The following is a 71,898-nucleotide window of genomic DNA, read 5'->3' as shown; positions in this document are numbered from 1 at the left end:
ACCCAGTCACTTCATGAAAAAGAAATTTCATTTTATATTACATCGCATGCCATGTCACACACATATACAGGCATACACGTCGAAACACAGGTGGGAAAGTTTTCCCAGGTACGTTGTGCTATGTACACCAATATTGTCAACACAACACAATACAACACAACACAACACAACACAACACACAACCTCAGCTAGCAATAACGGTTTTTACTCTGTCACCCTCTTACCAACTGCCATATCCATGTCATGGCTATTCACTAAACACATCTTACAAAAAGGTAACAAACGCAAGTGGCATAATTGACGTCACCCCACAGATTATTATTTCTCACATAGTATTAGAGTTTTTATGGTAAATCCATCAGATTTTTTTCTGTTGAATGATGAACGCTCAGCTAATGTGTAACACTCAGTGATACTTGCCGCTGTATGAGCTGTCTGAGACTCAGAGAGGACATGTCTTCTTGATGAATGTGCAGATCGGGAAATGTTGAAGTGATTTCTTACACTTGGGTCTCCCTCCACTGTCAATATTTTATTACAGTGTTTGCCTAACGTTTCCATTTATGCTACCTATACAAAATGTTACCATGTGCGCGTGCGTCCATTCGTTCGTTCGTTGGTACCTGCGTGCATGCGTACGTGCGTGTTTTCGTTTGTTTGTTTGTTTGTTTGTTTGTTTGTTTGCAATTGTATGTTGATGATTTTGCCGCACTCACTCAGCAGTATTATAGGTATATGACGGCGGTTCTGAAATATTGAAGCCTGGACCAGATATGAACACTGGTCTGTCACTGAAGGCCCTCTGAGCTACTCACAATTAAGCGATTTTAGGTGTTCAAAGGTGGTAGTATACACATAGATTCTCTCCTCTCCACTCCGCTCCCCTCCACTCCCCTCCCCTCCACTCCACTCCACTCCACTCCACCCCACCCCACCTCTCTACTCTGCTCCGCTCCCCTCCCTGCCGAATCCACCGCACCTCTAAGGCATGTCGCACTGTGAACATTACTGTGACTGTGAATATGACGGTGACAATAACAGTGACTGTAACAGTCTATCTCAGTGTGACTGCCCATGGACTGGACTGGACTGGACTGGACTGGACTGGACTGGACTGGACTGGACTGGACTGGGCTGGGCTGGATGAGGATGAGTGAGTGAGTGAGTGAGTGAGTGAGTGAGTGAGTGAGTGAGTGAGTTTAGTTTTATGCTGCTTTTTAGCAATATTCCAGCAATATCACGGCGGGGGACACCAGAAAATGGGCTTCACACATTGTACCGATGTGGGGAATCGAACCCGGTCTTCGGCGTGACGAGCGAACACTTTAACCACTTGGCTACCCCACCGCCCACTGGACTGGACTGGACTGGACTGGACTGGACTGGACTGGACTGCACAGGACAGGGGTTTGACTGGACTATGCCCTACATTTAAACATATCTAACCTTAACTAAAACTAAAAACGCACAACCCTAACCCATAGTCCTATTTGTTAACCCATTACCAATAACCACTAGTAAGGTCTAGGTTTAGGTGTGAGTTTAGGTCGTAGTCTCGGTCTCGGGTTAGTGTTAGGTTTAGACTTAGACTGAGGTTTAGGTTTAGCCTTAGGCTGAGGGTTACGGTCAGGCTTAGCTTTACGCTTCAGTTGAAGCTTATGATTGGTTAGGGTTAGGGTTAGGGTTAAACTTGTGCTTGCGCTTAGGGTGAGGTTGGGGTCAAGTTTAGGGTAAGGGTTAGGGTCAGCCTGGGGCCAGGCTTAGGTTTAGTTTTAAGCTTAGGCTTAAGCTTATGCTTATGCTTGGGGTTAAGGGTAGGGTTAGGTTAGGTTAGGTTAGGTTAGGTTAGGTTAGGTTAGGGTAGGGTAGGGTAGGGTAGGGTAGGGTAGGGTAGGGTAGGGTAGGGTAGGGTAGGGTAGGGTAGGGTAGGGTAGGGTAGGGTAGGGTTAGGGTTAGGGTCAGGCTTAGGGTCAGGTTTAGGTTTACGTTAGGGTTAGGCTTAGGCTTAGGCTTAGGCTTAGGGTCAGGTTTTGGTTTAGGTTTACGTTTAGGTTAGGGTTAGGGTCAGGTTTAGGTTTAGGTTAGGGTCAGGGTCAGGTTTACGTTTACGTTTACGTTTACGTTTACGTTTACGTTAGGGTTAGGGTTAGGGTTAGGGTTAGGCTTATGGTTAGGGTTAGAGTGAGGGTGAGGTGAGGTGAGGGTTAGTTTTAGTTTTAGGGTCAGGCTTAGGGTCAGGTTTAACCTGAGACCTGGGGTTATGGTTAGGGTTAGACTTAGGCTAGGGTCAGGCTTAATGTTAGGTTTAGGCTTAGGGTTACAGTGAGGGTTAGGGTTAGGGTTAGTTTTTGTTTTAAGGTCAGGGTCAGGGTCAGGTTTAGTTGGTTAGGGTTAGTTTTAGGGTGAGGGTTAGGTTAGGGTCAGGCTTAGTTTTAGGGTTAGGGTTAGAGTGAGTGTTAGGGCTAGGATAGGGTTAGGGTTAGGATCAGGGTTAGGGTTAGTCAGGGTTAGGGTGAGGGTTAGGATGAGGGTTAGGGTTAGCTTTAGGGTGAAGGATATGTGAAGGATATATGGAGGATATTTCATATTCGTCGGTCTGTAACCGTCTAATTTACTGGAAATACCAGTAATCTAACCTCTCTTGTCTATCTGGCTTCCACGCTACCTTTTCTGCATTGTAATGACAACCAATCTCAGGGTATTTGATATATTCTCCTCAATTCAATTCTTTGTATGACTTGCTTAATTTAAAGGTCACGTGAGTAGTAGTCTTGCTTGTGTGCACAAACAAGTAAACAATCTACTCGTTACGTACAAAATAAATTAAAACAACAACAACAACAACAACAACAACAACAAAAAACTTGATTGTGGTATGCAGTCTCTGTGACAGAGAAAGCTGAATGCCTGGTTTATTGACACCTATATGTCTGCCTGCCTGTCCGCTAAAGACAATATGCAATAGACAGCTTCAATCATTGACCACATGCAATTCGAACTTGACACCTATCGGGCTATACGCCATAAACAAAATAAATTGATTTGTGACACATACACCCGAGTCCCGTCTCTGTCGCATTATGTAATTAGGTAGGTGTCATATTTGTACACATGACGTTTTTTTATGTCTGTGGGTTGCAAACAAATTACATCCATTTTTCTGGATGCAAACTCCAGTCAGTTTCAAGTCCTGCTTTGTACTTAGACGAATGACAGTTTCCAGCTACGCAGTAGTTTACCATCTCTACTGAAATGATTTTTGATTGGATCGAACGTAAATTCGGAAAACATAAATTTACAAAACATAACATCCCTATATACATTCTTCACGGATAACCACTTCTGTTGGTATATATGATTTCGTTTCACAACAGGATATGAATCCATACTGAAACGACGCATCAAGTACAAAAAGTTGAATACAGGAAGTTGATATCCATAAAAATCTTCATTCTTATGTATTTCACTGCTAAATGCCCTTCAAAGACTTGAAGTTGTAATCCCTAAGGAATCTTACTTTCTTTACACACAATGAGCCCTCAGCGTATCAGCAAATGAACCAGCCAATCGGTAGCCGTCGTTACACTTGACTCACCCGCTGTGGCTGGGGTCGGTCTCCAGAGGCTTTCTTTCGAGGGAAGTAAGCCCAAGTACAAAATATTGCACTTTTGAATCGTGATTGTACGCTTATAAGTATCTTTTATTTGTTTTTTCCAAAAGCAGCAATGTATATTTCATGTCATGAATAAGTGATAGTTGTGTTTTAATTAGGTTTGATTTTTTGGTTGCATGTGACCTTTAACGGCGTGTGTACCTGCATCGGAACGTCAAACTCATTGCAAAGTTGACTCTTCATGGAACCTGCAGGTTTCCTTCATCGTTACAACTTCCAAAATGCCTCTCAAAAGAGAGGTTGGGTCTGCAAATGCGGGTGCGACATGTGTCCATGTGGGAGAGTTCATGTTTTGTCTGTCTCTAGCGCGTCCGACCAGAGTTCTGCTGTTCTCAACCCGTGAGAATTAGTTCAGTCTCCCTGTCCACCTATCTTAATAATTAATTTCCACAACACATAGACAACATATAGTAGTCAACGCCAATCAGAGATACCGAATATTATTTCACATGTGATATGTCTTTTGATAAACGTGGTGGACCGTTCAAGCATACTAATTCAACTCAACCGTGTCTTTGATATGCGCGTCACACGCACGCACGCACGCACGCACGCACGCACGCACATGTAAGATAGTTTTCAAACGGTTGTCGTAAGGGATCACTGACGGGATCGGGTGGCCAGGCTGGGATATGTCGTCGTATCACACCAGCGTAGATCAATGCTCATGCTGTTGATCACTGGATTGACTCGATTACTGACAGCCCGCTGGTACAGCCCTACTGAAGTATCGCGGTAATATTGCTGAGTGTGGCGTTAGGAGTAATCGTTGTAGAATGGGAGTGTTGCCGTCATTCCATTAATGGCATCTAGGTAAACTCCTTTCTTTCTCAAACCTATTGACCATAGCGTATCTCCAACTGTGCCCAGCATTATACATTGGCACACCATCTCATAGCAAGTTGTGTCTAAAATATCGTATATGGTAAAAACTGTCATGTATTTAATTTTCATATTGGTCACGAAAAAGTCATCTCTCCAGTGTCTTCAATGCGGCATTTGTTCAAGGTCTTATGTTGTGCTCTGTGTGATATATCTAAGCTGACTGCACGTATTTTCTGAAGTAAATATATCAACTTTATAGAAATATATATAATGAAAAGAAGACAAAGTGATCCATATATATCCAAAATACTAGTACTCTTCATGTCTGAGAGTAAGGGGAGTATTGTAAAGTTTGACAGTTCTGCTCCGGAAAACGCACTACCACCAAATTCTGTCGAGGTCAAATTTGTTGTCATGGAAGCCGGAAAAAATCCCTCCCCCCCTTACACATTCTCTCTTTTTTCACTCGCCACTGAGTCCAGACTTGCTCTGGCTATAGACGGTATTTGTGTCTCACTCGAGTTCACAGATTCAGCTGTAGCTTTTGTGACGTCACGGTATTATTTATAGCACACCTTCGTTACAATAAAGGTCGTTCACTTTAGAAAGACGTTGAAGAGCAGGCAGCTTGTCACAAGCTAAATTTTAGCAGTGCATAATAAAATCAAACCAACATTTCCTATAAAATAGTTAGCGTAATTTGACTAATTCACACAGTGAACAATTTAAATTACAGATTACTAACCTCTTACCGAAATTTTAAGTATTGTGAATTGTAATAAACGTGTCATTATTTATGGTTTATTCTCTCTTCCTCCTCGAGTTAATTCTGTCATTGCTTGGGTCGTTCTGGCTCTACTTCTTGCATAGTGGCAGTTACGACACAGAAGTAGGTGTCGCCGTGTACGCACAATCCTGTGGATTGATATCGAATTCCTATGTGCTTTTTGCTTGTTATTAAGGTATTAGCTTTAAAGGATATGCATTCAGAACCAAACTCAGCTTCATTTTTACATAACACAGCTCACCTAATTTGACTAATTAATACGATTCAACATGTTTAACTTCAGTTCAACCCGATTCCTTCACCTATTTCCATGCTATGAATCTCAGTACATGTGCCTATGTTGTGGTCTATTTAATCATCTTGCACAGTCATGTTTTCAGTCATTCACAACATGGATTTACAGCGAGTGACCAAAGAAAAAGAAACACAGTTTACACATCCATTGCGGTGACAGGCTGCTTGGAACCCAGGAATGAAATGGAATGGAATCATTTTCATCGCACTGAATCCTAAACTTATTTTGTTAAAAATGAAACAAACAAACAAAAAAAGGAGACAACAACCCCTCCCCCTCCAAGAAAAAAAAAAAAAAAAAATGCAAAACACATCAGAATATGTTACTCCATGTTATATCTATGCACCATAGTAAAAGTGATATTTTCATTAAGTGGAAGGTCTTCATTCATTCGTGATATTCACCCGGAAGCCGTCCTGTTTACCATCGATGCCATCGTGTGACTCCGCTTTCCCCTGCCACATATCTCGTCCACTAATTCCATAAGCCGAAATCCTTGCCCAAACTCTTGCACGCAGTGCCAAATTGGCATCCGCGAACACAATCATACACTCTGGTCACAGAGAGCGTCCAAATCGGTGCCAGTTCTGGCGTTTTTGAAGGAACTCTCACACCCCGTTGCATACCCACCTTTCCACCCACCTTTTTTTCTCTCTCACTCCCTTCCTCAAACCACCAATCAAAATTCACGTTCAGCCCAAAACACGCCTACCCACCAATCGCCTTTGTCGCCTTTGTCGCCATCCTCGTCAGCCCTAACCTTGCGCCACGCACACCGAAACCTCTTCCAAGCAGCCATTTTCTTTCATCGTTCTTTCCTTCCTTCCTTCCTTCCTTCCTTCCTTCCATCCACCATAAGCAACATATATACCACATCACAGCAACCTGCAAAGGCTATACAGACTACAAACGGTTCCTAAACGAGCCAACAATCCACTCCAACCCTGCTTGCCGGGTGCGCTGTGGGTCTTTAATTCTTCTTCCATATATGGTCACGTTGTACTATCCTACATGTCCCTGGAGTCAGTCACCTCATTCGCACCTCTCAAATATCCTCCACCTGGCTAAGCCTGCCATCAATGCCATCTTTTCTAAATGCAAAACTCAATAGACGTGTTTGCCATCAAGTTGACATATCTGCACCTGAAAACGCCTTCAGTTCATTTTTTTTATTAAAACCATCTATTCTTTTTCAGCCGCTGGAGTGCGGAGAAAAGTCACCTTCCCTGTGGCGGTGGGCGTGGCGTGTGGCTGGCCATTCTAACAAAATAAACGCCATCAGCCAGTAACAGTGCTGTTTTGGGTCTCTGCACAATCATTGTTTTCACCAAACCTGATAGGGAGGGAGCCGTTTTGGTCTTGGACCGCACTAAAGCGCCAGCTTCCGGATCACGTGGGCCCGCCATGCAGGTTGGACTTCAAACAGCGAAAGCGTGTTTTCCAAGCTGGACAGGTATGGTAAGTCACCATTTTGTCCTCTATTTAACGTTTTTAATCGCAAATTACTCTTAAGAACTTCCCGCCATTTGCTTGTCCGACTGACACTGCCGTCCGAGCGAGGAAAGGCTTGGTTAACTTGGACCTGGACCTGGCAGGCAGCCTTCGGCTGGCTGTCAATAGTGTCATGGCAGCTTTCACGGACAACCTTCCTTCCACCCAACAATGGCTCACAGTGCCTCTCTTCCTGGCAGTATTTTCTATCTGCTCGAACGTGTGCATCGTGTCCGGGAGGAGGAATGCACATGTGTACAGACAAGATCACATTCGGGGTTACCGACATGGCATGCAACCCTTTCGCTTCATCGTGGCAACATATTAGCAACACTGGTCAATTTCCCTTGATGATTAATGCTTACTGTACACAAGAAACGCATCGATTAGCTTGTGTAGCATGGAGAGGACTGGTGTTTTAACTTAGTAAATTTGCTCCATGGTAAAATTCAAACACTGAAATAAGCTCACTGATTGTTTTTCATTGTACTTTTGTTTATACTGGCTACCCACCACTTATCGCCATCTTTTGGCACTTTTAACCATTTGCTCCATTACTAGTATTTATTTAAATTTAGGCCAATTATTAGTGATTGCAATTGTGGGTATGGGTTTACACAAATTAAATTCAGCACTTTCTAGAGGTTAATGACATAGCCAGGATGATTTTCATTGAATTCTCATCATTTATTAAATTTTCACACTAATGGTCACGTCTCAGCCCCTGACACGTTTGGGTCTAGCCCTCCCAGGGTATCAGTACTTGTAATGTCTACAATGTGAAATACTTACAGTTATTTTAACACTCATAGTCTATTGCTTTTGTGATGTGTCAACGTGTGAAATGCTACGGAAATACAAGCTGTCTGTGCACAAACTACAGCCAGATTTTGGTGATAAGTGGTCGCTAGCCCGTACCTGCTCTAGTTTATTGCATGCACATTTATGGTGAGGTATGCACATCAGTTTGTAATTTGGGTTTTTGATGGGGTTGGGTTGTGGCGTGGGTAAGGGCGGAACTCTCACCAGGTGGTGTGGTGTGGTGTGGTGTGCATTTACTGGATGAGCAGAGAATGTGTGAGCATCACAGTCATTACTGTATGGCTATCTACCCTGTCAGCCACAAACAAGTTGTGTTTCCGTACTTTTTTACATATCTTACTCACTACTAGCAGCATGGAACACTGCTGACTACAGACAGGCCCTTGCTCCATATTTATTGTGTCACAGTTTACTTTGTTGCGGTTAATAATTGATAATTCATGGCAATGGTGTGTGTTTGGAGGGGGGTGAAGAGGGGAGGGGAGGGGAGGGGAGGGGATGAGTTTTTATTTGGTGTATAGACAAGCATGTGCAATGTGAGTGGTAATCCACCCCCATTCATAAGGTTAGTGATGCAAGTGGTTAGGGTAGCTTACCCCATCAACTTGTATGCCCTTTCCTGTCCAGCACCCCCTTGTATGCCCTTTCCTGTCCAGCACCCCCTTGTATGCCCTTTCCTGTCCAGCACCCCCTTGTATGCCCTTTCCTGTCCAGCACCCCCTTGTATGCCCTTTCCTGTCCAGCACCCCCTTGTATGCTCTTTCCTGTGTGTCAGAAGAAATGTTGTAGTTATACATTTAAATTTAATGTCATTTGTTCTGTTAATCAAAGGAATTTGTTTTCTTCATTCCATCGATGCAGTTCATGGACCACTTGAGCTGATGGTGATTGTGTTTCTCCTGCCTCCCATAGTCTCTGACGAGGTCCTGCTGCCCATCACTTGGTTCCCACACCCTACTCTTCATTGTTGCATTCAGTCATCCACCTCCCACACAACAGTGTGGCACTCGCTGGCTCAGGAACAAGTTTACTGTATCGTCAACATTTCTTTGACTTGTATTCCCCCTCTGTTTTATTCCTTCAGAACATGAAACATATTACTATCTTGATATATCTCTTAATTGTATGTTCTTCATATTAAAGTCATTTCCCTTCTAAATACTCGCCCCTGTAAGTTTCAGAGTAATGTTCTTTCGAGTGTTAGAATCAGCCCCTTTTACACCATCAGCCAAATCATTTGGACTTACTAAACAGCCATTGTTGCAGTTTTCACCACCACCATGGCTGGAGCCAACTGTGCCAGGACCACTCCAACATGTATGGAGCCAGGCTCCATCATCAGTGGCTCCAATATCATCCTTGTGGACACTCATGACTGAAGGCAGACTGATGAGACAGGTAAGTTTTTTCTGTCAAAATGTACCTGCAGTTTGCCAGAAGTCTCCTGCCCCAGTTTGGCACCACCTTCAGTATATCATGTCATCTGGGAGCAAGTGATTAATTTCCGGGTAATTAAGGGTCCTTAATTGCCAGTGTTTATTGCCTGACAAGGTCTGGGTGGGGAAGGGTGGGGGGAGGGAATTAGATTCCACCAGCAGCACTGGGAGCAGTTCTTGATTACTGGGAGATGAATTTAGTTTGACCACAGGGATCTTTACTGCCCAGCTGCTTGTAACGGTGTGTGTACTGAAGCTTTGTGTAATGTGTATCAGTTGATCAATATGGAGTCTGCCTTGATGACGTTCCTTCCTGTAGAAGCTTTGTGGGGTTTGTGTGTAAAGTGTATCGGTTGGTCAATATGGAGTATGGCTTGATGACGGGTCCTTGCTGTAGAATCTTTGTGGGGTTTATTTCTAACGTATATTGGTTGGTCAGTATGGAATCTGGCTTGTTTACAGTGCTTATCACTGCCTTCTGTTCTTATTAGTTGTATGTCGTCTGCTTGTGAAGGGTATTGGTTGGCCAACATGAAGTTCTACTCGGTGCCTTTTTCTTCCATCTCGCTGACCAGGTTGACATATGCCATTGTATCTCAATTGCGTAGATTTTCATGCTGGTGAACACGGTTGTCTGGTCTAGACTCGATCATTTACAGACCTCCGTTGTGTAGCTGGAATATAGAGTGTGGTGTGAAACTAAACTCACTCATTTTCTACTAATTATTGAAAAAACACAAATGGACTGTTTCAAAGGCATAGTTTATCTGCTGTTGTAGTCTCTGAAGGCGATAATTTGGTAAAATTAAATGCAGAGAATATTAATGTCAGTTGATGCCAACTATTTCTCTTCTCGTCCTCAGATTAGGAATATGGCTTACTCTATTCATGCCGTAAGTCTGTACCAAGATATTGTTATAAATTAATTTTTGTGGGGACAATATGATGTTTCACAAAAATGGCTGCAGAGAGTGATAACTTGCCGCAATGATTTGAAATTATTTGAATAAAATTTGGAAGTTCAAAGAACCTCAAAAGGGTGGGGATGGCAAGGGGCCGTCTTCGTTGTGCATTGAGAACTTCAGTTTGAACGTTACTTGAACTTATCTCACTAGGAGCAGAGCTAAGTGTGTTCTTCCTCTGGAAACAGCAATGACTCCACGACGAAGAAATAAAATAACAGGATTAGAGGTAATGCAGATTTTCTGAATTTGGACAAACTGGTTGCCAGTGTTTTTTCTTTTTTCAGTTGCTAATTCCATTGATGCTCAGCAGATTATTTTAGACTGTGGCCTGTGTCAGCAAGGTTTAAGTGTAGGACCTCAATGCAAGTGAGAGCCTGTCATTTGATTATTTAAAGACTGCCGCCTTATAGCTGGAATATTGCTGAGTGTCATGTAATGATAGACTCACTGAAACTTTGTATCCGATATTAAGTCAGACAGATAAATCAGGCTATTGAATCTAACTGAACGGAGACCAAGTGTGGCTGACTAGACTACATGGTTAAGTCAGTCCAACCAGGATTGTCTTGGAAGATGGAATCAAATAGATCTCTGTTCCCGCAGTTGGAACAGTTGATAATTCATTTTAGTCAAATCCTACTTTGTCTCGATTACTCCTTTGTATCACTAATGTCCAAAGCTAGTGTAGAAGTACTGGCTACATTTAGCAGTTATCCATTAATCATTGAGGCTTCTCTCCTGTTACGACAGATACATATGAACTGTACTTTCTCTCTGAAGTGCTGTCGATGTAGACAAAATCAATGAAAAGCGATACCAGAATCGCCTCTAACCCTCTTGACACATTTCCCGAGAACTTCGCCACATGAATCTAATCGGTCAGGGCTTACTGAGATAATGAGATTGGTGCACAGTATTTGGTAAATATAATGAATGAAGTGAATGTCTCCACAAAATACAGGAAGCACCAACATAAACTAGCGGAACCTGATGACAATGATTATTGTAGAGCAAAAATAGAAATGATACAAATTGTCTTGGTGCAGAGATGTGTATGACAGTCCCTTCCAGCGGTTTTCTTGTATAGCAGTATATTAGCCACTGATGCAGACTTGAGGGTATCAATCACTAGAAGCAGAAGTCACTTAATTATTTACCACAGTCCCTTGCCATATAATACACAGCTATATATACACATTGTATCAGTTTGTGTGGAGCTTGTCACTATCACCTCTGATTTCATCCCTTGTTCTGTCATGACTTAAACAAGAATTTATGTGTGATGAAAAGGTCTAGACTATTCCTGAATATCCCAGAGTTTGTTCCTCCTATGTGGTCAGCGAGTGCCCTTTCAGTGCGGACAGTTGTGTGGATAATATCATGTTTGAAATCAGTATCTTGTGCTGTCTAGACAATCTGTGCAGTGTGTCAGGATAATATGTCCAATCAATATTTTTCATCATTGTTCAATTTATGGTAGGGAATATGAATCAAAACTGCTTAAAACAGTATGAGAGATATTAAATACATGTTGCTTAATTTTTGTCCAGGAGTATTAATAAGCAATGGCATTTCTTTGCTTATGATGTTTTGTCTTTTCTTTCATAAATAAATAGATGGATATGAATTGATTAAATGGTAATAAGAACTTCATCTGGGGCAGTGTAGTGACCGATATGTGCCAAGAAATGTTGGCCAGCAGACCCTCCTATTTAAACATCTCCCCTCAGCCACAGTTTCGTCTAATGAATGAGCTGCTCGCTGGACACTGCAGGGTTCTAACCCATTGTGTCAGTTCACTTCAGGTTCTTTGTGGGTTGCTGGGAACGCTTGAAGTAGTCTGGTGGAAGAGGTTGGCAGACAATACTGTCTGGTGGAGTCTGCAGGACAATAGTATCTTGGTCAGTAACCGTCGCTCAGGGTTAGGTTTTTGTGAAAATCTCTCATTGATTGTGAGTGGTAATTAAATTAGATCATGAGTGAGTGTGTTAGGGGTGGTACAGTGTACAGGATCGTGAATATTTATTGTGTCATCTTAAGGAAATTTTAGATCAAAGAGAAATATATATATATGTATTGGAATGGGATTATCTTCGCTTTGATTTCCCAGACATCCCTAGGAATATCCAATGCTACTACATCTACGTATAGTACACAAAGTAATTGAAAGAACACATGAAGATTTCCTATGACTCGAGTTAATCTCTCTTGATGTAACCAATGGCATGAAGTCTGAAAAAAATGGACGTTTAACTATTTTGTATTAAGTTTATAGCATTGATGCCCTGAGATGAATTCTTAGAACTCCCTGCAGACCTTCTGGCACCATTTATTTCAAGATGTTTTTTTTGTTTTGTTGGTTTTTTTTGCGATAACAGTTTAAAAAACAAAACAGTTTTTAATGTTGTGTAACAAACAATTAAATGTGCTTGCTTTGGTTTTCCAGAAACTGTGTAACAGCAGGTAGTTTGCTAATGACACAGTAATTTAACTAATTAGCTACCCGCACATTAATCATTGTCATTACAGCTGTCATTATTGCTGTCATTACCAGCAAACTGACATAACAATCCAATAAAACCTGGGTTCAGTGTGAATAAACATGGGTACAAAAAGTACAGTATGTACAAAAAATAATTTATATTCTATAAATGCAGTATGTACATTAAGTAAGATGAGTACAATATGTACAAGAAGTATAATATGTACATATATGTAAAATATATACAATAAATACAGGATGTACAATATGTACAATATATACAATATATACAGGATGTACAATATGTACAATAAGTGCAATATATACATTTTGTACAGTAAGTAAAATATGCACTATATGTAAAATAGGTACAATAGGTACAAGTGAAACTGGTGTTCTCCACAAGATACTGCAAAAACACAGCTGAGGGAAATAAGAAACCTGACTTGCTTTCTAACCCAGTTAGAAGAGACTTTCATTACTATAAGCTTCTAACCTACATCAAAGTAGTCTTTAAATCTGAACAAATGTTCAGTGCCGTGACAGTCACTGACACAGGTACAAAGTACGAATAAATATACTTCTGTTTAAAAACTTGACCACCACCCCAACCCAAACCAACCCAACTCGTTTGCTCTCTCACTCACTGTCTCTCTCTTTCTCTCTCTGTCTCACTCTGTCTCTGTCACAAGTGTTTCAGCCTGATATCCAGTAAAGCAAGTTACTGAATGGATGCCATGCTTGGATCTGATGTATCCTGGGCTGAACTCTCAATCATGGCATCATTAAAAGTATCCCACTTCTCTTCAGAAATGGAAGGTTTTGTATTTGTTAGAACTCATTACCGAGGACGATTTGTTGAAAGCTTGCAAAACTTTAAACTGCTGCTGAAAATTTGTCAATATTTTGACAGTAATGACATTCTCTTCTTTCATCAGTCAATATCCCAATGGAGGCTTCGACTGCTTTCAAAATGGCAGATCAATTTGATTTTGTGAAAGAAACTTTAAATGTGATAGTGGAACTATTTACCATCGTGAAACTTGTTGATTTGCGCTCATCAGATTCTCCCAGGGGTTTTGTGCGAAAAGGGCAATATCGGCCACGTTAGCTTATGGAGCTACTGGAGGCTTTCCCCAGATGCTGGGATGCAAATACTTGTATTTTACTCATCATCGCAGTAAAAAAAACATCTTGCGAACAGTTTATCACTTTTTCCATACCACTCTGAATCCTATTAAGGTCAAATGCATTTCGAATGAGATTACCAAATCGATTATCATGTCTAATGCTTAATTCTTTCTTTCTTTCACCACTTTAAGGCTAAAAGAAACTTATTTGCTTTGGAGTGAAACAGTTTGTACTATGTTTTTGGACAGTTAAATACCTGTTTGAAAAAGATTAAATTCTAAACATTTTACAAATTTTATTTAGAATATTTTCTTTAAGATTCGGTGTTATGTTTGCATAGAACATGGTATCTGTTCTGATTTATTGCCTGTCGTTGTGTTAAGAGATTCCGATAAAAGATTTGGTAGACGATATTTTTTGTCACTTGGAAAATAATTTTGTAAGATAAACTCTGAAAATCTTCATCCAGTCCTGACTTATTTGATGTATATCTTTCAAGGTGTGAATAGAATATGTGATAAGCGCTATCTTTGAAATATTTTTTGGCTACCAGATGAGTAATTGGGGGAGTTAAATAAGCTAATTAGACTGAACAGAAAATCAGAAAATATACATATTCAAGATGAAGCTGCCATGTTTATGGCTGAGATTGCCAGACTTGATAAAAACTCCCGCTACTAGAAATCTGGAGAAGATTCCTTCCATATGTTGTAGGCAATATGCAGCCTGGCCATTCTACTTAGTTCCTAACATCATTCAAGTTTTTCAGGCCAGTAGTGATGAAACTGAAAATGTGAAATGCATTGTACTTTTTTGTGTTTGGGTTTTTTTGGGTTTTTTTTCTGGAGTTATCCCTCAAAATAGCTACGACACTGCAACATATTTTAAAGTTTTTGCTGGTTTTAACAATCATTAGAAGATTACTGTTTTGGAAAAGGTCTGTCCTGTCAATGTATATAATAAAAGATCTGAATGTATTTATCTGCAAATGAGTTAAGAGAAGTTTGAGTTGAAAGACTAAATGTTGCCATCGCAAAAAATTACTGTTACCATAATTTGACACTTTTTGCGATGTTTACATCACTTCTTATCCTATTACTAGTTTCAGGTGAACAGCATTTTCACTTAATTGCATGTGCATTTATGAATAGCTGGATACCTTGAAACTTTCAAAGTTTCAAAGTATCCAGTGATTTACCTCAATATTATTTTCTGGCTTAGAATAATTCATTTCTTGTTTTACATCATGATATAGCAAGTTTTGAAGTAAATAGCTCCGTTAAGGACATTTTTCATGATTATTTTTGACTCAACCACTGAAGGTAGCTGTATGTATTAGTTTTTATATATGACATACATGTCTAGTCCAGAATGGTACAGAAAGTCAGCTCATCTCTTCTTCTTCATCTGCGCAGATCATATTGTGTAACAGTGCCTCAGACTGACATCCACCAGATATCCTCCACAGTAAGATTTTTGGTACAGAATGGCAAGCAAATTACAGAATAACCTAGAAAAATCAATCATAATTTTCTGTTCAGTGGAAAGAAAGATCTGAATGCCAACGTTTCTGCCTAACGGAGAGCATACAGTTACTATGAAGGTTTAGTCATGAATTTGTGTTAATGGCGTACGATCATGGATAGCTAGTTTGCGATATTACTCATCTATGGATCATCGTGTTTCATAGCAAGTCAATTAGTACCAAGATATGGATACTTGCAGTGTTTTAACCTTTGCCAGAAAGCATTCATGGCTCATCTTATCTACAGCCATTACGAATATCCGACTTGGGTCATAGGGTTAAAGTTTAGCGCCTCTGCAGCATTAATTCAGCAGCATTTCAGCGATTTAGACATGCCTGAAAGGAGTGTATGTCATGATTGGATGGAATATTGGTAACATTTGTAGCAGTTATGGTCTGTACTGGTTTGATATTTGTGCTTCTGAAAGGGAATTGGTGATTTATGGAAATGCTGGCGATGGTTATTGAGTTGAATCAAGATTACTCATGCTGGACTCATAAGTAATATAAGAGGATGGTGCAGATAGAAATATTTTAGAGGTTTGTAGATTTACTGATATTTTGCAAAGGCTTTGGGATGGATGCGGATGAGTTTTTTATTCAAAGTTCATGCAAAAGCATTTCAAAAACTCATTTCATCATTGAATATTGAATCAGTGATTGGTGCATGATGTGTCTTCCCACATGGGCCATAGCTAAATGTGCAGCTTTCTCTGCTGTTAATACTATGTTACTTGTAGTATATGTGGGTAGCCTAGTGGTTAAAGCGTTTACTCACTACACGGAAGACATGGGTTTGATTCCTCACAAAGGTAGAATGTGAAAAGCCCATGTCTGGTATCACTCGCCATGATGTTGCTGGAATATGGCTAGAAGTGATGTACAATCAAGCTCACTCACTCACTCACTCACTCACTCACTCTTATTTGTCAGTAATGCAGGGAATACATTCTCACTGCCTTTACTCTCTTGACAAGAGTTCCTCGTAGCGTTTGAAAATGTTCAGAGCAAATTCAAATTTTAAAGAATTCAAATAAATCCTACTTTATATGCAAATCATGATATGCAGTTGTGACTGAGCACTTCCAACCCTAGTAAAGTATGTCTTCAGGAAAATGTTATGTTTATAGTAAAATACACAAGATGGATATTTTGACATTTGGACAGAACATGATTTGACATACTTTCCTTAATGGTTTCAAAAACGCTTGCCTAAAACTTTGGACCAATTCCGCAAAGTGATATTAGTTTTGCAAACGTCACATGTTTATTTTAAGGTACCATATAATTCCTCTAGGTTTCTTTTCGTTTCAAAATTTTCTTCAAAATGTGTAAGGATTCACTTTCAGTTTGTGCTTAGTACATTATGTCCAGTGGCATATTTGCCTAAAATATCTCATTCGGATGAGTTGCTGCACCCAATTTCGTGGGTGAACAGTCTTCTAAGGGCAGAAGCAAACATGGTCCACTTCTTCAAACATCCCATGTGTCCAAATCGGCGATAATTACCTCCCCTTGGGTGACTCTTCACCCTGTTAATGCTTCCTCCACCATGCTAACTTCCTGTTTGTGTATAAATATCATCATAACCGCAAACATGTGCTGCTAGGTTAGAGATGCTTGACTTACGATATGTATAATCATTAGAGTGGCTGACGACCATGTAGCGATGTTGATGTAGATATCACAAAGTGTGACTGATCGTGCCCAGGAAGACTTCAGGGGTCTGGTGGGTTAATTAGGAATGAATCCAGTCTGCCCTGAATATCTGTGGACGTCAAATAATGATGAAAACAGAGAAGTATTTTCTGTGATTTGATTGTGGGTATTCTGTCTCTGAACATGTTATTTTTCTATCCATCTGGCTCTGTTTGCAAAGCAAAACCTTGTCTGTCATACTGAAAATGAAGAAAGAGCAGTTTTTTTTCATTATACTTTATCTTTTTTGGCAATGAACTTTTTTTCCTGTAAAATATCATCATTTCAGAGTCCAGTTGTGTGTGTGAATGGAAACTTCATATGAAGAAAGTCCAGGTTGCCTCGGGTTCTGAATCTCCCTTCTCACTGGCCCTTCAGAGTGATTTAAATGTTATCATTTGTGTCTGTCAAGATTACATGCATTAAGAGACTGTGGTCTGTAACTTTGTGGCCTGACTGAAGTGTACGTAACAAGTGAGTCAGTATGCTTTTACAGGACATGTCGCAATAGTTCAGCAGTATCACAGTGGGGGACACCAGAAATGGGTTTCACACATTGTACTCGTGGGGAATAGAACACAGGCCTACTGCATGACAAGTGAACGCTTGAAGTTCTAGGCTATCCCACTGCCCCTGACATGGTAGAAGCTCAGTGTGCTCATGCATATGTGCGCATCTGAGCGTATTGGTGGGTGAAACAGTTTGTAGATGGTCCGGTCGATGGATCTGATTCTGTTTAGGAAAAAAATAAAAAATCAATCAAAGTCCACTGCTTCTGTCATCCCATGTGTCCAAATCAAAAGATAATTACCTCCCCTTGGTTGGCTCTTCTATTGATGCTTCCTCCATGTTAGATTCCTATTTGTGTGAGAATATAAAAAGTGGAAGTGTGCTGGTGTATGAATGTTTGACTTAGAAGTGGCTTGATTAATGTTTGTATAAATCAAGTGGCTCTGTATCATGTGTTTTCATTTGACTGGCAGAGTGAGTGAGTGAGTGAGCGAGTGGCTGACTGAGTGAGCCTGAATGTGTTGGTGAGGGGGTGATCATCGAGGGGGAAATAACTATTCCAATACCTGTAGTCTACTGCACCACACTATTGTGATAGTGATAGTCTATTGTGACCAACTATTCCAATAGTTTTTTTTCTCTCCTTGGATTGTCTCATTTGAAGTCATTTTCCAAATGAATATGAAATAGAAACAGTTTGATGTAGTTTCAGTCTCTTTTGATAACTGACAGGAAACTTGAAATGCAGATGAAGTAAGCAGTTAACACTGCTAAATAACTCAAATTGCATGAATCTGGTACATCCTGTATTTTGCGCTGCACATTTATTGATGGAAGTCAATTACTAAACTATAATCACACATACTATCGATGCATTGATATTTCTTCGTTTATACCATCAGAGCGGTGGGATAGCTAATGGTTTATGTGTTCGCTCATCATGCCGAAGATCCGGGTTTGATTCCACAAATGGGTACAATGTGTGAGGCCCATTTCTGGTGTCCTGTTGTGATATTGATGGGAATGTAGTTAAAAAAAAAGTGGTTTGAAAAAAGACCCAATTCAATGTTTCTACCATTAATTGCTATCAGAGACTCAACAATTGTAATCCATCGAGAGTTTGGTGCATCATCATGGCACCATGAGCAACTTTGACATCAGATCTGCAACTTGGCCAACTCTTACAGGAAGCCTCACTGACCCATTGAATCATCTAAACTGAATATGTTATTGTGATTTATATACTCAAATCAACTCATAGAATATCAGATGAAAATGGATGTTTTGTGTAATCAGGAATATCTTATTAGTTTTAGGCAGAACCAACAGTGTTCAATGTACTTGCAACACGACCTGATTTGATTTGGTCCATTCTCAAAAAATATATCTTATCTGTGTATTCTCAATCCATATGCATAAGTGGATTCATCCATTAAATCACGAGGGGGTGTGAGGATGGGATCCGTGTTTCAGCAAACTGTGTTTTTATCGGAACTGCAACAAATAAATTTCTTGACACCCAGCATATCTACCACACAGATACTTTTTTTATGAAGAAACTTCTGAAAATTGTTTTGTGATGCTGTATTTCTTTATAAAAATTATTTCAGACCCCCTACAACATATGAAATGATCGGCGCCTAATCTCATCTTTCCTTGTCCCCCGCTGGATGACTGATTCAATCCAACCTGTGTCGATAACTATCAAAAATTGATTTTGGTGTCAAGGGAAGTGAAAGCCAGGGATCTTATCACATGGAGGAAATCACGCTTTCACTGACTTGCAACTTGAGAGGAGACTGAAATAAACAATGTCGAATTTGAAGTAGATGAATGTTGAAATGTGTAACAGATTCTGTCAGATTGTGGGTTTTTTAAGATCTTCCACTTGAAATATGCTTTCGTTCAATATCCTCATTGTCTTAAAAAATATATTTATTTGATTCATGTTCACTCTTCAATATTTACGGTAGGACTGAATATCATGAATAGTATCAGCAGTTGTTGTGTCTTTTATATCGATGAAGTACTTTAAATGTTAAAATGCAATAATTCCTTTTGATTCTTTGATTTTTGTGAAAACTGTCAAAAGTCATTTATTATTCCACATTAAAACTTACAAAGCTGAAATATATCTTGAGTTCCCCTACATTTGAATGTGCAATCATTACTATGTCAATTGTAGCTAGGTAGTTGGTACTTTATGTTTGTTTTCAACATAATCGTCCATAATTAAGTCATTTCTGGTATCTGTGCCATGATCTTGCTGGAATAGTGCTAAAAAGCAGTGTAAAACTCACTCACTGACAAATTAATGATGAAAATGTTTGCTTTAGTAAACATAATATTTATCAAGCAACACTGTAATTAGAAGTGCTTTCATCAGTACATTTAAAAAAGTAAGATTTCTTATACAGCACTCACTGCTTATTTTACTTTAAACCAGCCAATGGCATGATACTGATATGAGTAGTTAATGAATTACCTCCCTTAGGGAGAGGTTGTTGAAAGTTTTTCAAGTCTTTGAAGTTGTGTGTTTTGTCCAAGTCTGGTTCTTGAAGGCGTTCATCTTGACGGTGGAAGGCTTTATTCAGCTTTCGTTAACACATCCTGTTTGGCCGATATTGGTTTGTTTCGTCTAAAACTCATCTACTTCGTGGAGCTGGGGTTTATTGAAAAAGGACGTTGCGAACGTCATCTCTTGTAGTGATAGGAATAAAGCGCTGAACAAATTGAATCAGACGGTGTTTGTATGTCCCCTGTGATGGAGACGACCCCCGAGATTATCACTGTTATCAGGACGTTGCCTCCTCCATTGGGAGCTCTCGATGATGTTTTGTGTGGATGGTCTCTGCAGGGAGTTTGACTGTTTTGTTTGGAGCGATTTCATCAAGAATCGACAAAAGTCATATTGACGAAGTGAACTGTGGGATGAAAAAATAGGCCTGAAGCTGTCACTTTCCTTCAGGAATGTAGACATATTGTAGCGCTTTGAGAATTGGTTATGTATGGAATTCAGCGTGATGTAAATACACATATTATCATTTATTTTAGAAGCCAAGTGAATGTTTGGCCACTTTCAGCGATATTCTTGTTGCAACAAACCTGGTTTCTGACAGACAGACAGCATGATGTTGAGTTTAATCACAATGAGTTGTGAAGTAGCCATGTGATTCATGTGTTCGCTTGCCACATCAAAAATCTGGGTTCGATTCTCCACATGGGTACAATGTGTGAAGCCCACTTCTGTTGTCCCCCGTCGTGATATTGCTGAAAAGAGTGTTAAACACTCACTCACTCACTCACTCACTCAGATTGTGCTTTGTGAAATTGGTTTTGTCTACTGGGCCAGTCCGGATATAAATTCAGATGTGTAGTGGCGCTAATGCCAGAAGCACAGTGAGTCCACAAGTTTCAGAGGTCCACAAATTTCAGCTTTCCACAAGTTTCAGATGTCCACGTTTGTCCACGTTTCATACGTCCACAAATTTCAGATGTCCACAAGTTTTAGATGTCCATGTTTCATACGTCCACAAATTTCAGATGTCCACGTGTTTCATACGTCCTCAAATTTCAGATGTCCACAAGTTTCATTTGTTCAGGAGATCACTTTGCAATAACAAAACACACATGGCTCAAATTAGCACAATTAGTGTTGGCAAAGTGTGGCGAAAAAACTAAAAAACCATCAGTGTGGATATACACTAATGGCTTTTTGTAGCAAGCTGAAAATTAAATCGGGAGAAATGCTCTCGTCTGATTATAGTGCTTTTATGTGTCACTTTTGTGCTGACTATTCCTTTTGTGAAATAAATAATCTGTGTAAATTAAGACATGAAAGAAATATTAAATGTTGTTTTAAGAAGTATGTGACAGAGTTCCGTGTAGAAGTGTTATTTTCTGGACGATCAAAGGAAAGGTGTGGAAAATGACTATTGTGTTAACTCTTTATGTTTCAATAGATCAATGAAGTAGGCCATCACACTGCTGACACTGAAACTGACAACTGGTGTTTCATTTTTCCTTCTTAGGGTAAAGTTGAAGTCACAAAGAAAACATGTTTTAACTTAAGAATCCAGGATATTAATTTGGAAATATCTCTTAGAAAGTTAAATGAATAGGATTTCCAAACAAATTACCTTATTTCATGCAAGAAAATATAACATATTTAAAAAGCGAAAATTTTCAATAGGAAAGTTCTTAATGAAGGAACTGGATATTGTTCCTCTTTTAACGAAAAAAGTAATTCTCCCTTTGCAGGTGTGTTGTGAGTAGGGTTTTGTGCAGCTTTTAAAGTTATTGCAGTAATATCTAAAAGTCATGAATTAGTTGGGGGCCGTTAAATGAGTTTATGAGACTGCACCCTGGAATCAAACTCAGAATGTTGGTGTAACAAGTGCTTGCTTTAAGCACTAGGCCAGCCACGTAATGCAAATGGGCAATTTTGTCTGATAATCATTGAAAATCTTTATCCCTAATGAAAACATGGAAATGACATTGTGTATTCATAATGAAACATCTTTACACAAAAAAGTAACTGCTCGTTTAAAATAAATGATTTATGAAACGAACTGTATCCTGAACTAATTTACAACGTTATATGGAGGAGACGGCAGGGAAACCATTCATTCTGAATGAGCAGTTTCCATTTTCCGTTTCCAGGCAGTTGTTACTAGTTTTCGTAATGTTCCAATGGACATTGTGACTGATGGGACAAAATGGGTTACCATGTTATTTAGTGTAGCAGGTTAATTGAGTGGAGTGATTATGAGTGTTTGATAGGGAGTACAGGGATCCCTTCTACCAGATTACACCAGAATTATTCCTTATCAAACATCAGAAACACCAGTTTTGTTCAGTGGTAACAAATGGTTTGTTTGACTCGTGTTTGAGGATCGATTTACCGAAAAGAAATACATTTTTTTGTCCACATTTGTACTTGTTAGAAAATGATTATATCATTTGTTCCTCAAGGTTAAAAATATTGAGCTTCTAAAGATTTTAGAGCCATTTTATACTGATTGTACAGAAATAGTCTAAGTAATCATAATTAAGTTTTAAGTGATATGGAAGGTTTCAAGGTCATGGGCATCCTGACGGACACTTTGTTAATAGTTGTGAGGACATTAGTACTGATACACTGTTGTAAGGGTGTTTAACATATTTGTAGAAGAATGTAACTAGTTGTCAGGATATAAATGTGGAGGTAACACAAAAAATAGTCCCTTTTATCCATCAGTTCATTTTAAGTATGTGTGATAGTCTGTTTAATGTAACTAGGACAATGGCCAAAACTAAAATGCGTTGCCTCTATTTTTAACATCTTTACATAACAACATCTTTCAAAGAAACAAACTCCATTACCTCCCTTGGCCAAACTGCTTACTGTAGTTTAACCCCAGACCATGTACACACTGGTGGTTGGTATTTGTTTTGCCTTTGATGCTGCATAGAGGAACAGATCTATTTATTGCTCGGTGACCCCCTAGGGGGTTGTCCTGGATAGAATCGCTCCCTTGCAACTGATGGCAGTCATAATGAGTAGATCTGTTGTGTGGTCTGGATTAGTTCATGTCTTGGATACCTTTATTTGATTGTTCATTGCTTATGAGGTTGATTAGGTTTTGTTGTGCTTTTGAAAATGGATCAGTTGAGATTCTTGATTGGAACAGGTCCTTAGCAAGGTATGCTGGTCATTTGGCCCAAGTCTGGTCTGGTATATTGGGTGTGGCTGCTCATGGCATCAGCCATCAGATTGTGAAGACCAGACGAAAATAGTGACAGGCTGCCTTTGTTGAAGCAGTGGCAATGGTAGCGGTGGTAGCGCTGGTGTTGAAATTGTAGTAGAAACTGCAAATCATAGAGGTTGTATGGACATTGTTGAAAAGTTTGTGGTGATGCGGAAATGTAGTAAATGATAGCAACGGTGTGAACACTGTTGGAGATGTTGCTGAGGGCAGCAATTGTATGGAAGCTATTGAAGATGATACTAAGGGCAGCAATGGTGCGAAAGTTGTTGATGATGTTGCTAAGGGCATCAGTGGTGTGGAAGTTATTCCTTGTGTGTTGTGCTTATGTAACTGAAGCAGACATGCAGACAGAGTACCACCATCTGCACTGATGAACAGCACCATGGCGGCCATCTTGGAGCAGACGTCAGAATAAACAAACAAAAATGGCAGACTCCTTACAGGTGGAAGGTTATGTGTGTTTGTTCTGGGTTAATCTGTGTAGGAATATTTACAGGGGACATCTGAAGAGTTTTGATGATTGATACTAATGAGAATTTTTCATGCCTCATCTTTCTTTGAAGCAGATTTTTTAGATATTTGTTTAGATAAATAGATCAGTGATCATCACAATCGTGACATCTATGTAGCTCCAGAAGAGTTGAAAGCCGAAGCCGAGTAATACCAGATGGTACTTGTCCATATACCAAGTCTGAAATAGGCTGAAAATATTGTAAAGAAACATTTGGATGTCTCTTCTGATGCAAGAAAATATAGGAAATTCTCATCCCATGAGTTTCCCTGGAGTTTGTTTTGTTGTTTTTTATTTCACCCAAATTTGTCCATATACCAAGTCTCTACAGAAAATTACTCCAAACTATACATATATAGAGAAATATGTTCATTGATTATACATACAGATTGTTTCAACCAATTTTACTATGAAAAGTTAGTGAAATGATGTTTGACTAAAATGTGTCTGCAAGTCACCCAACAGATATAGATGCTGTAACAGAACAAGGGGTGAGGTTCTTGACACAATTGGTTGGGTGTGGAAAGATCTTGTCTCTCCGAAACTTGCCAATTACAAGATGTTCTTGATGCCATGATTCTGTTCAGACAGAGACATCAAGAAAGAAGTGGAGCTGATCAGAGATACATACGAGTCTGTGATGAACAAACCGACCAGAAAGATAGCGTCTGGTGCAAGCCTCATTGTCGCCCAATGTTGAATCTTTATGGGAAAAATGTTACGTATGCTCGAAAGTTCAAGTTTCAGATTGTACGGAAAGTCGTTTGTTAGAATTGTAATTGAGAAGGGTTTGAGGGTATTTTTGGTTCGGTTCAGTAGAAAGTGTTTGAAATAATCTATAGATGAACTTATTTGGCCTTTGTAGGCTTCAGAATATCCGAGGTACTTGACAGTTGATGCTTATGTGAGTAATATGTTGGACTGTGAGAGGATATTTGAAAGTATTTCCGTGTACGCTTGATTGCTTAGATGGTTGAATTTCTGCGGTTTTTTAAGAGAGTATTGCTGGTTACACTAGACAAACTGCAATCACTGGTTGAAAGAGGCAACTTGATAGGTGTCTTTGCTCATTGTATCAATCACTAGATTGTCTGGTCCATGGTGATGGATGAACCAGGCACAGGTCTGTTCAGAGTTCAATATGCTGAGTGGGCAGCCAATCTTCAATTGGACATTGTATTTGTTGCTTGAAGGCATAAGTCTGCATTGGTACAGAGTGAAAGACAGATTGTTATAACAGAAAAGTCTGCATTGGTACAAACAGACAGGCTGAGCAGAAAGACAGACAGACAGATTGTCAGACAGGCAAAGACAGGTACATTGACTGACACAAACAGACAGGCAGACACACACACGCACACACACTCACACTCACACTCACACACAGACAGTTATGCAGGCAGACTGGCACAGTGTGACACAGACTGGCACAGACAGTCAAACAGACAGGCACAGACAGTCAAACAGACAGGCACAGACAGTCAAACAGACAGGCTCACCAGCTTTAATGCACATATGTTTATGAGTGCAATAATCGTGAATGCATGGGCAAATTGTGTTTGACCTCTAGGATCCGTCAGGGTTAGGTGACATCGACACATGATTCCATTTTGTAGTCAATGAACAGTTTGTCTTTCTGCATGCTGTCTGTTCGGGATTGTTGGTTATAAATATTAGAGTGATGGTACGCATATAGATTGCAAATTATCCAGTTTCAAGAAAAAGGACCTGTTTTGTAGACTCCTAAATGGCAGTGTTGGAAAGTGTCAAAAATCTATTTATGCCCCATAAGGTTTTGACACTGCAGTGTTTCGTAATTCTCAGAAGAGAAGGGAACAAAGTTGGTTTCAGTTCAAACTCATTTCTAAAAGCAAGTAAAAAGTGAAGTCAATGCATTAGGAATTAATAAGATCATGGTATTTCAAATTCTTGAAATTAGATCATGAAATTTGGTGCTAAAAAGACTCTTGTGATGAAACTACAGGTTGAAAGACGGCAAAAATTCTTTCAGCATCTCAAAAACATACAAGTCATTCAATCGCTGCGTGGCTGATTCGAGATGACAGGCAGTTGAGAAGCCCTAAAACTGCGAAGAATTTCCAACCAATCTTTGAACTTCTTTTGTTTGAGAGGAAACGTGAACCTGAATTGATTTATGCTCTCTTCTTTGGACTCCTCAGTTTTGTCCATTTATGAAACTTTAAGCAGGATCCGATGTTAGAGAAGAATACTGGAGTTACCAAAAAGGATAGGCACTTAAAGTTTGTTATAAGGAAGTGACGATGGACTGTTTTCAGTGATCGATGTCACAGCTTATAGGTCATGGGGTCAGTTTTGTCAATTCGCAAACAGTTACCGTTAAACTAATTAAAGCTTCAATTACTTCACGAGAACCTCTTCGGATTTTGTGGTTAGATGGGCTCACTTACAAACATTTGAACTTGAGGTAATTTAATGGTTGTAAGCTTCCGAATTTCAAGTTAAAGGTAAGCAAGTTCCAGTATTAGTGCATTTATAAACATTGAAACTTGAATGAGTAGAAACAACCCTCAAAGGATTAAATGCTTCAGCAAATTTGTGTTAGTGTTCTTTGTAAACACTGGAAATTGGGTTTCACTGAAGCGTAGATTATCAGCAAATCCTTGCATGATTTCATGACTGACCAGCTCAAATGTAAGCCAGAACGGTGTACCAGTGTTTTTATATGAGAGGATTGGGGGGAAGGAGAAGGGTTGGGGATGAGGGGTGTGAATATTGGAGCATTGGAGAAGTTTAGGATCGGTTGTTATCGTGCATTGGAAGGGTCCAAATTTTCAATCGCTGTAAACCACCCCTATTTCCCTTCCCTTCCCTACCGTACCCTACCCGGATACCCATTACGTTAATTCCTGACATAACATTTGCAAGAAATGTCAATATATTCTTCAACACAGAGGCTACAAATGCCATGTGCTGTATTCAAGAGAAGTTACTGTAAATTATATCTATATTTTCAATGACAATACGACTTTTTTATCATAAAAGAATAACATATTTCATTGTTTAATCCACTTGCTCATGTGATAACAGGTTTGGGTATTGAGATGAGTACCCGGGTCCAATCCTGACCCACCCATCCCAGGTATCTGGGTTACCGATCCCAGTCTGAGGTGGTGAGATAGATGTGAGAAAGATGGTTGGTAGGTCAAGTTAATAAGTTTTTAAAAATCCTTTTTTGCATATTGAATTCATTAAATTAAAAATCCAATTTAACATGTGTTTTTAAGAGTGTTTAGACTTGCACAAGTCTGTAAGGTAAATATTAATAGGTACATGATAATTTGTACCAAATTAATGAGTAAGAGACTTCACTTATCTAGACTTGTCTCTTCCAAGTACAGAAATTGCTATACATCCATGGGTTCTGCATTCCATACAGACTTACAGCAAGGCTGGGGCAAGGTGTATGTGGGGGTGTGGGAATATTTGGGATTGGTGATTAGATAGATTAGAAACATGGCTGGAGGACAGTTTATTAAATTAAGAGAACTCAAATTTAACATGAATGTTTGATTTTTTTTTTCTCTCTGATGATTCATCTTATTACTTTCTTTTTTCTGTGAGTATTATTGCCAATGTGACGTCAGATATTAACTCATTCACTCTGTGTATTTTTTAGTGTAGGTATTGTTTTTGATGGTTCCTTTTGATAGTGGTGGTGTTATCAGTAGGTTTTACAAATTGTTTACTTCTCCAATGATTGGAATAAAAAACATTCTCAGTTTAGTTTCTTTTCACTTGTCACTTTTTGGAGTTGGCACTTTCGTAATCTGTTGTGAAGACAGTTTCGCCTGTGCTAGTTGGGTATGATAGCAAGATTTGTTGTTGGGATCTCTGTGTGTGTACAAGGCAGGTGGTAACTATCGGGATCCAATTATCTCCCTTGGGTGGTCCCTCTCACCCTGATGAAGGTGGTTTTGCCTGTATTTGAAAGTACAAGTCAGGAATCTCGAAGCAATGATGCCTGGGAAAGCTTTCAGTGCTTTGATACAAGCATGGGTGTTGTTGTAGGAAAGGGCAGAAATATAATCACTTTGTTTGCTTGTAAAATATCTCTGCATGTTCACAGTTGAAATGGGGTGTTGAGTTTCAGAGAGGCTCTATGGCAGTGGTTAGACCTGGACACTGTTGTGTAAGTGCAGCTGGAGTTTCATAGGGTTTCTTGTTTAAGAGTGAGTGAGTGTGTTTTGTTTTATTTTACTTTTAGCAATAGTCCAGCGATATTTTTGCTTGTATTTTCCCGCTGGACCAGCATATTTGCACTGCTGTAGATTTAAACAATTACAGAGGTTGAGCTTTAAAGGTTTACATTTCTGGGTTTGAACTATATAGAGGTTAAACAATACAGAGGTTGGAACAATACAGAAGTTGAACTATACAGAGGCTGAACTATACAGAGGTTGAACTCCAGAGAAGTTGAACAATACAGAGGTTGAACTCTCCAGTCATTTGAGAATAAAGGGATTTAACACATTGAGGATCAGACATCACAGACTTGGGAATCGATGATGATGATGATGATGATGATGATGATAGTAATTATTATATTATGATGGTTTCATTACTCATCGCTCTAGCCATTGCTACTGCTCACATTCATGTTTTCCTTTATCAGTTTCACAGTAAACGATCTTATTTCATAAGCAAAACTCTTCTCTTTGAAATGCAAGCTGTTGTGAGGAGTAGACAAGATTTTCCTGGCAGACATGTCGACTGCACATTGTGTTGGCTACATTTACACTATCTATCTTCCCCGAGGCATTGGAAACATCCTAGCACTGCTATTACATATGCTTCGTATATCCTGCACACAGGAATCCAAGTTATTCCACCCACCCTAGAAATAATAATGGAATAACCCTTTCTTTCATGTTGGCTTAGTCCATGACAAATTTTAAGGTTGGGATGAGCAGACATGATATGTGCAACGTCTGTTGATGGTTTAAATTTCTCACATACGTTGGAACTGCAGTGAATATTTGTTGTGAGATGAACGTTCTCCAGTTGCGAGTACGTTTACAGCTTCAGTCAGAGAGACTGTATATCATAATGAGTTATGTCAACATGGCTGCCGCTGATGATGTTCTACTGAGTGTATCGCCAGTCATCACTGATTATGCAAACTTTGTGAACATCAAAGTCTGGCAGGATCAGATATTATTGAAAATATACTGCTTAATTTAAGATTGGCCCTTGTTCTGATATTTGAATTATTCTCCAGCAAATGCACTTCCAGGCTTTGATCTTTCTGTTTGATGGTTTAGCTTGGAGGAAATCTATAGGAGTGAAAATATTTCAGGGAAATATTTAACTTCCTCATTCAAAGAGGAAGACTGTCAAGATGTTGAAGGTGGTGTTGATGGTGGTGGTGGTGGTTGTGGTGACGATGATGCTGATGCTAATAATTAGGGTGGTGTTGGTGATGATGATGGTGTCATGATCATGATGATGATCATGATGATGATGAAGGTGGTGTTGGTGATGATTAAGGTGGTGATGTGATGATCATGATGATGATGAAGGTGTGTTGATGATGATGAAGGTGGTGTTGTTGATGATCATGATGAAGGTGGTGTTGGTGATGATCATGATGATGATGAAGGTGTGTTGGTGATGATTAAGGTGGTGATGTGATGATCATGATGATGATGAAGGTGGTGTTGGTCATGATGAAGGTGGTGTTGGTGATGATCATGATGATGATGAAGGTGGTGTTGGTCATGATGAAGGTGGTGTTGGTGATAATGATGGTGTTATTGATAATGACAATAATGATGTGTTATTAATGGTGATCATGATGATGATCAAGGTGGTGTTGGTTGTGATGATGATGATGAAGATGAAGATTAAGTGTTGGTGATGATCATGATGATGAAGATTAAGGTGTTGGTGATGATCATGATGATGATGATGAAGATGAAGATGAAGATTAAGGTGTTGGTGATGATCATGATGATGAAGATTAAGGTGTTGGTGATGATCATGATGATGAAGATTAAGGTGTTGGTGATGATCATGAAGATGAAGATTAAGGTGTTGGTGATGATCATGATGATGAAGATTAAGGTGTTGGTGATGATCATGAAGATGAAGATTAAGGTGTTGGTGATGATCATGATGATGAAGATTAAGGTGTTGGTGATGATCATGATGATGAAGATTAAGGTGTTGGTGATGATCATGATGATGAAGATTAAGGTGTTGGTGATGATCATGATGATGAAGATTAAGGTGTTGGTGATGATCATGATGATGAAGATTAAGGTGTTGGTGATGATGATGAAGATGAAGATTAAGGTGTTGGTGATGATCATGATGATGAAGATTAAGGTGTTGGTGATGATCATGATGATGAAGATTAAGGTGTTGGTGATGATGATGAAGATGAAGATTAAGGTGTTGGTGATGATCATGATGATGAAGATTAAGGTGTTGGTGATGATCATGATGATGAAGATTAAGGTGTTGGTGATGATCATGATGATGAAGATTAAGGTGTTGGTGATGATCATGATGATGAAGATTAAGGTGTTGGTGATGATCATGATGATGAAGATTAAGGTGTTGGTGATGATGATGAAGATGAAGATTAAGGTGTTGGTGATGATCATGATGATGAAGATTAAGGTGTTGGTGATGATCATGAAGATGAAGATTAAGGTGTTGGTGATGATCATGAAGATGAAGATTAAGGTGTTGGTGATGATCATGATGATGAAGATTAAGGTGTTGGTGATGATCATGATGATGAAGATTAAGGTGTTGGTGATGATCATGATGATGAAGATTAAGGTGTTGGTGATGATCATGATGATGAAGATTAAGGTGTTGGTGATGATCATGAAGATGAAGATTAAGGTGTTGGTGATGATCATGAAGATGAAGATTAAGGTGTTGGTGATGATCATGATGATGAAGATTAAGGTGTTGGTGATGATCATGAAGATGAAGATTAAGGTGTTGGTGATGATCATGATGATGATGAAGGTGGTGGTGATGATCATGATGATGAAGATTAAGGTGTTGGTGATGATCATGATGATGAAGATTAAGGTGTTGGTGATGATCATGAAGATGAAGATTAAGGTGTTGGTGATGATCATGATGATGATGAAGGTGGTGGTGATGATCATGATGATGAAGATTAAGGTGTTGGTGATGATCATGATGATGATCAAGGTGGTTTTAATGATAATGATTAATTCAAAGACTTGCTTACTGTAAGTTTTCATTTACTCTCTCAATCACTCACTGCCAGTATTCACTTTCTATACTCACTCAGTCCCTCACTTACTCGGTTTCAGGAGCCACAGTCCCCCACTTCAGTCAGTTTTACTTCACGGTGGAGCCACATGACCTGATTGTGAAGAAGGGCTCCAAGTCCCTCCTCAACTGCTCCGCTTACCACGGGGAGTCCACCCCCAACATACAGTGGATGAAAGATGGCAACTACCTAAATTTTGAAAATTCAGATAGGTAAGGAAATCAGCTGCAATGTAGCTGCAAGTCAGTGACTATTGAGGGAAAACATCTCTTGCAGTAGAATCTATTTTATCATTGACATAAACTGAGTATGTGGGGTTGTATTATGAAAAAAATTCCATTCCACATGATCTTGATTTTGTAAGTCTTAAACGTTTTGCTCTTTTTTTCAGGAGTTTATTAGCAAATGGATCTTTATATTTTGACCAAACCCAGCATTCTAAAACCTCCCATCCAACTGACAAGGGCACGTATCAGTGCACCGCCACCGTTGACGGGTTCGGAACCATTGTCAGTCGAAAAGCTGAGCTTGATATTGCATGTAAGTCTTTCAAATATTTGGTGTTTGGTTTGGTTGTTGTTTAACACCACGGTCAGCAATATTCCAGCTATATGGTGGCAGTCTGTAATTTATTGCATCTGGAGAAGACAATCCAGTGATCAACATCATGAACATCAATCTACACAATGAGGATAAGATGACATTTGTCAACCAGTCAACGGACCTGATCCTGTTAGTTCTTCCTTACTAAAAGCACAAGTTGCTGAAGACCATTTCTAACCTTCAGATATTTGGGGAATAAAGAACGGTTGTTGAAAACTTACATTTAATGGTCAACCCTTCCTTAGGACTGCTCTGCAGGATTCAGTGTTAAAGCATTCGCTTATCATTCCGAAGGCCCATGCTTGATTCCCCATATGCTTACAAAATATAAAAGCCTATTCCTATCTGCTGTGTTATTGCTGGAATATTGCTGAAAGTGACATAAAACCTATATCACTCACTCACTCAGCTTGGTTTAATGTGTGTACAGGTTTTGATTGGACCAGTGACTGATGTGATGAGCATTGATCCACACAGTTGTGACACAATCAACCATGTGACTGACTCTTCTCATCAGACTTATGATGTTAAGACGGACGTTCTTCCTGCTGTGATGTTGTCAGAATAGCGCTAATTCAGCATAAAAACATATTGACTCACTCACTTTTCCCTTAAATCTCCGGGTGTTGTCCGTTGCAGCTTGGTTTGAATTATAATACCCAGAAAACACTAGTTTACCAAAACTACACGATGGAGGTGATGTTGAATAAAATGATAAACTAAGAATTTATTCAGCTTCCATGTGAAGTGAGTTTTCCCTTTTTGGCGATATCATGTAAGGATTGATGGGTGCATTGGTGTAGCCTAGTTGTTGAAGTGTAGTCTCACCAAATAGAAGGTCCAGGTTTGATTCCCTGACATGGATATAGTGTGTGAAGCCAATGTCAGGTATCCCCTGCTCTGATATTGCTGGAATATTGCCACAAGTGACATCATACTAAAAGTCACTCACTCATTAATCTCTAGCAGCTTAAGCTGGTCATTCAAGATAGTTTGAAGATGGAGTTTATTCTTTGTCGCTACCTGACAGTGTAGATATACTTCATTCTGGGCATTCCTTTATTTAATCCAGTCCACACTTCACAGTCAAAACTGAAATATTGCTAAGAGAGTATTTCACCTATTGCTGAACTAGCATTGAGCAAAATGTAAACTTTTTTCATTTTTTAATGATCTTGTTTATTTTTCAGACTTGTCGAAACATTTTATAAAAGAGCCCCAGGACTTGGTGGTGTATCTTGGCGACACAGCCATGTTTTCTTGTGAGATAGAAGGGGTGCCACGCCCTAAAGTGAAGTGGATAAAAGATGGGAGGGAACTCGCAAAGGCGGACAATATATATCAGTACGACGATGGTATTTTAGAAATATATCCAGTGAGATTCGCTGACTTTGGGGCGTATAGCTGTGAGGCTAAAAATATGGAACGTTCTCGAACAAGTCGAGTAGCATCATTACGTCAGAACCCAAACGCAAGTGAGTATATTGCCACACACAGCTTCAAGTAGATTTATTTTGAGACTAAATAATGATTTGTTTGCCCACGGAGATGTGTTATTACAGGGATGTCATGATGTCAAGCCTTAAATGTTATTTCACAAGATCTGCGAACATTTATTTGAAAATGATTGCAATAAATAGATAGAATGCTATTGTCTTAAGTTTAATGTATGTAATTTGGTTTTGGTCCTCTCATTTCTGATGACAAAAGGTCATTTTCAGAAAGATATTTATCTATTTCAAATTCAATTTGATAGATAAATGAATCAGATTTTCTTTTTAGATATAGAAGAAGGCATGGCTCTTGAATTTTGCACGAAATCTAAAGGTCATTTGCAAAATGATATAAAAGGGAATCAGTTTATATTGAACTTTATGTTTAAAAGATTGAAATTTTGTGTTCTAGATATAGAAGAAGGCGTGGCTCCTAAATTTGTGATGAAACCAAAAGATCATCGAGCAGACTATGGCACAACGGTTGTTCTACACTGCGGGGCAAACGGGAGGGACGCCAAGGAGGAGAAACCGACGATAAAATGGCTGAAGGACGGTGTTACCATTGCTTTAGTGTATGTGTCCTTTCCATATATGGAATTAAAATAGGTGGTGTTTCTTTATGTGTCAATGGAGAAGGTGTCGTTGCCAGCTGCATAGTTCATAATGTCAATCACTTGAATACCTGTGAAAATGTGGGGTAGAATAGATCTTCAAGCAACCCATGTTTGGCACCAGAGGCGACTATACTTGTGAGAGGTGACCAAAGTGATCGAGTAGTCAGACTCTCTGACTTGGTTACGTGTCATCAATTCACAATTGTACAGATCGATGCTTATGCTGTTGATCACTGGAATGTCTGGTCCCAACTTAGTTATTTACTGCCGCCAGCTGCAATATTGTTGACTGCAACTTGAAATTGAACTCACTCAGTCAATTTCTGGATTATATACAAACATCTGTAATCTATATTTTCCACATTTTGTCAGTTTATAACCAGTAGTAATGATCAATGGTCGCTTATATTTTGTGTGCATGTTTTGGTTGCATAAATTCTGATCTACTTTTCTTTTAAAAGAACTTTTAAATAGCAACAAACAAAACAAAAAAAACACATTCAGTATTAAAATGATTCGGGATTGTAATGACGATTTCACGTGCAAAACATTTGAACTACATTTTTGTGATTTTATTTCTGCATGCACTACAGCGAACACTAAATGAGTGTGTTCTGTGAGTATAATTTAGCTGACCAGCTTCATTGGCTGATAGATTAGTGATGTCGTTGGATTGTGACTTCATGGTAACCAGTATTGCAAGGAGATATCCTTGATCTCACAGAAACAGTATCACTGTGGAAGCAAGTGATTACGTTTTTAAAAACACTCTATCACAGCCTGTTTATGTTTAAGAAAAGAGCAACAGTTAAATCTTTGTCACTTCTAACACCAGCTTCCCTGCCCAGACAGACGGGGCCTATTAGGGAAAACGCAATGAACATTCATTCGGTTCATTTTTTGTATTTCAGTTTGTACAAAATCTCCCTTTTGAAAAGAAATTGCCCTTAACAAAACTGCCCAAAAGAGTGATATCGTTTGTATTCAGTTTCAACTTTTGAAAAAGCTCAGACATGACATGTTTGACATTAACATTACAGGTAAAGGGAGGTAACTGGTTCTCATTTATGGTAGCTTCGTATAAATGTATAGAATGTCGTTTTGCCATCAGTTGTGTCCCCTTGGTCTGTGGGAATGTCAGGAACAGTCAGTATGATGTGAGGGTGAGTTTAGTTTTACGTCGCACTTAGCAATATTCCAGCTATATGGCGACGGTCTGTAAATAATCGAGTCTGGACCAGACAATCCAGTGATCAACAACATGAGCATCGATCTGCGCAATGGGGAACCGATGACATGTGTCAACCAAGTCATAATCTGACCACCCGATCCCGTTAGTCGCCTCTTACGACAAGCATAGTCACCTTTTATGGCAAGCATGGGTTGCTGAAGGCCTATTCTACCCCGGGACCTTCATATGAAGATGATGATGATGATGATAGTGATGATGATGATAGTGATGATGATGATGGTGATGATGATAGAAATGATGGTGATGATAGTGATGATGGTGGTGATGATAGTGATGATGATGATAGTGATGATGATGATAGTGATGGTGTTGATGATGATAGGAATGATGGTGATGATAGTGATGATGGTGGTGATGATAGTGATGATGATGATAGTGATGGTGTTGATGATGATAGGAATGATGGTGATGATAGTGATGATGGTGGTGATGATAGTGATAGTGATGATGATGATAGTGATGATGATGATGGTGATGGTGATGATGATTCTGATTCTGATTCTGATGATGTTACAGAAACACTAAGAGTGCGAGGATAAAAAAAGTTGGCAGTGGCAGCTTACAGATTACGACACTGAAGGAGAGTGACAGAGGCGTCTACACGTGTCGGGCTGTCAACCAGGAAGACAGCATCGACGCAGACACCATGTTGACAGTATTAGGTAGGACTAGCTTTAAATGTCACTGGAAAATATGGTAACCACTGAAGGAAATACGGTAATAACTGAATGAAATATGATGATGACCATGAGAAATACGGTAATGACTCTGTGAAATAAGTCCATTGTTATCCATGGTGCAAATCGACAAAATTATATTTGTTACTTTTTTGTTCTTTTTTGTATTATCTTAAAATACAAGTAATTCTGCTGTAATTGAGATTATTCTCTATTTTGAAGCAACTGCTTTTTTTAAATCAAATTGAAAAACGTAAATGTTTTTTTCTTGGATGAAATATCATTCCAAAAACAAAAGAGTAGTATTGTCAAATGACATTTTTTTTCCATTTCAGTCCCTCCAAGATTCGTAAAGAGACCAGCCAATGTGTTTGCTCACACCAATTCAGACGTCAAATTTGAATGCAATATTTACGGAGTACCTAATCCCACGATCACATGGCTGAAAAATGGTGATGTGCTTTTCCCAAGCGACTATTTCCAAATAGTCGATGGCAAAGACTTAAAAATACTCGGCCTTGTCAATTCAGATGATGGTATATATCAATGTTTTGGCGAAAATGACCTCGGTAACGTCCAAGCAAGCGCACAGCTTGTCATTCTGCAACCAGGTATGTATTGATATGAAAACATATTTCAGTATTTTGTAAGCGCCAATCATTTCAAATCATTACTTCACGAAAATCCGTAACATTTGATCTGAGGCGTGTGCACTCTTCAACTTTTCTTGTTACCATGGAAGCACCAATTAACATTACTATATATGAGTCTGGGTGTGTAGTATCAGCTGATCACTATATCACATGAAACTGAAATAACAACTCATATATCCTATCAGAATCGTGCATATAAACTATATTGTGTTTCCATATATTAATCACTGCACAGATGCATTATTTTTTTAGATCTTAAAAGATGTTTTTACAAGCAAACAAATATTTTCACAAGAGAAGATTCTGTATGTTTGGTAGAAGTCTGTTTTAAAGGACCTTCTTATCCAATAATTGTTCTCTTAATAGATTGTTAATTTTCAGATTTCATTTTTTAATATGTTAAATTTCAAATTGTCTCCTGGAGAAGTTGTGAGTGGTGGGATTTGCAAGATTTCTGTGGAGGTTTTTTGGTCGATTTTATTTTGGTTTTATTCACATAGTAAAATTACTGTGCAGTTTGTGTGGAAATTGTCTCCCCTTACTTTGTTTTTACCCTCATGTTGTGTTTCAATTGTGATTTGAAAAATGATAAAATATTTCGGTGTTGTGGTTGAAAATCCTTCAAATCAACTGTCTACAGCTCAACATTTGTGTTGGGATGTCGACATAACTTTCTGCATGACCTTCACCTTGTGTTTACTTAACACTGATTGGTCAATTTCACCCCCTGCTTTGTGAATGTTGTGTGACATTCTTACGCACTTAACAATATATTAACAAAATCATTTTACAGAAATTTGGAATTAGAGATTTTGATCACATGAAATGGATATTTCATCTTGCTCAATTTGGACAGTTTCATGGAAACATGAGACAGAAACCTGATTTCTATGTTCAGTGTTTAACATAAAACATGATATGTTTTCCTTCATATTTTTTTGTTATAATTTTAAGAGCTTTGTTTTCACATTGACAAAACACAATGCATAATTTATTAAGCGCATATTTTACATTAAATTCCATATTTTCTGTCAACACAATATGAAAGAAAACATACTGAAAGAATAAAGTGTGACTAGTTATGATGCAATTAATATTTGTATTCAGGAACATAACTGAAACAAACAAAAACCCCATTAATGCAGATAGGTGTAATTTCTCCCAATTAAAAAATATGTGTTGCCCAGCAACACAATCATGTCAGAAACTATGTTTGAAACCTAAACTTTAGTTGGAAACAAGAAATTCCTGTTTTCTAAAGCATGTGATAAATGCACATATTGTCCTCTTCTTCTCTTTGGACACCTGTTTGTGACACCTGGTGGTTTAAGATGCACATGTTCTTTTTCAGCTGATAAATCACGTTTGTTTATGTGCAGACAATGGCTTAAGACCCCAGTGTTAAATGTGCAGCATGTTGCACGTCGAGTAATGGATGTTGCACACTCACAATACTGGTAGTGAACAGATGATGGAAAATTGAAAAAAAAACAATCCAAGGAAGGATTAAAAGTAATGATAAACCGTAAAAAAACATTTTTGTATTCATAGTTCCATATTCACCACTATGGTAAATATAACTGTAACCTGTCTATGAATAAATTTTATATCTACTGTGAACATAATGAGACACACTGACAAGTATAAATAAACAGAATAATTATGTGAACATAAATTAGAAAAAACCTGTGGGAAAACCCTTAAAATTGGTGATTGAATAAAAAAATGTTTATATATTTTGACTATAGTCAATAATTGTTTACCACAAATCCTCTGATAATCAATGATGGATTTGGTTTCTGACTGCCAGTAACTACACAATACAGAATTTTTTAGTTGAAAAAATAAAGATTTCAGCCTTGCAGAAAAAGGGAATTAATTTGGGCAAGTTTGTTTAGGTGGTCAAAATCAAAGTAAGTTTATAAATTTTAGCTGTAATTGTCAGCAGAGTGATGTAAGGGAATTCACTGTGAAGTTTGCTTGTTGATAGTAATACACTCAGCAATGTTCTAGGAACATGTGTAATTATTCAAGTTTGGACTAGACAATCGAGTGATCAACATAATGACCCCTCTGTGATGTTTTCAGTATTCGAAACACCAGCACAGACTTTCTTTGGTACTAGCAGTTAGAAATATAGCACTGACAGGACAGAATATAAATATCATTAACATCTGTTAATATTTGGACAGTTCAGCTCACAATATGCTGACAAATTATTCCAATTCTGGTATCAGTCGTGCATCAAGGGTGCTTCAGAAAGATATGGGTGATGGTGTAGTTTTAGCGTTCGCTTGTCATGCCAGAAACCCAGGTTTGATTTCCCACATGGGTACAATGTGTAAGGCCCTTTTTATGTGTCCTCGGCTGAAATTGATGGAATATTGCTAAAAGTGGAGTAAAACTAAACTAAGCCAGCAGTGAGGAAGATGCGTGAACAGACACTGTGACATCCTACAGTTAAATGCTGCATGATAGAGGCGTGAGGTCGCAATGCTTTCCTAACTGAATTCAACCCTGCCTGTCATAATAATAATGATCATAATGCTAAATAAAGAATTAATTCACACATTCTTGAAATCATTGTTCATTCATTATTCATTTAATTTCACTATCAGATTTCACATTTTTTCAAAACGTAAAAATTAAAATTTTGTAAAATTCAAAATTTCCAAGGTATTCAAGACAGTTTGGACATGAACAGGTTATGCGTATTTGACCACAAGAATGTTGATAGTCTTAAGCCATGGTCGCTGATGTTATGTTTTAAACATTGCCTGCTGCTTCGGTTCTTTTTCAGTTTGTTTGCTTTGACACTTTTTGTTTCTTTTGCCTCCCTTAGACGTCCCCCTCCCCACCACCCCTTCTCTGTACCCCCTCATTCATCCAGGAGCTCTTCACGCCGACGCCAAGAACCTGCCCACTGCGCCGATCAACCTCAGGGCCGTCCTGGTATCAACCAGATTTGTCACATTGTCATGGCAACCACCAGCGGGGAGCATTCCGTCGGACATCATCGCCTATTCTGTGTTTTGGCAGGAGAAGGGGTCAGAAAGGTAAGAGAATCTGATTGGATCAATCTGTGGGAAGTTAACCATCTCTCGGCTTTGGGACAATGATGATCATCATTATAATGATGACGGTAGGGGGATGAATGTAAAGATTTTGCAAGTGTTTGGGGGTCAATAAGGGTTTTTATTCAGAAATTAGCTTGTGTTTGGGAATAGTTGACTTTGAGATGTTTTTTCCAAAGAGTGTGTGATGAGCATGATTGACTGATGATGTCAATATTAATGTTTTTTGTCACAGAGAGCGTGTGACGAACACGACCACCACGGAGGCCAACATCCAGCACCTGAAGCCGCACACCGAATATGAGTACCGTGTGATAGCCTACAACCGGTTCGGAGCCAGTAGACAGGAAGCCAGGATCACAGTAACAACTGACCAAGAAGGTACAAATCACCAGGACAGACTGTGTAATTAATAATCACCTGATTGTTAACTGTTTCATTTAGCTTTTGTTCTCTTTTGTTTTGATTTGACACAGTTGACACTCATTTGGTTGGATGGTTGTTATTTAATGCCACACTCTGCAATATTCCAGCTATAATAGCGGTGGTCTGTTAACAATTGAGTCTGGACCAGACAATCCAGTGATCAATGGCATGAGCATCGCTTTATGCTACTTGGATACCATGACAGCAATCCTGACCACCTGATACTACAGGTGTTGAGTCATCAAACAGTCACCTGGCTGTTGCCTGCTTACAATTATTTCTAAAACTTGATTTTGACACAATTGGTATGAGTGACTGAGTTCAGTTTTATGCTCTCAGCAATATTCCACCTGTGTGGCAACTGTTGGTAAACAATCGGACAATCCAGTGATCAACAGCATGTAATTTTGCAGCATCTTTCCTATACACCCCAAATATTTGAAGGTACAAATTGGCCTTCAGCAACTCACACTTGTTGTAAGAAACAACTAACAGGATCGGGAGATCAAGCTCATTGATTGGTTCACACATGTCATGTCCCAATTGTGTAAATCAGCGCATGCTGTTGATCACTGGATTGTCTGGTTCAGACATGATAATTTACCAACCAGTCTCTGAGTGTGGGTTCGAATCCCATAATGGACTCAACTCTACAAAAGACTGTAAGTGGTACTATGCTGAGAAGGTGTAATCCCCAAAATTCCATATACAGTCTTCACCTTGCATTCCAGTGCATGTTCCTAGCCCGCCCGTCAACCTCCGAGCCGTGGCGATGACCCCGACCTCCATCAGGGTGAACTGGAATCCACCAGTGGAGAGCAAGGGCCGCATCTCACACTACGTCCTCATCTACTACGAGGTCGGCTCCGACTCCGAGAAGGAAGTATCTGTATACAGCACAGAACATGTCCTGAAGAAGCTTAAGAAGTTCCGCGAGTACAGTTTACGAGTGGTGGCGCACAACCAAAACGGTCCTGGAATGAGTACTGAAGAATTTGTGTCAAAGACATTTTCAGATGAACCAAGTGCTGCACCTCAGAACTTCACCTTGGAAGTGTCCAGTGCCACAGTAAGTTATGGAACCAAGGAATGAATTTGATATTTAAAATTGAACAGTCATATGACAAACGGACAGATATCCACTTGCTGTATATATACATAAAGAGTACCGTAGTATGTTTTTGAACGAAAAATTTTATTTAAAATTTAAATTTATTATCATGCAAGACTGAATACAGTAAACTGTGTGTTATTAATAACAGCCATACCACAAACTGACGGATATACCAAACTGATGTTTTTGTCCGTTACATTTGTTGCATATTTTACTCATAATACGTATAACAGACTGTGATTAGGCCACATTGAATAAATTTTGTATTTCTCATCACATTTTTTATTTAAATGGGTGGGTTTTATTTCTGCTTTTAGTATTTTTTCAGAGTTCTGTGCAGTGTTAGTCGAAAACTTGGAATGCTATACCTGGGACAGTTTTCGGAAGTATAGTGACATCCTACAAGATTATGTGGCCTTAAGAGGGACTTAGCTTAGTGGTCCTTTTTAGTCCGTTTTGATTGTAATTTACATGATAGGTCATAATATCCTTAATTTCTCTTATTCATTGCTGTCTCTGTATTTTAAAAGATATTTATTTCAGCATTGTAGTTTTGAGAAATGTGGTTATGAGTAGTTTTGGACAAATGGCATACATAGTTATACAGTGTTCTTGAATAGTTTTGATTACAGAGATATGTGACATGCTATGATTAAACGAGTTACTTCTCAGAGTTCAAAAACTCACTCACTCACTCTCTCACTCAATTTCTTTAGCGGATCATTGTCCGATGGGAACCACCTGCCTTGGACAACCGAAACGGAATCATCACCGGTTACAAGATCCGCTACAAGCGGCGCGGAACCAAGCAAGGAAAGACTGTCACCACCGATGGAAACAGAAACAACTATGCTCTCACAGGTACACGAACTTGTCTTGGACAGAAGCCCTCACAAGTCTATGACTCTGTTCACATGTTGTAGTCAAGGTCGTAGATGGATGGGACTAACATTGGATGTCATTCATAATATCAATCACTGTTATGTTCTTCAGTAGCCCTACTTTGAGGCGACTGATGGGATCAGATGTTTGATAGACATCATGGTATCCAATCTGTGTACATTAATGCTCATGCTGTTAATCACTGGATTATCTGGTCCAAACTTGATTCTGTACAGACCCCAACCATATAGATGGAATATTGCTGAGTGCGGTGTTAAACAACAAACCAGGTACTTGCCCTTGATCATAGCTGAGTGCATCATTATATTATGAAAACGCAAAGAGAAATTTCAAGTGCTGCTCAATTCACAGTTCTAAAGAAGGATCATGTTACATGGACATTTTACTGATACTGTGACTTGTTTTCAGAGCTTCGTAAAGGTACTGAGTACCAGGTAAGGATCTCAGCCTTGACCGTCAATGGATCGGGACCGGCCACATCTTGGGAACATGCGACCACCTACCGAGATGACCTATTAGGTTTGTATCATATGAACATCTTTATAATGATTGTCAGGGAGGAGTTATTATTTTATAATGATTGGCAGGGAGGGGTTATTATTCTATAATGATTGGCAGGGAGGAGTTATTATTTTATAATGATTGACAGGGAGGAGTTAGCCTCTATGTATTTTATGGGTTCTCTCTTTTTTGTCCTCCTTGAAATTTAGAAAATGTGTTAAAACATTTTAGAATAATATTTGTTGATAATATTACAGACATTTTAAAGAATATCCTTTCTTGAAATTACTTCTTATAAATCTTATGCTGATGTTTTTTTGTCCAGAAAACCAAGTACCTCCTCGACCTGCCCGTTTGTCTGTGAAGCCTCGCGCTAACTCCATCATTGTCACGTGGGCACCTCCGCCATCAGACTCGAAGATTCTAGTTCGAGGCTATGTGTTGGGATATGGCAAGAATCTACCCGATGTTTACCGCTCAACAGTCGATGCCAACACTCACGACTATACAATACAGAATCTCCGTAAGTTAAGGGCAACAGGCTGTACCTTGTTGTGTCTAATACATCTCAGGTGGAGTTGGGTTAGCCTGGTGGTTCAAATCTTCTCTCGTCATGTCACTGTGAGGAATAGTTCCCAAATTTGGCAAGACAGTCAGGCTAGGTATGCCTGAAACTTTCTATTTTCGGAAATAATTCACTTGTCCAAAATTTTAATGTACATTGGGTTTCATTATTATGCTGCCAAGATGATGAACATTGTCATCCCTCCATTATTCTGCCAAGATGATGAACATTGTCATCCCTCCATTATTATGCTGCCAAGATGATGAACATTGTCATCCCTCCATTATTATGCTGCCAAGATGATGAACATTGTCATCCCTCCATTATTATGCTGCCAGGATGATGAACATTGTCATCCCTCCATTATTATGCTGCCAAGATGATGAACATTGTCATCCCTCCATTATTATGCTGCCAAGATGATGAACATTGTCATCCCTCCATTATTATGCTGCCAAGATGATGAACATTGTCATCCCTCCATTATTATGCATTATTTCAAATTGTGTTATAATTTCACAAAGAGCGATATATTTACAAATTTACCCCATGAAAATTCACTTGCCAGTTGCGTCAGTGACTGGAGATTGACTGGTCGACTGAATTTCAACTAGCACAGGCTAGTGGTCCAGTAACTGTATTTTGTTTTCGGTTCAGTACACCGAATTTCAGCTTGACAAAAATGGTGTGTTCAGTTTTTCGTACCGAAAATATCATATTACTCGCCTTACACATATTACTTTCGGAAAATCACGACAAATACTCCATGTAATTTAATTCAAGATGACATCTTCATGTATCTACGTTTTTGACGTGTCTGTGTCACTATTGTAGACAACTTATGCTAAATCAATTGGATGAACAAGATAGTGTAAAGGCATCATCTTTTTGCAACTTTAACCATACCAGCATTGTCTTTCCAATAAAACATTCATCCCATCTGACTTTATTGTTTATTAACCTAACCGAATTGTACCAAAACAAGAGCTGTGAACCACAATACGTACAGAACTGTGGCATAGCGTACTGTTGCACCCCCAGATCTAAATGTAATGCACAACAGATAGGACTTTCTTAATTATCACTTCATAAAATATAAAGTTAAAGAATGTTGTCTTTCAGTTTTATTGGTCTGACATAAGACTAGTCATACTGAATATACTTCTTTCAGAACCGGTATCAGAATATGTGATATCTATACGAGCATTCAACAAGGAGGGGGAAGGAGAAGTCAAATACGAGACCGTTACCACTATGGAGGAGACAAGTCAGTTCAAACTTAGATTTCAATTTTTTAAATTCAATAGCTATATCATGTTTGATATGTCTTTTAAAGAACAGATGTTTTTCTCTATTTTTAAATCCAAAAATTGATAACTCACAAATAAATTTATGTTAAATCATTAATCTTGTCATCATTGTGTGTTTTCTGAAATGCATTATGTATCTGTAACTTTTGATGTTGTTGGATTAGATTTATTCACTGTGTTTTATTAGATCTTTTTGTGTCATTATTATTCTCCAGGACTATTATGAGTATTTCATCCCCTAGTTAGACATCTGTCAATAACCTTCAGGTAAAAGTGTAGTATTATAACCTACTCCCACTACTTAAATGTCTTAGGGCAATGGGGTAGCCTAATGGATTTGGTGTCTGCTCATTGCACTGTAGACTTGGGTTCAGTTCCCACATGGGAACAATGTGTAAAGCCCATTACCGGTGTCCCGTGCCGGAATATTGCTAAAAGGGGTGCAAAACCAAACACACTCAATCACTCACATTCCTATCTTAGTTTAGAACTGATACAGAATGATAACATTATCTAGTTATTCTGCAACAATTTCTCCAATACTCCAATATAACCATAGCCTTTGATACTAATGGATTAATATGAAATTGTTTGGATAGCAACTTCATATTTTTGGTGAGTGCAACATTTTGGCTAAGATTCTTTTTCCATGTTGACTTTGTACTAGAGTCAAAATGTTGAACTCACAAGAAACACACAGTTGTTATCTATAAAATTTTGAGTATTTCATTCCCCAACTTCCAAAATACCTGGGCTTGTGGGGTAGCCTTGTGGTTAATGCGTTCACTTGTCACACTGAAGATTCAGGTTTGATTCCCGTCATGGGTACAACGTGTGAAGCCAATTTCTGGTGTCCCCTGCTGTCCCACTGCTGGAGTATTACTTGAAGTGATGTAAACATTAACTCACTCACTCACTCCAAAACACTACTCATAAAAGTAATAATATGTTCATTTTCCCAGTTCTGTGTTAATTATTACGAAACTAAAAAATATGCCTGTCTATCATCCATCCCCAAGAATTTTATTTAGAAAAACTGGGCCAAACGTCATGAAACACTTGTAGCTCTACATCTGTGGAGTTCCCTGACCTTTACACAGGGCTGTAGTAGTTGTAGCCCTACAATGGAGTTGTGAACTGAGTCCGAGGTTGTGACTACAGATTAAGACCCATTTCTCCACCCTTTTACTAAATTGTCCATTTCAAGTTCTTCTGAAATAGTTTAACCAAGACTAGTTTTCCTGCTTGTAGTTCTGTTGCCACTACAATGGAGTTGTGAACTGAGTCCCAGGTTGTGACTACAGATTAAGACCCATTTCTCCACCCTTTTACTAAATTGTCCATTTCAAGTTCCTCTGAAATAGTTTAACCAAGACTAGTTTTCCTGCTTGTAGTTCTGTTGCCACTACAATGGAGTTGTGAACTGAGTCCGAGGTTGTGACTACAGATTAAGACCCATTTCTCCACCCTTTTACTAAATTGTCCATTTCAAGTTCTTCTGAAATAGTTTAACCAAGACTAGTTTTCCTGCTTGTAGTTCTGTTGCCACTACAATGGAGTTGTGAACTGAGTCCCAGGTTGTGACTACAGATAAGACCCATTTCTCCACCCTTTTACTAAATTCTCCATTTCAAGTTCCTTTGAAATAGTTTAACCAAGACTAGTTTTCCTGCTTGTAGTTCTGTTGCCACTACAATGGAGTTGTGAACTGAGTCCCAGGTTGTGACTACAGATAAGACCCATTTCTCCACCCTTTTACTAAATTGTCCATTTCAAGTTCTTCTGAAATAGTTTAACCAAGACTAGTTTTCCTGCTTGTAGTTCTGTTGCCACTACAATGGAGTTGTGAACTGAGTCCGAGGTTGTGACTACAGATTAAGACCCATTTCTCCACCCTTTTACTTAATTGTCCATTTCAAGTTCCTTTGAAATAGTTTAACCAAGACTAGTTGTCCTGCTTGTAGTTCTGTTGCCACTACAATGGAGTTGTGAACTGAGTCCCAGGTTGTGACTACAGATTAAGACCCATTTCTCCACCCTTTTACTTAATTGTCCATTTCAAGTTCTTCTGAAATAGTTTAACCAAGACTAGTTTTCCTGCTTGTAGTTCTGTTGCCACTACAATGGAGTTGTGAACTGAGTCCCAGGTTGTGACTACAGATTAAGACCCATTTCTCCACCCTTTTACTTAATTGTCCATTTCAAGTTCCTTTGAAATAGTTTAACCAAGACTAGTTGTCCTGCTTGTAGTTCTGTTGCCACTAACGATTCCTGGTACTAAAATAGAATGGGTTTTGCCCGTTTCTCCCAGCAGAGGAACCTGCCACGCCAATGATGCCACCGATTGGTCTCAAGGCCATCGTGTTGTCGCCGTCCACCATTGTATTGACATGGGCTGATAACACCCTCGGCAAGAGTCAGAAGATAACAGATAACAGGTATTACACTGTGCGATACACACCACTACCGAGCCACAACCGGCGACCGAGGCAGCTCAACTCCACCGATCTCAACGCCCATGTTGATGGACTCAAGCCAAACACTCAGTATGAGTTCTCAGTCAAGGTCATCAAAGGTCGCAGACAGAGCACCTGGAGTATGAGTGTCGTCAACACAACACAAGAATCAGGTACGTGAAAAGTAGGATTACTGATGGCTTGTATATTGCCAATGTTGAAAATATGTTTGCTTACAAAAGTGAAAAGAAAGCAACAATCCTTGTAGATTTTCTTTCATAACCAAAACCATACAGTGCTTGCCCTTAACCCTGAGAAGCTGCAGGCCATAAGTAGCCAGAACCAATTACGATCTTGTGGGTCGTGATCAGAATGTTTTGGCGTTAATGTTTTCACTAAAATAGTAATTCCTATCAAACAAAAATATCATGTTTTTGGGGGGTTTTATTGGGGATGCAAAAGCTGCCAACTGTAAACCAAAAGCTGTGGGTCCAAGTGGGCTTTAGTCAGCTTCAGGCCTGAGGACCAACATTAGATTCAAACACTGATAGCACTAGCTGATATAAACTATAATTCCTGACTAGAACAGGTCCCTTCCCGTCTGTACTGGTCGAAAGAGGATCAGAACGGTTTACTCGGTTCATGTGAGTCAGTCTATAAGCTGACTTTGGTTTCGGTATCTGTCACCAGATTGTCTGGTCCAAGTCCACAATCATAGCTGGAACATTGTTGACGGACATTTTACAAAACATAAAACGCTTCAGTTAAATGGCTAAAGTAAAAGTAAAATGTCTTTTACTAGATTCCAGCTGAAAAAAATGTTTTAATAATGGCTGATGGAATCTGAACAGATGGAACTCTGCGTAATGGTTAAAGTGTCACGTCATCATAATGAAGGCCCAGGTTCAATCCCCTACACGGGAACCATGTGTGAAGCCCACTGTGATATTGCTGGAATATTGCTGAAAGCTCTTTCACTCACTCGTCTCTTCCAGCACCTGGATCTGAGCCAAGAGACTTGACACCAGTGGCTGTGGAGGGCAACCCCCTTGCTGTCACCCTCAACTGGCAACCCCCCCAGAAACCCAATGGTTTAATCACAGGTAAGCCGTCAAGTGTTCGCTCTTCGAAAACAGGAATCAGAATCTTAGTACATGATATAGGGGTGTGACGATACACTCACCTTGCCTATCAATACACATCAAAATACTTTCATCACATAAATACAAATATGATACAACATTGTTCAAATCTTTCGATACTTTCTCCTTGCTCCATGGCTTTGCTCTATTAAGTAAATCATTTATGTTTTACTCCAATGATTCAGGTATATTTTCTTATTTTGCCAAGTCAGCATTTTGTTTAGTGAGCTTCTAATTAACGTGAAATGTTTCACCCTGATACCTAGCCTCACTGAAGATCAAGATTTCAAAGTGATCTTAGCATTAACTCCTGTGACGACTGGTGTAGCGCTAAGGCTGTCATGTACAAGGACCCCCTGGGGACTCTGTAGGACATTCTGTCAGGTTCACAATCAGACAATGAGAATAAAGGCCTTGAATTTCTCAGTACGAGTGAGTGAAGTTTGTCACATATCTGTATCTTGAAAACAATTTTGAATCATTTGTGAATGTGGACAATTACACATGTGCAGAGTCATTTCTGAGAATGATGGCATTTAAGCCAAAAACGGAAACCACAAAGGAATGTTTATGCTCTTTGAGGATTTAATAAATAAATAAATAAATAAATAAATAAATAAATAAATAAATATTTGTCCCCTTTGAGGATTCCCGAAATAAACAAATATTTTGTGCTCTTTGAAGATGTCCTAAATGAATTAATATTTTGTTCTTTTTGAGTATTTCCTAAATGAGTGAGTGAGTGAGTGAATAATCTGATTGGCTGAAGCACTATGCATTCTTCATTTTAGATTGTTTAATCGTAGTACACTCCTTTGCTCAATTATAGAACATCTGAAGTGTTCCTGTGTCCGAGATATTGACCCAGAGACCCACATGCACTATTTTTTAAAAATCAAAACAAAGAAAACATGAAGCTAGACTGTCATGCGTCATCTCGTTTGATAACTTCTGATGTATTGGTGGAACAGTGAATCGTGACACCCCTAACACTGATTTTTCCAACCTGTTCATGTACACCATTATATCTTTTCCTGCCATCCCTCTACAGAAACAAGAGGTATGCTATTCCCAACCACAGTCTCAGTGTGCCTGTGTCTGTTTGTCTGTGTCCATGTCTGTCCGTCTGTATCTGTTAGTCCATGTCATCTCCCATAATGCACCCCTGTGGAGTAGGTACAACTTCCTGTTTCCCATGGTGCAACTTGCTCTTTTCACAGATTCTGCTGTTTTTCCAAACTTAGATTGGCGGTGTCAGTGTCGTCTAATACAGAGGTCACAATTGCAGGAACTGCAGCAAATTTGCAGCAGAAAGGATTTCCAAAGGATTGGTAGCAGTTCCACAACTGATTAAACAGAAATGATTTCCTGACAGTACCCTACAAAAAGCCAACCAATGTTTTGCAGAAAAAGTTCCTTTATATTTTGAGTCTGAGAAAGCCGTTTTTTTTTTTGCTTTTCAAAACCTCTATCATTATCATTCTTTTCAGAACTTTAGGAAAAAAGGAAAAATGTCAACAACAAAAATCAGAAAAAAATTAATAATAATGATTTTTTTATATATACAAATGCGATAAAGACCTTTATTTCTCCTTGACTTTTATTTGGTGTATTCTGGATGATTTGTGCTCTGTAGGTGTTCACTTTGTTCAATGGTTTAGAGGTAGACATTTACTCTTGTTGGTATTTTCATGCACATATCGTGTGTGGTCTCACTTGTCGCACTCGTGTCAGTGGTAATCAGTCACACTAGCTGTCGTACTCTCCCTGCAAGTCGCTGTCGTACACACTCTGTTCCTCGTCCCACAGAATACGCGAATATATGTGGAAAAAAATAACTTTGGGAAAGTAATATACACAACGGAAACTTCAGAAAAGCCGCAAACAAGTTTGTAAATATGATGTTCTGTTTAGGTGAGTGAGTGAGTGAGTTTTAGTTTTACGCCGCACTCAGCAATATTCCAGCTATATGGCGGCGTCTGTTTAGGTAGTGAAGGGACAAAATCTTGTATTTTTATGTTATTGTGAAACAGTTTATTTATTAAATCTCTGCGTTATTGTGAAACAGTTTATTTATCGGAAATCATCAGTCGTTCTGTGTTATCATGAAACAGTTTATTTCTGAGAAATCATTAATTCTACTATGTCCTTATAAAACAGTTTATTTATTGGAAATCATTAATTCTGCTACGTTATTATAAAACAGTTTATTTATCGGAAATCATTAATTGTTCTGTTTTATCATGAAACAGTTTATTTGAGAGAAATCATTAATTCTACTATGTCCTTATGAAACAGTTTATTTTTTGGAAATCATTAATTCTACTACGTTATTATAAAACAGTTTATTTATTGGAAATCATGAATGTACTATGTTACTGTTTTAGAAAACCATTTTATTTTAAGTATTATCTTGATTTAAGTTTGCAAGCATTGCAGTACAAGCAATATAGTCTTTAGCTCTAGTCACATTTACCATCTTTCTCTCACGAGTTATGTACGAGTCAGAAAACACAAACACATCAAACATATATTATTTTCTGTTTACTAGCGAAGAAATATCGGAAATGACCTTGTTTGACCTGATACTTGTTGGCATCAAATTGAGGTCAAAATTACAAAAGCTGAAAAACGCTTGTGAAACGTCAAATTTTTTTTCTTTTTTTTTCTTGATGCTAAAATGCTAAAAAATATTTAAATTAACTTTTCTTTTTTCTTTCAGGGTACCTGATATTTTACACAACCGACTCCAACCAGGCAGACAGAGACTGGGTTCTAGAAGGGGTGGTTGGAGATAAGTTGTCCACAGTCATCAGCGACCTGACGCCCGACACAACCTACTACTTTAAAGTTCAGGCTCGGAATCGGAAAGGCTACGGACCTATGTCGGAAACTAAGATCTACAAAACACCCAAAAGTGAGTCTGGGGCTAGGTTACCAGGGAACAGATCTGTGAAGATCAGGGTTAGAATTGGTCTTCAGCAACCCATGCTTGCTGTAAGAGGTGACTAATAAGATTGAATGATCAGGTTCATTTACATTTCCTCGTGTCCGAACTGTGTAGATGTTGATTAGTGCAGACTCAGTTATTGACAACCATCAGACATACAGATTGAATATTGCTGAGTGCAGCTTCAACAACAAGCACATGGGAACTTTGTCCATTGAAATCTTGAATTGCATTTGTTAAAATCATGGATTCTTTTGGCAGAAGTTATGGTTTGTCTTTGAAAATGATAAATTGTGCCTGATAAAAACATGATTTATGATTATGACATGAAGTGCATCTATTGAAATTACCAAGTATTTTCTACCATTATGAACTGAATAATTTGTTGAAATTTATTGTTTGTTTCTTATATCATTATATGCACCTGTTTAAATAATGCACTGTTCCTTGGCACCATGAACTGGGAGTCGTTATTCACGTGTTGACATAAACAGCATCTGTAGAAATCATTTCTCATACTTGTTGACATCCACTACATCTGTTGCATACTTCGTTTGGAATCATGATGGTAAATGTTAGTGTTATTTCTACTGGCATACTTGTTTATGGTTTACTGATTAAGGTATTTTGTTCAATATTAGTTTCTAGATGTGTGGAAATTGTAGGAAATTACCTTTGGCTGTAATGAAGAATTACTGTCGCCATGTTGAAAAGCTGATCATTAATTCAAGGATTACTAACTTACATTATGACAATAAATAGGGATTCTTATTTTTCAAACATACCCCCAGAAATATAAATAATATACACAATTCTCAAATGATGGGAAAAGAGTGAAAATCTAGCTGTAATGCTGTTGTCTCATTTGTCTCTTAGTCGACCAGGCAGCCATGACAGATTCTAACGAACAGGGTGGCTTGTCCATGAACATCATCATTATCATCATCGCGGTTGCCGTGGGGATAATCTTCTGTATCATCATCATTGTGGTCAGTGTGCTTCTGTGCAAGAAACGTGACGCTCAGCGCCAGGATATCAGAAGGTGAGGGGATGGTAGATGAATGTGGCTCTAATCTTCTATTCTTCTATGACCCATCCTATATTTATGTACAAAGTGAGTGACCCCCCACCCCCTGCATGGTGTCATGTAGAAATTTTCTAGTAAAATTCTTTTATATTTAATGAACAAAATTACTGCCCCCCTTCCTTGCACATGTGTACAGAATTGATGACTCTCTACCCTCCAGTACAAAAAGGGTGACCCTCATTTAAATCATCATCACCCCCTGACCATTACTTTTGAATGGTCCCTTACAACAAAATCAACTTCAATATTTCAAAGCTTATAATTCAACTGGAGGCGGTGGCATGGTCTAGAGGTTAAAGCGATGGCTCATGACACCAATGGCCATTGTTTAATTCTTCACATGAGTGAAGCCTGTTTCTGGTGTACCGACCATGATATACAGGACAATTTTTATGGATAGCAACTTCTTGAGTTTATTTTCACGACGTTTCGGGGCTTATCCTAGCCCCCTCATCAGGTTGAGCTGAACTCAACATTAAGGCTAACTGTTAACTCTGCCCATGACCTCACAATGCTTATGACGTCACAATGCTATGACAACATGATACCAGTAGCTAACAGGAATGCTATGACAACATAATAAAATTAGTAGTGAATGGTTACAACTAACCTGATTTATAGAATGAATACATCTTATTTTGTATATATAGTAGTGTTGAAGGATTAAATTAGAAATGACAGATCATTATTGTATCAAATTGTAAGTTTGGACATGTACAAAGATTTTTGATAAATGTGTTGCATGTATAGCATGTAAAGTAATACTATTAACAGTACACAGAAGTTATTCATCATCCATGGGATAAGCCCCGAAACGTCATGAAAATAAACTCAAGAAGTTAGTTACTATCCATAAAAATTGTCCTGTATTGCTACGCCAACTTCTAAATGCCTTTGAAGAATCATACCATGATATATCTGGAATATTGCTGAAATCAGTGTAATACTTCAGCACTGATTCCTCTGATCTGACTTCCTAGCTATAAGTCCCCGAACAAGCCGTTGAAGGGGATCCCGAAGGATGTGAAGCCTCCAGACCTGTGGATCCATCAACCCAACCACATGGAGATGGGAAAGATGGACAAGTCCCAGCGGAGTGAGTCCAACATGTCCGTCGCCACCAGCACACTACGGCGGTCGTCACGCGGATCCTCGGACCGGCTCGACGAGTTCCCTCCTGGTCTGGACATCATGGACAAGCGGAGGAACTCTTTTGTTGGTGAGTATTTAAAATACAGCAGTTCTGGAAACAATGTGAAGGACAAACATTTTAAAAAGTTGTTTGCAAACCTATTGACTCGAAAAATATTGAAATGTGAAACTTATAGAAAGGTTAAAGGCTGTAAGGTTTTGAATACTCAGACAGGAAATGTGCAAAATGTCATAAAATCAAACTATCGGCCATTTTGAAAATGAATTACAGCGTTGAAAATAATATGTTGAAAGAGAGAGTGTGAGTTAATGGTGATATTTGTCTCCAACGGGAGAGAGACCGTTTGTTTTAATGGTGATATTTGTCTCCTGCAGGGGAGAGTGGGTACCCTTCAAGTGGGGAGGAGAGGTACCAGCCTTCACATCAGAGAAGTATCGTCCGTCCCAAGCCCATCACCATCCCCGTGGATGCACAGCCGCTTCAGAAAGAACGTACGTCTTTGTCATCATCACAGCACAGAAGCATTTTGAAATTGTGGGCAATGGGGATAGCTTAATAATTAAACTGTAAGCTCATCACATCGAAGACCCAGGTTTGATTCCCCATATGGGTTCAGTGGGTAAAGCCCATTTTTAGTATCCCTCATCGTGATACTGCTGGAATATTGCCAAAAGCAATATAAAACTCATCTCACTCACTTTTGGAAATTTTGGTACAAGACATTCCTGTCGATTTCAAATGTGTAATATATTGTCAGCATGTGAAGGAAGATGGGTTTTTTTACCAAATCACTGTATATTTCACAGTAACTGAAACACCTCATTTCAGCGTAAAACTTGTTTTCGGGTGATGGGAAAGCCTAATTGTTAAAGCCTCAGCTATTCACATTAAATACTTGGATCCCGTTTCACAAAGATCTCGTAAGTATAAGATTTCGTAACTTTTCTCATAGCATTCATACTTACTGTGTTACAGTATAGTAGGTACGAATGCTACAAGAAAAGTTATGAGATCTTAGGTTTGAGATTTTTGTGAAACAGGGCCCTAGACCTAGATTTTCGAAGCTCTCTTAGTGCTAAGATTGTCATATGTTAATGTTAATGTATGGCACTTACGACTATCTTAGCGCTAAGAGAGCTTCGAAAATCTTGGTTCTGGGTGAGTGAGGTCAGTTTACACCATTTTGAGAAACATTCTAGCAGTAATTCAGTGCATGGTTTTCACGCATTGTACCCATGTGGGTCCTGGGTCTTCAGCATAATGGGTAGTGGCTACCCTGCAACACATTTAGAAGACATTAAGACTCAATTCACACCAAGCTGTTAACACCCAGTCACAAGTGGGCTTGATCCCGTCCCCTCAAGCTCACAGGTTTGAACACTAGCCCAGAGCCTTAGCCAGCTCACCCACCATGCCGTCAGAGTTGATAACTTGTTTCATTTCCCTACAGTGTGTCTTCTCTAACTGCGCAGCATAACCTTTGGTACCTTTTGAAATCTTCAACTGTCTTTACATCCATCCATTTTACCTTCAGCGGTTGCCACGGTAACAGCATTACCAAATGGTCACATTACCCAAATGATTGACCCTCGAGATGTCGGAGGTCATCCAATGAGACCTGTATACCCTCGAACCCAGTACAACACACAATACACCTCAACGCCCCGTGTTAACGCAGGGGACATACCACAGTCAAGCTCAAGTGAGTATTAAATCTGAAATTGCAATTTTTTAAAAAATTCTTTTTCGATGTTTATTTTAACATTTCAATTTGCGAATTTCTTTGAAATCTGATTCAATTTTGATGTTCTTCAATAATTTTAAAATCATTTTGATTTGATTTGTTCAATATTTTGTCGATATGTTTCCATTTTAATCATGTTCCAGTTTACTGACTTTTAAAGCATCTTCACAGGCTAACACATTTCCCACTTAATAATTTGCTTGATTCAATTTTCAAATTTTGCACCCACCTGTAACGGACTGTAACAAATATATGCTTTTTGGATTAAAATATGTTTAATACTCTTGAACAGAAAAAAGAAAAAAATGAAATAATTTGTTGTGGTCCAGTAGTTTCCATTCAGTGTTTCCTGCATGATGTCACCCTGCTTTTGAGTAATAATGTTCTGTTGCCATGACAACCCTGGATCCAATCATCAGTCGTTTCAGAACTGACCTAACGATCTCTCTTATCACTAACAGTGCACAGATTTTCTATTGCTCAGAAGAATGATTTGATTGGATGGCTATTTTTAACATCAGGCTGTTTTCTAATGAATCTGTTGATATGCATGGGTCCAGGATATTGATCAGAATAGAATGGGTGAAAAATACCCTTCCTACAGAAGTATGGGTATTAACTGGTTACTGAAGTTTATGGATAGGTGTAAAGCTAATAATTATTAGTCATAACTGACTGCAAAATATTTTGACAACTTTCTAAAAGTATGAATGACAGTTGATGTTTTGGTAAAATTACAGAAATGGTTGAAGGAATTATTAAGCATTATAGGTAATGTACAGTGCAATAAACCAAGATGGAAATGCATACTGTTATTTGTATTTCTCTTGTATTAATGAAAACATTACTATCAGTATCAGAATAGCCACAGACAGAGCTCTGGCAACATTGGACATACGTTTTTCAAGATGAAATAATTATTGGTCAACAGAACCAAGAGCCATGTCATGAAATGAGCTCTGATAGAACTAATATTGGTGTTTGAATGAGGTAATCTTGCATGATGGTTTTGAGGACTTTTAAAACGTGTTCCGCTACCTTTATAGGAATATATTGTTTTCAAATCTGCAGTGGTGATTAGAGTTCTGTTCTGTTTCAAAAGATTTGGTTGAAACTTTTTGATTGGGAATATATTGTATAAAAATGATAATAATAATAATATGGATTTGCAAAATAGTAATAATCAGCAGTGGTGATTAAGGGTTTAATGTGTTTAAACACTTTGGTTGGTAAGCGAAACTAAAACAAAATGAATCATGAAAATTTATGCAGTTTCAATGATCACTGTGGCTACTCTGATGAGTAATGACTAAAATATTCAATGTGATGCTTTATAACTTTGTTCACTTTTATTAAGAGGAAGACTAATGCAAGTAATTTTTCTAGCGTGTGCGTGTGTTGTGTTTGTGGCATGATTTGTTTGTTTTCCTCGTCAGCTAAAGCCATGTCATCATTGAGCGAAGACGAGTGTGTGGGCTATCCCCCTGACGTGTTTGAAGACTCCTACGCCAGTAGAATAGGCTATGGCATGTATTTCTACTTTACTTCTTCTCAAAACAACAGAGATGCCGATTACAGTGAGTTCCTGCAGAAACTCTGCTGAAATTGTCTTAATTTTTGCAGAAATTCTGGGGAAATTAGCAGAAATTCTGGGGAAATTGCCAGAAATTTTGCAGAAATTGTTGGCACGCACTATTCAGCACATTTTGCACTTACATGCATCTTACATTTAACCAGGGGATTAATAATCTGCTCAATTTTTGTCTTTAAGTATTGATACACCTAGAGAACACTCACATCTTACACTTTTAGTTCCTTAGATACCTGCATGAAGCATTCACAGTTAAGGTTTGTATTTCTGTCCCGTTTCCCTCATACACCCATTTTATGTGTTTTCCATTTTCCTTCATCTGGATGTATTTTGAAGAATTTATGGATAGGTGTTGCTGACAGATCACCCAATTGGGCATAAGGCAGGGATAGCTATTTTCTCTGTACTTGTCGATAACAGTTCTCGACAAGGTGTGACATTTAAATTTCCTTATCAACATTAATGTTAAGAGATATTTCATCCTCAAATTTTAGTGAAACATATCATTCTTTAATTTCATGATGTGGGGAGCCATAACTTGTATTTCAGGAAAGATTATTAGGTTTGGCTTGCATGGCCTCTATTTCATTGCTACATATTCTCACAAAAACTTTTAACAAAAGGCTGGAATAGCATCAGTTCTTTGTTCTGAGACTGAACAGCGCCAAGTTGGGAATATTATGATTACATATGTTCTATCAATATGCTTGACAGGTAAGTATATGAATTGACACTTAAACTCCATGAGACACATATCAGCGTTACTTCACAGTGTTTATACGTTCCTCCACCACCCATGTGCAGTATTGATGCCATCAGTCAATCAGTCTTAAAGACAGGTGCAGTCAACATTTCAGTCTACTCACTGGTCAGCTCACATTATAGCTCAATGGCTATAGCCAGAGCTCCAGATAAGGTGCATATTTACATATTTTATGCAATAAAAATCACATTTACTCACTTAATTACAAATCTGGGAGTACAAGAAAATGTACAAGAATCACTTATGACCCAATAGGCCTATAATGCTGCAGGAGTCATGTGACTTCTATGGTGTATATTTAAAAATGGCTGCCAACTATTTGGCAATATAAGAAATTACTGAAAGCAATTATATTTATATATAAAGTATATATTGCTTTATATACAGTATAGTATATAGTACAGTATATATTATAAGTGCTCATTACCTTATAAGGATAAGACACTCGTGGTGAATATGTATTTGGGGTGATGGAGAGAATGTGTTAGGACTGTGAGGTATTGTTGACAAACAAAACATGACAGTTCCTGTACCAAGGTTGATTATTGTGCTATAGACTTGTGTGCAAAGCGATTAACTTTGTCCCTATGTCCATTGTCTCCAGTTGTGTATGTCACCAAGTCACATGACCCATGTGTCTGTTGGTTGTCGATGAAATGGGTTAGCTCCCATGTGGTAGCTGAGTGTTCTAGACATATAATCATAGCAAAAATGCTTTGACCCCACTCATTTGCATGTGACCCCATCATACTGACTCCTCCCACCAGTTATAACATCTCTTGTCCCGCCCCTTCCCATCTACAGAATCACCAAACTGCATGAGAACAGTCTCATCGTCCAAAATCTGTCGAGTGGATTTGTCTCTGTTCCTAACAAGCTGAAATTTCATGAAAAGAGATGACAAGTCAGTTCACAACTTAACTTCAACATCGGAAAGATTTTTAAATTGGGAAAAAAGGTCATGTGACAAAGGGAGGTAACTGTGATCATGCTTAATTCCAGGCCCTATCTCATCAGAATCACCAACCCCATATGATCAGCAAGCAAATACATTCGCTGAGTCAACAAGTGGGGTGGTTTCCTCAGAGGCCTTGAAGGTTTCGCTGGGGCGTACCCCCAACCCGCTGCGGAGCTTTGCCCTCCCTGGCCCCCCCTCCCCAGGAGCTACCCCACCCAGACACATAGGTAGGAGTCATGGAACACTCAGCTGCCACGGTTGCCAGGCAACAAAGCCATGGACCATTTGACATGGTGGAAGTGGGATCTTTTTCTTTTCAATTATTTTGAACATAAGAAACCCAAAATACTTGTCAAGTTAAGTCTTGTGGAAGCAAATATGTGAAAATAATAACTTTTGTTTGTCGCCACAATCCCAAGAAGCATCATTAGAAAAGCTGCGACGTTGTTCAACACAATAATGCAATATGAGCTACACTGAATCCCTAAAGCGGTATTCTGTTCATGGCTATGGCACTCCTCTTTTGGGGTTTATGGAATAAATAGTGCCAACAATTTGCATGTTCCACAAAATCTTCAAGAGACTTTCAGGGTAGAGGGACAGATAATACATGCAAATATTCAGTTCACGGAAAATGAAAATACATTCACAGAATTTTAAATATTTTTCTATGTTAGAAAGACTTTGAAAAGTTTGTTTTATGATTTTTCATCTTTATGGTATTTTTTATGTATATACACATTCTTGAAGTATTTTAATTCTTGATAGTGATAGAGTGAGTGAGTGAGTGTAGTTTTATGCTGCAATCAGCAATACTCCACCTATATGGTGGTGGTCTGTAAGTAATCAAGTCTGGACCAGACAGCATCAACATCATGAACATCGATGAGAGAGATGGTAAAAGTTAGGGGGTCATTCAACATTCTATTTGTTTTCGCCTGATACTACAAAAACTAAACTGCTTTTCAGCAAACTGAAACTGTATTTTTTTTAATCACATGGTTTGGGACTTATTTCATTACATTTCAACAAAGACCTTCCAAAATTTAGCTTTAAGATTGCTGTGTGGGAAGGGGCCCTGCTCCCTTTCATAGATTGAAATACTTTTGAAATGAGAAATTCAGAAATAAGAATAATTGGTCTTATTATGCACTTACAGGAATTGTAACCAAGGTGTGTATTTTTCTTGCAGTTAAGCCACAGCCTAATCTAAGTCCTTACAAGAAGCCCACTCCACCAATCACCGCTGGACCCATCAAATCTCGGTCTCCACTTCCACTCATCACTTCCAAAGCGCCAGATGTGACGCTCAAAGCTGGAAAAACTGGCAAAGAAGACAATGGCATGGAGGTTTGTTTGTTTATGTCACACTCAACTTAATCCCAGCTATATGGCGCTGCCAGTTTTGTTAATAATTGAGTCTGAACCCAACAATCCTGTGATTGACAGCATGAGCAACAAGCATGGGTTGCCGAAGATCAATTCTGCCTGGGATCTTAGTGGGGAACAGACATGGTGGGCTGAATTCTATTGTGAAACTCTACAGGATTCTTGATATGTGTGATGGCGATAGGGTAGCCTAGTGGTTAAGGCATTCGCTCATCAAACGAAAGACCGAGTTTGATTCCCCACATGTATACATTGTGTTAAGCCTATTTCTGGTGTCCCCCGCCATGATATTGCTGGAATATTGCTAAAAGGCATGTAAAGTTAGGTATCGGGCTAACTGTTCCCGCAGCCAAGTGCCTACCCGGACAACTGTTCCCCAACTACTGCCCCTTGGCTATCTGCCCTCACAGCACCCTATCAACTGTGCCCCCTGGACAATTGCCCCGTAGGACAAGTGCCCCATTCATTTATTGACCTATGTGATGAAGATTTTTGTGAAATGTAATGAGACTATAGTTTGATATGTATCTCCGTCTCTTTCAGAAATCTCTGAGTACCGAGGAGCTAACAGCAGAAATGGCCAACTTGGAGGGCCTGATGAAAGATCTGAACGCTATCACACAGCAAGAGTTTGAATGCTAGCAATGACAAGTGTGCTGCTATAGCGTGTTAATATTGTTATGTATGTATTTATATTTCAATACTACTGTGACAGGACACAGCCTCAGTCCGTGGCTTTCAATTGGATGTGTAGCCAGGTTACTATGACGACAGCATTTATGGTACTCGGCATACGTGTACTACTTATCGGACAATTTGTTATACAATGGGGACTCCATAGCAGAGACAAAGACATGTCTCCAATATTTCACAAGTCATTTCTGCTGAAGGGCTCAAGAAAAGATTTCTGCGTGTGGAGTGTATTGAAATGGGACACTGGTACAGTGAGGTTTGGAGATGACTTTTCACAGCAAAGGATTACATTCACAAGCGAAGATTATTGGCCGACTTTCTGATGTAGTTGATTCAGTTATCTCCCTTTGCTACCTTTTCCCTCGTTGTGTCGCTACCTGTTTGGTTGTGAAATTCCGTCAAGCTGTAGTGGAAAATGTCACGTGTGCAGTATTAGCAAAGGGAGATAATTCTGAGAGAAGACAGTGGTGCTATTTGTGTCACAACTACCCAGAACGTCTGTCAGTTGAAGACTTGGAAAAACAGCAACTGCCTTATCAACAAAACACTTTGTATATGTTTTAGAAATGCTGGCCATCTAGCTGAGCAATATTTGATCAACTGCTGAATTTCTTTCAAGAATGCCACCATATTTCCTTCGAACATCTGAGTTTTTCGATAATGGGATGTATATATCCTGGGGATATCAAGAAATATTTTGTGACAGTTTGAACAAGAAACATATATTGACATGGCTTATGAGGGACCAAAGACATATTATTGTTATTGATATTATTATTTTATTTTGTATCTGCGAAATGAATCAATCAATGTCTTGAAAGTGTGAATGACGGAAGTACTTCAGTGTGGTGTAAAATCCTCTGCAGAAAGATGCCAAAATTGTTTGGGATGTTTAAGTGAGCACTGAGGCTGGGTTTTTTTTCTTTCTATTTTTTTTTTCCATATAAAACAAAATTTACAAATTTAACTCAGACGTTTTAAGGAAATATGGTGGTCTACAGTTTGAACAAAGGCATCCCAAACATAGGCCAGAGTGCAACAGCGAAACTGTTCCTGGGGTGGAAGATGAATATTCATGATGTTTATCATGCCTGCTGGTCATACCATTTTGTTTTTGGAGTTGCAACATGTTGTATGGTTCACAGTTGAACCACTGACTTCTTGGAAGCTGAACGACAAGTGATCTTGCTCTTCAATATCAAGTCCTAGCAAAAGCAGATGAGTGAAAGTGCAAATTCTCAAAAATCTCAAAATTTCATTTTGACTTTGCAGTATGACCCAACAGGGATGTATGGCCAACCTGAATATATAATGACCCTCTTGACAGGCTGCTGCGGTGTTAAGACGAATCAGCCTTCACCTTTGTATCAATATCACATATAGATTTAGAGGGCCAAAACCAAATATACATATGTCAGCTTGTGTTTACCTATAGTTGACTAACGATCTTCCACCACAGCCCTTGTGTTTTGTACCGACGCCAAAGTAACTACGGCACTCCCATTTTGTATGAAATTGCTTTCATGGATCATGACCCTTGTACATACGTTCTCATTGTGTATTGACTACTTGAAAAATATCTGACCAAAAACCTGCCTGTAGCTGATTAGCCGCTCTACAGATATCATTGTTGTCTTCATTTTGAAGTCCATTTTGTTGTCGTTTATACAAGTGTTTTGTAAATGAGCATTTTAAGATGCCAAGTGTCGGTTTTCATATACTTTGTAGTAATGGTCAAAAATAATACACGATTTTAGTTGCATTGGATCTTTTGTATTTTGCAAGGTCAACAAGTAATTCTTTCAATTTATTTTTTTTCACAATTTTTATGGATTCATTTGTCATCATATTTTACCCCTCTATTACTCTGTTATTTATGCCATATGAACAAAGTGAAGAATACCTCAAACATATATGTTTTTCTCTAGTGTTTATTTAGCATGGCATGTCTATAAAAGTTTTATTTTGAACATAATGTACAGACAATGATGTTGAAGAATTTTAGAAAAATGTGAATTCTGTATACATAGGAAGAGGCATAAAATGGTTGATGGCTCTTTGAAAATGTTTTAAAATAACCATTCAGTGTTCTTATGTTCAGTTATTCTGTTGTGGTGACCAGCATTGGTCAGCAAATTTGCTTATGAAGAGTATGTAATAATGATTTTGAACTGCTTAAGACAAAAGAGGCACATATATATTTGACATCAGCCGGACTCTCACCTTCAGATATTCATTAAGTTTCAACCCTAAAGAATCTAATCATCAAAATATTTTATTTGAAGTTATTGATTCTTTTCATAAATTACATCAAAATATGAAGAGAGATTGTAATGAACGGTAGTATCTTTCTCTTCTAGTTGGAAGAATAATTTCTTCTCAAGACTACAGGGATTAGCTCCTGCAACAGCTTAGTATTCTAAACTTGTCCCATAACTGAAAATTGTGTCCATAGCAACAAAATACATACTGTAGTGAGCATGAAAAATATCCTGTTGTAATAAAGTACAACTAATTACAGTGCCCACCGTTGTTTCCATAGCAACACGTTATGTATTTTAAAGGTGAACGTGGAAATATGCTGTGCTGTTGTTATAAAGAACAGCTGATTATATTAATGCGTGATTAATGGATTTATTCCACTGATCGAAGGCATGTTAAGTAGATGCATGCTAGAAGCAATAACATTCTTGCCTTATTTCGAAATGGAAACAAAATTCAACATGGCGATTATTACAATGGTGTATTTTCCGTTTAATTTTCGGCTTAAGTAATCAAAGAATGAAAGAATGGCTAAGTTACAAAATAAAAGCAAATTTTATAGCTTAATTTTCTTAACTTTTAAGAAAGATATTTTAGAAGGAATCATATTTTAAGGTTTTTGTTTGTGAAGTGATATTGTACTTAAAGTTGTTTTTTTAGAATTTATTGTCTCAGGAGATTTTACCACAACCAAAATAAATAGTGATTGAGTTAAAGTTTAAAGTCACATTGACAGTATTTTAACCATATCGTGACTATCCAAAACATGAAACAGATGTAAGGTTGTCACGCCCTTACGTATTGAGTGTGTTGAGAAACGTGTTTTTTTATGGCCTTACAATATGTGTGAGATGTTTCTATAAGTCACAAACAAGCATTAGCGAGCCGATGTCCAAAGCAATCTTTATTTTCAGAGTGACCTTGACGCCTCAGCTGCCTCTGCATGTGCATGGAGCAACCAATAACTTATTATGATACAATTTGTACATGTTTATCAACTTGTATTTTTTATACAAGTTACAAACAATTGCTTATGAGTTGACTTTGTGTACTATGTACTTTTGCTAACTTTTTGTGTGGGCACCATTTCATTGTCTTCATGGTGGATGAGCCTCAGCTCTAAATGCTCGGACTTTTTCAAACATTGTCGTTGGACAACATGACCTTAGTGCTAAGACTGATGATATGAGTCCATGTTGAGACAGGGAGGTACAGTCAACTTAGCTAAGATCAATTTGTACAATGGCACCCAGGTTGCTGTTGTACAAAATAACCTTAGACTACCTTAAGTCTGTGTTAAGACATGTGAGTCAACTTAGCGTTAAGATCACTTTGTACAATGACTCCCAGGTAGCTGTTGTGTTCAAAATAACCTTAGCGCTAATACTACCTTAAGTCTGTGTTAAGACATGTGAGTCAACTTAGCGCTAAGATCACTTTGTACAATGGCACCCAGATCATCAATGTACTTTGAAAGGAAACTTATAAAGCATTTCTGAAAAAGAGAAAGTGTCAGGGAAAAACCTATTTTGATACTTGTGGTCAGGGTATTTTGTTGAAGTCTTTTCTCAAACAGATTTCTTTTCAAATTTTACAGAATCTTTGTAATGGTGAATGTACGACTCTCATCATGCTTCATACTGTTTTTCCTCTGATAATTATAATTCAGAATGAATGTCTGTATGACATTTGATCATGTTTTAGATATGTAATTGTTTCGTTTCAACAATTTATGTTTCCTGGTAAGAATTACGGTATTTGGTTTAACAGCCTTAATTCCTTATAAGGATTTCAAAACATGATGCAAGTCAGAATGAGGTTTAGGTAATGTGTGGATCAGAAGAGAATTTACTGCTTATCATTTAATTAATATATCAGCTAGGGATTAATCCCATTAGGGGTGTAATAAATTAATATATCAACTAGGGATTAATTCCATTAGGGGTGTAATAAATTAATATATCAGCTAGGGATTAATCCCATTAGGGGTGTAATAAATTAATATATCAACTAGGGATTAATCCCATTAAGGGTGTAATAAATTAATATATCAGCTAGGGATTAATCCCATTAAGGGTGTAATAAATTAATATAAAAGCTAATAAAATAGTCATACATTTTAACTTCTTAAACATTAAAAATATAATAATAATAGAGTAAGATATTTAATGACAACTTTTTTCAAACCTTATTTCATGTTATTGTGGTTAGTGGCTTTCAGAGATTGTGTTTAAACCTTGCACATAGTTAGGTCCCTAAATCATTGTAGAGATCTTTCTTATTAGAAAAAAAAATATTGCATTTGTGTAAATTAGCTCTGGTTAGTACAAAAATCCAAACTTTTGAGGTCAATAAAAGATAGCAGAGAGTTTGTTTATTACTCAAGGGCTTAAATGTATCCACCCCCTACATGTATGGCAAGGTCCTGTTTATCTGAGAGAAAATAAGAATAGGTCTCTAAATGTTTGGGGAGATCCTGTTTATCAGAGACAGAAAAAAACTTTTATCAGCGCTGAATGTCATTAGAGATTCTGTTTGTTTCACAAAGTATTTTGACAGGTCCATGAACGTTTTGTGGAGATCTTGCTCATAGTATAAATATCTTTTGTAAAGTCCATAAATGTTTGTATAGGATCATGTTTGGGGCTCAGCATCAATGCATCATCTACATCATCATCACTCTCTCCGACCTGGTCTCCATCGCAGTTGCCATGGCAACTGCAGACACCGGAATCTGGGTGTGGTACTGAACAGCTTTTGTATGCTCCGTGACCTGGACGTGGACAGATCAGACTCATCAGAGAGAATAAACAAAAAACATATCAGAACATGTGGTTGTGTCTTCTTTTGTTAGTTTGTTTGTTTGTTTAATGCCACACTCAGCAATATTCTAGCTATATGGCAGTAATCTGTGAGTGAGTTTAGTTTAGTTTTACTCCACACTCAGCAATATAGCTATATGACAGTAATCTGTGGGTGAGTTTTATTTTATGCCACACTCAGCAATATAGCTATATGGCAGTAATCTGTGAGTGAGTGAGTTTTGTTTTATGCCACACTCAGCAATATAGCTATATGGCAGTGATCTGTGAGTGAGTTTTATTTTATGCCACACTCAGCAATATAGCTATATGGCAGTGATCTGTGAGTTTTGTTTTATGCCACACTCCGCAATATAGCTATATGGCAGTGATCTGTGAGTGAGTTTTGTTTTATGCCACACTCAGCAATATAGCTATATGGCAGTGATCTGTGAGTGAGTGAGTTTTGTTTTATGCCACACTCCGCAATATAGCTATATGGCAGTGATCTGTGAGTTAGTTTTGTTTAATGCCACACTCAGCAATATAGCTATATGGCAGTGATCTGTGAGTGAGTTTTGTTTTATGCCACACTCAGCAATATAGCTATATGGCAGTGATCTGTGAGTGAGTGAGTTTTGTTTTATGCCACACTCCGCAATATAGCTATATGGCAGTGATCTGTGAGTTAGTTTTGTTTAATGCCACACTCAGCAATATAGCTATATGGCAGTGATCTGTGAGTGAGTTTTGTTTTATGCCACACTCAGCAATATAGCTATATGGCAGTAATCTGTGAGTGAGTGAGTTTTGTTTTATGCCACACTCAGCAATATAGCTATATGGCAGTGATCTGTGAGTTAGTTTTGTTTTATGCCACACTCAGCAATATAGCTATATGGCAGTGATCTGTGAGTGAGTGAGTTTTGTTATATGCCACACTCGTATAGCTATATGACAGTGGTCAGTAAATATTCAAGTCTGACCAGATTTTCCAGTGATCGATAGCATGAGCATGGATTTGTGCAATGGGGAATCAATGATCTGTCAGTAAGAAAGCGAGTCTGGACATGACAATCAAGTGACTGACATCATGAACATAAATGAACGTAATATGTTAGATGATGAAATTTATTAACCAGGTCAGTGGGTCTCATGATCCGATCCCATTATTCACCTTTTTTGACAAATATGGCCCCTAGAGAAATGAATCAGACAATCCAGTGATGGGTATGGGTATGGATGGTTGCTGAGGGCATCTGAGCTCAGTGTTGTTTTACACTTGTCAGTCATAATGGGAGGTGGGGTTCACTGGTCAGTGGTGGACACCATCCCCCCCTAGCACTGTACACTGTTAGTCATGATAGGACATAGGGATCACTGGTCAGTGGTGGACACCATCCACCCCTGTACTGTACACTGTTAGTCATGATAGGAGGTAGCGTTCACTGGTCAGTGGTGGACACCATCCACCCCTGTACTGTACACTGTCAGTCATAATGGGAGATGGGGTTCACTGGTCAGTGGTGGACACCATCCACCCCTGTACTGTACACTGTCAGTCATGATAGGAGGTAGGGATCACTGGTCAGTGGTGCACACAATCCACCCCTGTACCTTACACACCATCCACCCCTGTACTGTACACTGTCAGTCATGATAGGAGATAGGGATCACTGGTCAGTGGTGCACACCATCCACCCCTGTACTGTACACTGTCAGTCATGATAGGAGGTAGGGCTCACTGGGCAGTGGTGGACACCATCCACCCCTGTACTGTACACTGTCAGTCATGATAGGAGGTAGGGCTCACTGGTCAGTGGTGGACACCATCCACCCCTGTACTGTACACTGTCAGTCATGATAGGAGGTAGGGATCACTGGTCACTGGTGCACACCATCCACCCCTGCACTGTACACTGTCAGTCATGATAGGAGGTAGTGTTCACTGGGCAGTGGTGGACACCATCCACCCCTGTACTGTACACTGTCAGTCATGATAGGAGGTAGGGCTCACTGGGCAGTGGTGGACACCATCCACCCCTGTACTGTACACTGTCAGTCATGATAGGAGGTAGGGCTCACTGGTCAGTGGTGGACACCATCCACCCCTGTACTGTACACTGTCAGTCATGATAGGAGGTAGGGATCACTGGTCACTGGTGCACACCATCCACCCCTGCACTGTACACTGTCAGTCATGATAGGAGGTAGTGTTCACTGGTCAGTGGTGGACACCATCCACCCCTGTATTGTACACTGTCAGTCATGATTGGAGATAGGGATCACTGGTCAGTGGTGCACACCATCCACCCCTGTACTGTACACTGTCAGTCATGATAGGAGGTAGTGTTCACTGGTCAGTGGTGTACACCATCCACCCCTGTACTGTACACTGTCAGTCATGATAGGAGGTAGGGATCACTGGTCAGTGGTGGACACCATCCACCCCTGTACTGTACACTGTCAGTCATGATTGGAGATAGGGATCACTGGTCAGTGGTGGACACCATCCACCCCTGTACTGTACACTGTCAGTCATGATAGGAGGTAGGGATCACTGGTCAGTGGTGGACACCATCCACCCTAGTACTGTACACTGTTAGTCATGATAGGAGGTAGGGATCACTGGTCAGTGGTGGACACCATCCACCCCTGTACTGTACACTGTCAGTCATGATTGGAGATAGTGCTCACTGGTCAGTGGTGGACACCATCCACCCCTGTACTGTACACTGTCAGTCATGATAGGAGGTAGGGATCACTGGTCAGTGGTGCACACCATCCACCCCTATACTGTACACTGTCAGTCATGGTAGGAGGTAGGGCTCACTGGGCAGTGGTGGACACCATCCACCCCTGTACTGTACACTGTCAGTCATGATAGGAGGTAGTGCTCACTGGTCAGTGGTGGACACCATCCACCCCTGTACTGTACACTGTCAGTCATGATAGGAGGTAGGGATCACTGGTCAGTGGTGGACACCATCCACCCTAGTACTGTACACTGTCAGTCATGGTAGGAGGTAGGGCTCACTGGGCAGTGGTGGACACCATCCACCCCTGTACTGTACACTGTCAGTCATGATAGGAGGTAGGGCTCACTGGTCAGTGGTGGACACCATCCACCCCTGTACTGTACACTGTCAGTCATGATAGGAGGTAGGGCTCACTGGTCAGTGGTGCACACCATCCACCCCTGCACTGTACACTGTCAGTCATGATAGGAGGTAGTGTTCACTGGTCAGTGGTGGACACCATCCACCCCTGTATTGTACACTGTCAGTCATGATTGGAGATAGGGATCACTGGTCAGTGGTGGACACCATCCACCCCTGTACTGTACACTGTCAGTCATGATAGGAGGTAGTGTTCACTGGTCAGTGGTGTACACCATCCACCCCTGTACTGTACACTGTCAGTCATGATTGGAGGTAGGGATCACTGGTCAGTGGTGGACACCATCCACCCTAGTACTGTACACTGTCAGTCATGATAGGAGGTAGTGTTCACTGGTCAGTGGTGGACACCATCCACCCCTGTACTGTACACTGTCAGTCATGATAGGAGGTAGGGCTCACTGGTCAGTGGTGGACACCATCCACCCCTGTACTGTACACTGCCAGTCTTAGTAGGGGGTAGGATTCACTGGTCAGTGTTTGACTCCAGCCATTCTGGTATTGTCCTGTTCCATTTAATGCAGAAGATCTTACAAGGGATCCAAGACTGACAAGGTACATACTCCATTGCAAATGTTCTTTGCAGTGAAACAGGTAAAATGCAGGTAACAGGTAAAATTTACCTGATTTGTTTACTTTTTACCTTGACCTTCCTGTCCTGTTATCGGAGTAAGAATATTGTAAATAACATAAGTAAACCAAACTACAAACAAAAGTACACACCTAGTGATGTGTGATCATTGTAACGTGACATGTTTAGTGCAATGAGTCCACAGTTGTTTCATCAATGTGTTCCTGCTGATGAGGTCAACCTGCATGACATCTACAGGATACATCTGACTTCACTGTACCACTTTGATGCTGAGACCCAACCCTGAAACAAGTTGGATATGGTCAGAGCAGAATGAAACTTGTTGGAAGCTTCTGGTGGGGGTGATCACATTGAAGGAGGGTGGTCTGGGTTGGCTAATTTGAAAAAAGGTGTAGGGAGAGCAAAATGATGCTGGATGGGCGTCCTGATGGTGGTTGGTCTAGAGGAAGGGTGTGGTCAAAACAGAATGATACAGAGTGAGAGTATTCTGAAGGGGGATGGCTAGTTTCGGGGAGGGGTGTGGGGTCAGCAGAATGATACACAGTGGGGCTGTTCTGGTGGGGTGAAGGCCAGCTTGGAGGAGGGGTGTGGTCAAAACAGAATGACACGGAGATGGGGTGTTCTGGAGGGGGATGGCCAGTTTTGGGACGAGGGTGGTCCAAACAGAATGATACACAGTGGGGGTGTTCTGGTGGGGATGGCCAGTTTTGGGAGGAATGTGAGGACAGCAGAATGATACTGGTTGGGGGTGTTCTGGTGGGGATGGCCAGTTTTGGGAGGCGTGTGGGGACAGCAGAATGATACTGGGTTGGGGTGTTCTGGTGGGGGAATGGTCAGTTTGGAAGAGGAGTGTGGGGACAGCAGAATGATACTGGGTGAGGGTGTTCTGGTGGGGGAATGGTCAGTTTGGAAGAGGAGTGTGGGGACAGCAGAATGATACTGGGTGAGGGTGTTCTGGTGGGGGAATGGTCAGTTTGGAAGAGGAGTGTGGGGACAGCAGAATGATACTGGGTGAGGGTGTTCTGGTGGGGGAATGGTTAGTTTTGGGAGGAGTGTGGGGACAGCAGAAGGATAATGGGTGAGGGTGTTCTGGTGGGGGAATGGTCAGTTTGGAAGAGGAGTGTGGGGACAGCAGAATGATACTGGGTGAGGGTGTTCTGGTGGGGGAATGGTCAGTTTGGAAGAGGAGTGTGGGGACAGCAGAATGATACTGGCTGAGGGTGTTCTGGTGGGGGAATGGTTAGTTTGGAGGAAGAGTGAGGGGCAGCAGAATGATACTGGCTGAGGGTGTTCTGGTGGGGGAATGGTTAGTTTTGGGAGGAGTGTGGGGATAGCAGAATGATACTGGCTGAGGGTGTTCTGGTGGGGAAATGGACAGTTTGGAAGAGGAGTGTGGGGACAGCAGAATGATACTGGGTGAGGGTGTTCTGGTGGGGGAATGGTTAGTTTGGAGGAAGAGTGAGGGGCAGCAGAATGATACTGGCTGAGGGTGTTCTGGTGGGGGAATGGTTAGTTTGGAGGAAGAGTGAGGGGCAGCAGAATGATACTGGGTGAGGGTGTTCTGGTGGGGGAATGGTCAGTTTGGAAGAGGAGTGTGGGGACAGCAGAATGATACTGGGTGAGGGTGTTCTGGTGGGGGAATGGTCAGTTTGGAAGAGGAGTGTGGGGACAGCAGAATGATACTGGGTGAGGGTGTTCTGGTGGGGGAATGGTCAGTTTGGAAGAGGAGTGTGGGGACAGCAGAATGATACTGGCTGAGGGTGTTCTGGTGGGGGAATGGTTAGTTTGGAGGAAGAGTGAGGGGCAGCAGAATGATACTGGGTGAGGGTGTTCTGGTGGGGGAATGGTCAGTTTTGGGAGGAGTGTGGGGACAGCAGAAGGATACTGGGTGAGGGTGTTCTGGTGGGGGAATGGTCAGTTTGGAAGAGGAGTGTGGGGACAGCAGAATGATACTGGCTGATTGTGTTCTGGTGGGGGAATGGTTAGTTTGGAGGAAGAGTGAGGGGCAGCAGAATGATACTGGCTGAGGGTGTTCTGGTGGGGGAATGGTCAGTTTTGGGAGGAGTGTGGGGATAGCAGAATGATACTGGCTGAGGGTGTTCTGGTCGGGGAATGGTCAGTTTGGAGGAAGAGTGAGGGGCAGCAGAATGATACTGGGTGAGGGTGTTCTGGTGGGGGAATGGTCAGTTTTGGGAGGAGTGTGGGGACAGCAGAATGATACTGGTTGGGGGTGTTCTGGTGGGGGAATGGTCAGTTTGGAAGAGGAGTGTGGGGACAGCAGAATGATACTGGGTGAGGGTGTTCTGGTGGGGGAATGGTCAGTTTGGAAGAGGAGTGTGGGGACAGCAGAATGATACTGGGTGAGGGTGTTCTGGTGGGGGAATGGTCAGTTTGGAAGAGGAGTGTGGGGACAGCAGAAGGATACTGGGTGAGGGTGTTCTGGTGGGGGAATGCTCAGTTTTGGGAGGAGTGTGGGGACAGCAGAATGATGCTGGGTGAGGGTGTTCTGGTGGGGGAATGGTCAGTTTTGGGAGGAGTGTGGGGACAGCAGAATGATACTGGCTGAGGGTGTTCTGGTGGGGGAATGGTCAGTTTTGGGAGGCGTGTGGGGGCAGCAGAAGGATGCTGGTTGAGGGTGTTCTGGTGGGGGAATGGTCAGTTTTGGGAGGCGTGTGGGGGCAGCAGAATGAGGCTGGTTGGGGGTGTTCAGGTGGGGGAATGGTCAGTTTTGGGAGGCGTGTGGGGG

General features: G+C 39.5%; 1 protein-coding gene across 1 annotated transcript; it reads left to right on the top strand.

Annotated features, from left to right (window-relative positions):
- The first annotated feature begins 31,275 nt into the window (after positions 1-31,275).
- LOC137270372 (neogenin-like) lies at positions 31,276-62,021 on the top strand. The gene is made up of 23 exons (XM_067803940.1): positions 31,276-31,416; positions 31,596-31,744; positions 32,998-33,282; positions 33,713-33,875; positions 35,686-35,831; positions 36,182-36,457; positions 39,342-39,555; positions 39,809-39,954; positions 40,731-41,068; positions 41,830-41,974; positions 42,425-42,535; positions 42,843-43,040; positions 44,254-44,349; positions 46,704-47,021; positions 47,844-47,951; positions 50,713-50,907; positions 51,817-51,982; positions 53,008-53,246; positions 53,555-53,671; positions 54,715-54,882; positions 56,361-56,450; positions 59,429-59,586; positions 60,169-62,021. Exons 1-23 carry the CDS (start codon positions 31,376-31,378, stop codon positions 60,265-60,267), a joined length of 3,966 nt encoding a protein of 1,321 aa, XP_067660041.1. The 5' UTR covers positions 31,276-31,375; the 3' UTR covers positions 60,268-62,021.
- The last annotated feature ends 9,877 nt before the right edge of the window (positions 62,022-71,898 follow it).

The sequence above is a fragment of the Haliotis asinina genome, unplaced genomic scaffold (assembly GCF_037392515.1).
Source record: "Haliotis asinina isolate JCU_RB_2024 unplaced genomic scaffold, JCU_Hal_asi_v2 scaffold_63, whole genome shotgun sequence".
Classification (NCBI taxonomy): Eukaryota; Metazoa; Mollusca; class Gastropoda; order Lepetellida; family Haliotidae; genus Haliotis; species Haliotis asinina.
This window is presented reverse-complemented; position numbering and strand designations above follow the sequence as displayed.

What these genes read in the sequence shown, in the direction of transcription:
- LOC137270372 (XM_067803940.1), top strand. Translation starts at nt 31,376, where the DNA reads ATGAAAGATGGCAACTACCTAAATTTTGAAAATTCAGATAG. An exon ending in AGCTGAGCTTGATATTGCAT is followed by an intron (nt 31,745 to 32,997) that starts GTAAGTCTTTCA and finishes TTTATTTTTCAG; the next exon opens with ACTTGTCGAAACATTTTATA. An exon ending in CTATACAATACAGAATCTCC is followed by an intron (nt 43,041 to 44,253) that starts GTAAGTTAAGGG and finishes TACTTCTTTCAG; the next exon opens with AACCGGTATCAGAATATGTG.